At 43.2% G+C, this 72089-nt stretch overlaps 2 protein-coding genes across 2 annotated transcripts in view; both read right to left on the bottom strand.

Annotated features, from left to right (window-relative positions):
• Positions 1–8498, bottom strand: part of svila (supervillin a) — a 144477-nt gene extending 135979 nt beyond the window's left edge. The window contains exon 1 of the mRNA XM_014157531.3: positions 8051–8498. The gene's annotated coding sequence lies outside the window, so the exon portion shown is untranslated. The remainder of the gene's footprint in view (positions 1–8050) is intronic.
• A 21589-nt stretch (positions 8499–30087) lies between these two features.
• jcada (junctional cadherin 5 associated a) lies at positions 30088–64165 on the bottom strand. The gene is made up of 7 exons (XM_014157510.3): positions 64019–64165; positions 60711–60817; positions 46978–47507; positions 39553–39727; positions 38473–39338; positions 34266–38299; positions 30088–33383 (listed from the first exon to the last, which is right to left on the bottom strand). Exons 3-7 carry the CDS (start codon positions 47373–47375, stop codon positions 33349–33351), a joined length of 5508 nt encoding a protein of 1835 aa, XP_014012985.2. The 5' UTR covers positions 47376–47507; positions 60711–60817; positions 64019–64165; the 3' UTR covers positions 30088–33348.
• Between the last annotated feature and the right edge of the window lie 7924 nt (positions 64166–72089).

The following is a 72089-nucleotide window of genomic DNA, read 5'->3' as shown; positions in this document are numbered from 1 at the left end:
TCTCCCTTGTCTCTCTGTAGCAGGCATATAGCGAACAATATGCTTGAAAAGAACCGCAATACATATAGAATCTTGAGAATCACAATACATACATTATCGGCAGTTAAGTATCGATTTAATATCGTATTGCAAGGTCTCTGGCAATTCCCAGTCCTACCCACCACCCATTCTTTAGTATTAAGATTACACAAAGGTAAATACTTGTAATAGTTTGGCCCTCATCACCCCAGCCAAACCATCCATCCCGTTCCCCTGCAATGTTCAAGAATGAGGTGCTTCTCATCTCTGACTGAGGCAGATCTACTAGTTTCACTGCCTGCACTCAGTGAACACACTCACCACACTGAGCACACAAGAAATGATTATCCTTCAAGACCACTTCCAAGTGAGAAGTAATAGGGAGGAGGGAGTCTTCGTAATTAGGCTATGGAGCAGGTCTTTACTTGGCAGGTACTTGTATACCTACCCTACCTGCCAAATAAGGGAGGATAAACATAACACTAGTTTATTGGTCTTGATGTTCTACCTTGAACCAACAACACTGTCTGAAATAGGTTATGAAAACAGGCCTAATGAGCATTTAGGCTAGTCCGCCGGCGCCATCTACAACGCACCGTCAGTTAACGACATGCTCAAAAGCCAGACAATGAGAACATGAGGTCAGGGACACTTACAGTAGATGGGGATGAGTCCCAAATGGCACCCTATTCACCATATAGTGCACTAGTTTTGACCAGGGCTCATAGGGCTTTGGTTAAAATGAGTGCCCTACAGTGTATATATGGAATAGGGTTCCATTTGGAGTCACAGACCGTGATCGCTCCGTATAGGCTGGCCATAAAGATGCGTCATAGGAGTAAGCTCCATGACAATTCCTACATGACAGAGACAGTAATCCGACTCCTTTACTTGGTTAATAGATGGGCATTAGACCCATGTATAGGCTACTCCATCCATAGGCCTATCTTCTCATGTATAGGCTACTCCATCCATAGGCCTATCTTCTCTATTAGTCCTCTAATGAGATTTCAGCTTGGCCATGAATCATTGTAGCCTGAATGTAGATTGTTTCAAGAGACTTTAAAAAGACCAAAGGAATCCTATATAAGAGCAAACACATTAAATAGTGGGTGGAGTGGGCTTTGGGGGTGATAAAACAATGTTGTAGTGCACTGACCGACATGGACAGGTGTGTGTGTGTTTACCACAGCCTCAAAAGAAAAGATCTGCTGACTACAGTATTGGGCCATTTACACGAGGAAGCTGCATCGCACGATGAAACATCAGAAGCCGTTCACTTTTAATGAAGGAAAGCGAGAGAAGCGATGGACCATTGAACAATGTGAGCATGGGCAAGGGAGCTGACAGCGCAGGACTAAAGTTGGGGAAAGCTGAACTTTATTCAAATCCTCCACGATATTGCAACGCGAGTGACCAATCAACAGCTCACCATAGCTTCCAACCCCTACTGGATTGGCTGAAAATGGCTGTTGATAGGTAGCACTACCTAGCTTGCTAAAACCCACATGAGAGTGAGGATAGAGTGGCTAGGCAGCACTGAGGTCCAGTTTGTATGTATGCCTTTAGGTGTGGACCACAGCAACGAAAATCAAAAGTATAGCATGCCGTATTCTCCCAAGTGATAACGGCAACCATCCTATTGTTAGGCCGGTTCCCCTGGCCTCCTGTCCTGGACGTTAAGCTATTGGGTGACATGTTCTAAGGGTAACGTGATCTATCATTTAGTGATAAAGTATTCTGCCCTGGGCGCCAATGTGCTGTCCGGGCTCTCCAGTTTCACAACCTTAAAGGTCCTGCATAGTCAAAATTATATTTTCCATGAAATTGGATGATATTTGGATGAAACAAGATCAAAGTACGAAACTGTCCGTCGCTTCTTCATTGATAAGGTTTGATCATAAAGTTACTGGTCCCCTCCTGTGTCAAACATGTTAAATATAATTTCGCAGACGCTCTTATCCAGAGAAACTCACAGAGCAATTAGGGTTAAGTGCCTTGCTCAAGGGCACACAGGCAGATTATTTTTATCTAGCAACCTTTCGGTTAGTGGTCCAAAACTCAAAACGCTAGGCTAACTGCCACTCCACTTGGATTCAGGAGGTGGGAATATTATCGGGATTTTATGACATCACAAAATCCTCTCATTTTAATACACCAATGATATCTTATTCTCTTAACCAATTTAAATAAGTACTGCCTTCGCAGAAGGCGTGTATGCATAGGGACATGTTTTACATAGCTAGGTAGCTAGTCCACTGGTGCAAAAATTTTACTGCAGCGTGTCTGAAAATATAATTATATGTTTCCCCCTATTCATCGAAGGCAAATATAGTTACAGGATTCTGCATTTATCCGTGTCAGGTTTTAGCTAGTAACTGTCTAGCTACTGTAGGTCTTCAGCCAGAATCAAACAAAAAAGTGGGGAAGGGTCACCCAAAACTTTGACGCAGTTGTCATGTTATTACATCAGACATGCCAAACGGAAGAATCATTCAAACTTCTTGACACACACACACACACACACACACATATATTTTGTAATGAAAAGTAACCAGCCTCATCCTGTAAAGTTTCACCTAAAATTGACCAAGATGAGTACGCTACCTTGATAAACATAAATGACAATTCAATTTGGGCTAGCTAGCTAGCTAGCTAAACAGCCAACATTCAATCTATATTGATGTTGGTACAATAACCAAACAGTTGGATATAGGGCTGTGACGGTCTTGGAATTTGAGGTTATGGCAATTAGCCTGGCCAATGTACAGGTCACTGACGTAACCTTATACAAATTTAGAAATGTCAGAATGGAGACGATTGTCACAACTTAACGCATAGGCAGGCTATCAGACGCAAAATACATTTGCAATTTCACTATTGCATTACGTTATTGGTTTTTCCTTTTCGTATGTGTCCATTTTGTTTACATGCATGTTACTGTTGTCTTAGGCCTATAAGGCTCTATGTAAAAAAATTTTTTTTAAGTCAATTCTTTTTGTACACTTGTTCACAAGAATATGAGTCTTAATAAAACAAGCCTTTACACTTCGTTATTATCATGGCACTTCATCATTATTAAGGTTATTACTTAAAAATATAGATCTACAAATTATGAGATGCCAGGTTGGAGAGGTCTCCATCGCATTTGTGTTGACAACATTAACGCATGATAAAGATATGCCTTCCTCGTCTGTTGGCTTTGCTGCAAATAAAATCAAATACCAATCCCATTTCGACCCACATACAGTGGCATGTGAAAGTATTCACCCCCTTGGCATTTTTCCTATTTTGTTGCCTTACAACCTGGAATTAAAATAGATTTTTGGGGGGTTTGTATCATTTGATTCACACAACATGCCTACCACTTTAAAGATGCAAAATATTTTGTGAAACAATCAAGAAATAAGACAAAAGAAACAAAACTATTCACCCCCCAAAAGTCAATACTTTGTAGAGATACCTTTTGCAGCAATTACAGCTGCAAGTCTCCTGGGGCATGTCTCTAGAAGCTTGGCACATCAAGCCACTGGGATTTTTGCCCATTCAAGGCAAAACTGCTCCAGCTCCTTCAAGTTGGATGGGTTCCGCTGGTGTACAGCAATCTATAAGTCATACCACAGATTCTCAATTGGATTGAGGTCTGGGCTTTGACTAGGCCAGTCCAAGACATTTAGATGTTTCCCCTTAAACCACTCGAGTGTTGCTTTAGCAGTATGCTTAGGGTCATTGTCCTACTGGAAGGTGAACCTCCGTCCCAGTCTCAAATCTCTGGAAGACTGACACAGGTGTCCCTCAAGAATTTCCCTGTATTTAGCACCATCCATCATTCCGATCAGTTTCCCAGTCCCTGCCATTGAAAAACATCCCCACAGCATGATGCTGCCACCACCATGCTTCACTGTGGGGATGGTGTTCTCGGGTGATGAGAGGTGTTGGGTTTGCGCCAGACGTAGCATTTTCCTTGATGGCCAAAAAGCTCAATTTTAGTCTCATCTGACCAGAGTGTACATTCTTCCATATGTTAGGGGAGTCTCCCACATGCCTTTTGGCGAACACCAAACGTGTTTGCTTATTTTTTTCTTTAAACGATGGCTTTTTTCTGTCAACTCTTCCGTAAAGCCCAGCTCTGTGGAGTGTACGGCTTAAAGTGGACAGATGCTCCACAGCGGAGATTGGAGTTTTGCAGCTCCTTCAGGGTTATCTTTAGTCTCTTTGTTGCCTCTCTGATTAATGCCCTCCTTGCCTGGTCTGTGAGTATTGGTGGGCGGCCCTCTCTTGGCAGATTTGTTGTGGTGCCATATTCTTTCCATTTTTGAATAATGGATTTAATGGTGCTCTGTGGGATGTTCAATGTTTCAGATATTTTTTTATAACCCAACCCTGTTCTGTACTTCTCCACAACTTTGTCCCCAACCTGTTTGGAGAGCTCTTTGGTCTTTATGGTGCCACTTGCTTGGTTGTGCACCTCGCTTAGTGGTGTTGCAGACTCTGGGGCCTTTCAGAACAGGTGTATATATACACATACAAAGATCACGTGAAAGATCATGTGACACTTAAAGTCAACCTGTGTGCAATCGTAGGAAAAACAACATAACATAGGAAAACTCCAAGGTGGATGAATACTTTTGCAAGGCACTGTATCCATTCACACGAACAATGTTTTTTTTCCTTCAAATTTCCCAAAATATTAGCATATCACCACAAACCCGCTGCTGCGGTCATTTGATGGCAATGGCATAAGTTCTTCAAAGAGAGGACGCCGTAATGAGAAATAATGTAGTCTAAGATACTGAAAATTGGCCTTTACAAGATTAAATCATGACAGGAGCAGTCGATTCTTAAAGAGATGAGTCCTGACAGGCTACTTTAGGAAACTTTCTGAATGGACATATAATTAAATAAAGGTTAAATTAAAAAAAATATAGGCATATTGAGAGAATCAGCAAACTCCTTCACACCCGTAAATGGACCAGTCAATCAAAGCCACCAGAGTATGTCAGACAACAGCAAATATACTGCTCCAAAAAATAAAGGGAACACTTAAACAACACAATGTAACTCCAAGTCAATCACACTTCTGTGAAATCAAACTGTCCACTTAGGAAGCAACACTGATTGACAATACATTTCACATGCTGTTGTGCAAATGGAATAAACAGGTGGAAATGATAGGCAATTAGCAAGACACCCCCAATAAAGGAGTGGTTCTGCAGGTGGGGACCACAGACCACTTCTCAGTTCCTATGCTTCCTGGCTGATGTTTTGGTCACTTTTGAATGCTGGTGGTGCTTTCACTCTAGTGGTAGCATGAGACGGAGTCTACAACCCACACAAGTGGCTCAGGTAGTGCAGCTCATCCAGGATGGCACATCAATGCGAGTTGTGGCAAGAAGGTTTGCTGTGTCTGTCAGCGTAGTGTCCAGAGCATGGAGGCGCTACCAGGAGACAGGCCAGTACATCAGGTGACGTGGAGGAGGCCGTAGGAGGGCAACAACCCAGCAGCAGGACCGCTACCTCCGCCTTTGTGCAAAGAGGAGCAGGAGGAGCACTGCCAGAGCCCTGCAAAATGACCTCCAGCAGGCCATAAATGTGCATGTGTCTGCTCAAACGGACAGAAACAGACTCCATGAGGGTGGTATGAGGGCCCGACGTCCACAGGTGGGGGTTGTGCTTACAGCCCAACACCGTGCAGGACGTTTGGCATTTGCCAGAGAACACCAAGATTGGCAAATTTGCCACTGGCGCCCTGTGCTCTTCACAGATGAAAGCAGGTTCACACTGAGCACGTGACAGACGTGACAGTCTGGAGACGCCGTGAACGTTCTGCTGCCTGCAACATCCTCCAGCATGACCGGTTTGGCGGTGGGTCAGTCATGGTATGGGGTGGCATTTCTTTGGGGCAGCGCACAGCCCTCCATGTGCTCGCCAGAGGTAGCCTGACTGCCATTAGGTACCGAGATGAGATCCTCAGACCCCTTGTGAGACCATATGCTGGTGCGGTTGGCCCTGGTTTCCTCCTAATGCAAGACAATGCTAGACCTCATGTGGCTGGAGTGTGTCAGCAGTTCCTGCAAGAGGAATGCATTGATGCTATGGACTGGCCCGCCCGTTCCCCAGACCTGAATCCAATTGAGCACATCTGGGACATCATGTCTCGCTCCATCCACCAACGCCACGTTGCACCACAGACTGTCCAGGAGTTGGCGGATGCTTTAGTCCAGGTCTGGGAGGAGATCCCTCAGGAGACCATCCGCCACCTCATCAGGAGCATTCCCAGGCGTTGTAGGGAGGTCATACAGGCACGTGGAGGCCACACACACTACTAAGACTCATTTTGACTTGTTTTAAGGACATTACATCAAAGTTGGATCAGCCTGTAGTGTGGTTTTCCACTTTGATTTTGAGTGTGACTCCAAATCCAGACCTCCATGGGTTGATCAATTGGATTTCCACGGATTATTTTTGTGTGATTTTGTTGTCAGCACATTCAACTATGTAAAGAAAAAAGTATTTAATAAGATTATTTCATTCATTCAGATCTAGGATGTGTTATTTTAGTGTGCCCTTTATTTTTTTAAGCAGTGTATTTATCCTTTCCTTAAAACCCCAAAAAATGAAATTAGGTTATAAAAAATGTATTGACAAGGAAAGTATGAAGGGGAGAGCGACTGCTATGCGATTGTCAATTTCATACTATCATTAAAATAGAAACAAATACACATCCATAGCCTATTTATCAGTGTTGATTAGCCTATAAATTAAGAAAAGACTTCTCATACCATGCCAGTTTAGAGAGGATTGGCGCATTGTCTGTTTGACACAATAATGGCGCATTATTAGGCCTCAGAGAGAACCACCTTGTCGACTGCTGTTGAATAATTCATGAATAGTCAGACACAGCCAACCTTCTTTAAAAAGACCAATTTATTTATTTATTTAGTAGCAAGCAATGAAAATGTGTATTGTATAAAAGAAAGTCCACACAAGTGCCATAGGCTAGTGCTTCTACAACACCTCACATCTAGCGATTTAACTGCTTGATCATCAAACCATAGTTGGAGAGAGGAGATGTAGATAGGTTTAATAGACTAAGCTAAACGATTGCTTATAATCATTAGTAAATACTCCCTCTATTAGGTAAAGTTTATCTACATGAAAATAAAAGTTAACATTTTATTTTTCCAAAACGTCACCTAGGCCTATTTTAAACAGTTTTGACAGTTATTTTCATGAAGGTCTTCATTCATTACAGTCAGTTACACGTTTATTCAATTACCATCACAGCCCTGGTTGGATAAACAAAATAATTTGTGAAACCATGATTTGATGCATGACAGGTTTTTGTTGTTGCATTGTGTATTAGCAAAATTGTTTGAGCATCTCAATGCAACACTGTCCATGCTTGACATGGGTGTTTTCAAAGAACTGTCAGTCAAGGTGAGCTCCCTGCCCACTCAGTCCGTCTTTTCAGACTTCCTGGTTGTTTGAGGTGACAAAACATTTTTCTAAATGAGAGATTGAATATATATATATATTCTGGCTAATGTTTTAACCACTCAAAATGCAATTTTACATGGGAATCAGAATAACTGATTGGCACCCTATTCCCAACTCTGGTGAAAAACATTGCATTATCTGGGTGCCATTTGAGACGTAACCAACCTCTCCAAAGGCGCAGGCGCTGTAAATGCGACCCTTTTACTTTAAACATTATGCGTGGGGAATTAAGACCGTTTGATCAGATATACCAATGATATCATGTCAGTGGACTGTTACTTGAAAATGAAGGCAATAGGCTACGTGACAGTGATGGAATACAAGGGATAATGGGCTACAATGCGCAACCGATGGGGTACAGGGCATGTTGTTTTTTTTTACCCTGCTGTGCAACGTTAATTGATTAATTGTTATCACAGATGAACAAAATTAACATCACAAAAAAGATTGCGTTATAACGGGGAAGGAAATGTCTAAACATTTAAAATTAGTAATTTGGTGAGTGCAAAAACATGCAATGAAATAAACTTACCACTGGCACCCTTTGTTGAATTTTAAACGATATGACAATTAGCCTATGGATGACGTCTTCGAATATTCTGAGGAAAAAGTTCTTTGTCATTCGCTAATTCTTTAAGCACTCATGTTTGCCAGAGAAAAATCAGACGATACGACGTTTGAACATCAATTTTCCGTAGTCTTTAGAATTTGTCAACTGTTCATACGTTCTGATGCGTTATTCTAAACCCTTAAATAATCGCCTAAAACACTGTTTATTTTACAGAAGTAAATAAGAACGCTGTCCGGAGAAAAACAAACACCGCTGACAATTCCGAATGGTCTTGCTCAAGTGCAAACTCTCATTGTATGTATAGAAACGTACGCTCGCCTGCTTTGCAAACTTATCCGCAGTTGCCTTGTGCTAGTAGCTTCCGCACGACGTGAACCAATTCTTAAAGGACAAGACCCATCAAGGCATGGTCCAAAGTAGCCCTTGATCATGACTCTCAGGGCGCCCTTACGTACACTACATGGCCAAAAGTATGTGGACACACCTTCAAATTAGTGGATTCGGCTATTTAAGCCACAGCCGTTGCTTACAGGTGTATAAAATCGAGCACACAGCCATGCATTCCCCATAGACAAACATTGGCAGTAGAATGGACAATACTAAAGAGCTCAGGGACTTTCAATGTGGCACGGTCATAGGATGCCACCTTTCCAACAAGTTCGCTCTTCTAGAGCTTCCCCGGTCAACTGTAAGTGCTGTTATTGTGAAGTGGAAATGTATTGGAGCAACAACAGTCAACTGTAAGTGCTGTTATTGTATAGTGGAAATGTCTTGGAGCAACAACGGTCAACTGTAAGTACTGTTATTGTGAAGTGGAACTGTCTTGGACCAACAACGGTCAGCTGCAAAATGATAGGCCACACAAGCTCACAGAAGTGGACCATCGAGTGCTGAAGCGCGTAGCATGTAAAAATCGTCTCTACTTGGCTGCAACACTCACTACCAAGTTCCAAACTGCCTCTGGTAACAATGTCAGCATTGTTGGGAGAAGATAGGAATTCCACCTTGAGTTTGAGAGCTAGGTCCAAAGCTGTGGACATTTTACAAAGGCACTCAAAACCACCTGTACAGATACACACCTCTACAACCAACAAACAGAATCATTCAGATTTGCCAGGTTGAAAAGCAGCCAACGTGTATACATTATCTATCCATTACCTTTGTTATTCATACACAAACACACACAGGACCAGCAGATGAGAGAGTGCCTGAATTGACTTATGGGGTCAATGCTGATTCCAATATCCAATTAATTTCAGTCTGAGTTAATGGGAATAGACCAGAGGTCCTCTGTCCATTACAATGACCATGAATACACTGAACAAAAATACAAGAGCAACAATTTCAAAGATTTGACTTGAGGTACAGTTCATACGCTCTAAAAAGTAGGGGTTCAACAAGGGTTCTTCGAAGAACCTTAGGGTTCTTGGCACTGAAAATTGCCTCCAAAAGGTTCTTCCAAGAACCCCATAGGAGGTGGGGTTCACCGAGGAACCTCCTTAGTTTGTCAGGGTTCTTGCAGGAACCTAACTGCCCAACTGAAACATTTGGATTTTAATTTGAAAGGACAGCAGGTGCAGGAACTTAACTGAAAAATGTAAAGATCTCTTGTATGATCTAAATTGATATTGTTTTATGATGATACCATCTATCTTTTAATATATGTGCAAATCTTTTTAAAATAGAAAATGGACACAATTCAATAGATATCAATCAACAAAGAGGTAAGAATATGTAGGCTGTAAGAATATGTTGAAGGCTAGCTGCATTGGGTGCAGATGACTGAACTGCTCACTTTTGTGTCTGTGTCTGCAGGTTTTCAGACGAGGAGGCATACAAAGGTATTTCTATTGGTATTGGTATGTTATGCAGATCACATTTACCATCCTCCTCCCTTACCTCTTCAATAAAAATCCCATAGGCCTCTACATTATGGACAAGGTATGTGTATGAAAACCATTATCAAAAGTGTTTTTCACATTTACCACAAAAATCAAGGTATGAATACTGTCGTGTGCATGTTTTGTTAATCATCTGTATAATTACTATTTTCTGAATTCAGACTTCATCCTACCTACACCTCTGATTAATATAACAGGAAACCTGTTTGATCACCAAAATCATTCTGGCTATGGATACGGAGAACATCAACACATTAACATCAACACGTCAGAGGATAAACCGATTGGACTTGGGGCTTCTGGGAGTTTACCTCATATTTAGATTTTTTATTCTGCTTTGCCACTAAAATCATAATAAACACTGACAACTAAAATATTGTGTTATTGTTATGCATATTATTAATAATAATAGGGGATGGGGGAAGTTAAAAAAATTAACCCCAAAAGGTTCTTCGAAAGGTTTTCAGAGGATCCATTAAGAGGGGTTCTTTGAAGAACCTTTTTAAAGGGTTCATCAAAGAATTTATAGGGTTTCCCCCACAGTTTCAATTTGAAGAACCCCTAAAGGATACTCCAGGAACCTTTTATTTTTAGAGTGTATAATGAAATCTGTCAATTGAAATAAATTAATTAAGCCCTAATCTATGGATTTCACATGACTGGGAGTACAGATATGCATCTGATACCTTTAAAAAAAAGTAGGGGCACAGATCAGAAAACCAGTCAGTATGGTTTGACCACCATTTGCCTCATGCAGCTCGAAACATCTCCCTGGTCAGGCTGTTGATTGTGGCCTGTTGAATGTTGTATGTGTCAATGCAGACAATCCCAAACATGCTCAATGGGTGACATGTCTGGTGAGTGTGAAGGCCATGGAAGATCTAGGACATCTTCAGCTTCCAGGAATTGTGTACAGATCCTTGCGACATGGGGCAGTGCATTATCAAGCTGAAACAAGAGGTGATGGTGGCGGAAGAATGGCACGACAATGGCCCTCAGGATCTTGTCATGGTATCTCTGTGCATCAGTGGAGGCTGCTTAGAGGAGGAAGGGGAGGACCATCCTCCTCAGTCAATTTCATAAAAATGTAACATGTATATATTCATTTTTAGATAAAAATATACTAAATATAATCACGTCACCAAATAATTTATTAAAACACACTATTTTTCAAAGAAGGTCTATAGTAGCCTCCACAGCACTCTGGTGTAGCCAGAGGACAGCTAGCTTCTGACCTCCTCTGGGTACATTTACTTCAATACAAAACATAGGAGGCTCATGGTTCTTACCACCTTCCATAGACTTACACAGTAATTACGACGTCCTCCAACCTATCAGAGCTCTTTCAGCATGAGCTGACATGTTGTCCATCCAATCAAAGGATCAGAGAATACATCTATACCTGAAAACATAAGCTACAGATAGCTTGCACTGCAGTGCAAAAGTAGTTGACACAAAGAGAGAGAAAGACAGTAGTTAAACAGTTTTGAACAAATTAATTTCTTCCAAAATGAAGGAGAAGCTAGAGAGAAACAGAGAGAGAGAGAAATAAGGCCATGCTCATGAAAGAAAAATTGTCCTCCCTAATCTTAAACAGCACTGACCTCCACTGCTGTGCATTCAAAATGCCATCAATAAAATTAAATTGTGTTCATTGTCCGTAACTTATGCCTGCCCATACCATAACCCCATCGCCACCATGGGACACTCTGTTCACAACATTGAGATCAGCAAACCTTTCACCCACAGTACGCCAAACACGCTGTCTACCATCTGCCCAGTACAGTTGAAACCGGGATTCATCCATGAGGTGCACACTTCTCCAGCATGCCAGTGGCCATCAAAGGTGATAGTCCGCCCACTGAAGTCGGTTACAATGCCGAACTGCAGTCAGTTCAAGACCCTGGTGAGGACGACGAACACGAAGATGAGCTTCCCTGAGACAGTTTTCTGACAGTTTGTTTGGAAATTCTTCGGTTGTGGAAACCCACAGTATCATCAGCTCTCTCGGTGGCTGGTCTCAGACGATCCTGCAGGTGAAGAAGCCGGATGAAGAGTTTGTGGGCTGACGTAGTTACACGTGGTCTGCGGTTGTGAGGTTGGTTGGACGTACTGCGTTGGAAGCAGCTTATGGTAGAACAATTAACATTAAATTCTCTGCAGCAGCTCTGGTGGACATTCCTGCAGTCAGCATGTCAATTGCATGCTCCCTCAAAACTTGAGACATCTGTGGCATTGTGTTGTGTGACACAACTGCACATTTTAGAGTGGCCTTTTGTCCCCAGCACAAGTGCACCTGTGTAATGATCATGCTGTTTAATCAGCTTCTTGATATGCCACACCTGTCAGGTGGATGGATTATCTTGGCAAAGGAGAAATGCTTACTAATGGGGATGTAAACAAATTTGTGAACAACATTTCAGAGATATAAGCTTTTTGGTCAGATTGAACATTTCTGGGATATTTTTTTTCAGCTCATGAAACATGGGACCAACACTTTACAGGTTGTGTTTATATTTTTGTTCAGTATACATTTGTACATTTATCAGACACTCTTATCCAATTTACAAGAGCAATTAGGGTTGTGCCTTGCTCAAGGGCACATTGACTGATATTTCAGTCACTGGCCCAATGCTCTTAACCTCTGCAGTATACTTAGACACTGCCAGTCTGCCACATTCTTTAGATCTTCCTGTCTCTGTGCTATGTATGATGGTTTGGTATTACTGGCCTGTAAAAGGCATGACTTTGGAAATAGACTAGATTGATTGTCCTGTCTTGTTGTAGCATAGAGTCCAAATTACAAACATTGACACATCAAGACATACTAGTTTCAGCCATAACATGTTTCTGAAAACGATTTGTTTTCATCTATTTTGTTTCCATCAGAGTGATTCGCATCAGGCTGTTGTGAATAATGTCTGTCCACTCCACTCCCCTGGGCAGAGAGAGAGAGTTTCATTTTGACCGCTAAACAGGAGAGGGGGGTGTTGCTAGGAGCAACAAGCTGGTGGCAAACAAATGGAGTCCATTGTGAAGCCGGCACAGCATTGGCTAGGCTGGGGCCCTTGTCAGAGGGTAAGACTTTACTTTTAGGTATACTTTAATGTATTGACCAACATTACTGCAAATACTCTGAGTAACCATTTGACTAGATGTTCAGGAGGTCTTATGGATTGGTGGAAGAAGCTGTTTAGAAGCCTCTCGGACCTAGACTTGGCGCTCCGGTACCTCTTGCCGTGTGGTAGCAGAGAGAACAGTCTATGACCAGGGTGGCTGGGGTCTTTGACAATTTTTAAGGCCTTCTTCTGACACCGCCTGGTACAGAGGTCCTGGATGGCATGAAGCTTGACCCCAGTGATGTACTGGGCCGATTGCACTACCCTCTGTAGTGCCTTGCGGTCGGAGGCCAAGCAGTTGCTGTACCAGGCAGTGATGCAACCACTCAGGATGCTCTCGATGGTGCAGCTGTAGAACCTTTTGAGGATCTGAGGACCCATGCCAAATCTTTTCAGTCTCCTGAGGGTGAATTGGTTTTGTCGTGCCCTCTTCACGACTGTCTTGGTGTGCTTGGACCATGTTAGTTTGCTGGTGATGTGGACACCAAGGAACTTGAATCTCTCAACCTGCTCCTCTGCAGCCCCGTCGATGAGAATGGGGCATGCTCGGTCCTCTTTTTCCTGTAGTCCACAATCATCTCCTTTGTCTTGATCACGTTGAGGGAGAGGTTGTTGTCCTGGCACCACACGGTTAGGTCTCTGACCTCCTCCCTATAGGCTGTCTCATCGTTGTCGGTGATCAGGCTTCCCACTGTTGTGTCATCGGCAAATTTAATGATGGTGTTGGAGTCGTGCCAGGCCATGCAGTCATGAGTGAACAGGGAGTACAGGAGGGGGCTAAGCACGCACCCCTGAGGGGCACCTGTGTTGAGGATCAGCATGGCGGATGTGTTGTTACCTACCCTTACCACCTGGGGGCGGCCCGTCAGGAATCCAGGATCCAGTTGCAGAGGGAGGTGTTTAGTCCCAGGGTCCTTAGCTTATTGATGAGCTTTGAGGGCACTATGGTGTTGACCGCTGAGCTATAGTCAATGAATAGCATTCTCACATAGGTGTTCCTTTTGTCCAGGTGGGAAAGGACAGTGTGGAGTGCAATAGAGATTGTATCATCTGTGGATCTGTTGGGGCGGTATGCAAATTGGAGTGGGTCTAGGGTTTCTGGGATGATGGTGTTGATGTGAGCCATGACCAGCATTTCAAAGCACTTCATAGCTACAGATGTGAGTGCTACGGGTCGGTAGTCATTTAGGCAGGTTACCTTAGTGTTCTTGGGCACAGACACTATGGTGGTCTGCTTAAAACATGTTGGTATTACAGACTCGAACAGGGAGAGTTTGAAAATGTCAGTGAAGACAATTGCCAGTTGGTCAGCGCATGCTCTGAGTACACGTCCTGGTAATCTGTCTGGCCCTGCGGCCTTGTGAATGTTGACCTGTTTAAAGGTCTTACTCACATCGGCTGCGGCGAGCGTGATCATACAGTCTATCAGAACAGCTGGTGCTCTCATGTCTGTTTCAATGTTATTTGCCTCGAAGCGAGCATAGAAGTAGTTTAGCTCATCTGATAGGCTCGTGTCACTGGGCAGCTCTTGGCTGTGCTTCCGTTTGTCATCTGTAATGGTTTGCAAACCCTGCCACATCCGACGAGCATCAGAGCCGGTGTAGTACGATTCAATCTTAGTCCTGTATTGACGCTTTGCCTGTTTGATGGTTCATCGGAGGGCATATCGGGATTTATTATAAGCTTCCAGGTTAGAGTCCCGCTCCTTGAAAGTGGCAGCTCTAGCTTTTAGCTCAGTGCGGATGTTGCCTGTAATCCATGGCTTCTGGTTGGGGTACGTACGGTCACTGTGGGGACGACGTCATCGATGCACTTATTGATGAAGCCAGTGACTGATGTGGTGTACTCCTCAATGCATCGGAGGAATCCCAGAACATATTCCAGTCTGTGCGAGCAAAACAGTCCTGTAGCTTAGCATCTGCTTCATCTGACCTTTTTTTTTATTGATCTAGTCACTGGTGCCTCCTGCTTGAATTTTAGCTTGAAACAGGAATCAGGAGGATAGAATTATGGTCAGATTTGTCAAATGGAGGGCGAGGGAGAGCTTTGTATTTGTCTCTGTGTGCGGAGTATAGGTGGTCCAGAGTTCTTTTTCCTCTGGTTGCACATTTAACATGCTGATAGAAATTTGGTAAAATTTAAGATTTAAGTTTCCCTGCTTTAAAGTCCCCAGCTACTAGTAGCGCCGCCTCTAGGTGAGAGTACCAGTGGGGGTACTAAGCTAAAGCATACAGTCAATTCATATACTGTAGTTTGGGAACGGATATTCCAAAGTTATGCATGGTTGTGGCTTTGACTGCATTCCTCATTCTGGGAATTCTATTATGTAGATGACACAATGGCATAGATAGAGAACCCTTTGTTTGCAGGGAATTATAATTCCTAAAGAGAACATTGGTGCTCGAGTTACATGGCGAGGGCTATCAAAATGGCATGGCAATAAACAATAAGAGATCAAAGGCAAATTATACGGTGCTGATATAAAAGTTTCCTTGGCGTCCTGTAAGTATAAGGAGACCTGATGGACTGCCTATGTATGTGTGTGTACACACGTGCATTTGTGCGCGCCCGTGTGTGTATTAGGAGCCCCATGGACTGCCCCAGCCTGTAAACTGAACCTTCAGGACCTATCTGTTATCCCACAGGATGTCACGAGCCAGACAAAGATTTCAGACACTGTCATCTATAGTTTAGTTTCCTTTGAGGTCTATCTTCTCTTCGGTGGTTTATGTCAGATTGTGTTACCTATGTTTTATAGTTGGATTTGCAATGTAATATATTTCCTCCATGTCGTATGCTTTTGTTTAAACTTCTAGGATACATTTTGTTTATCTGAGGTAATATCATAATGGGCAAGGTTAACTTTCTTTCATATCTTTCCTTTCATTCCTCCATTTAGCTGTGTGCATGTCTGCGAATGATTTGGCCCCAAAGGCTTATATAAGGGTCGTAATATTTATGTCCGTAAATCTTCCTTTGAGTAAAATAAATGATAATGACATTAAATAGTATTTTCTCAACTGTCACTTATCATAAGATCTATTCACTGTCTTTCTAAGGGAGCGTCCCAAATGCCACCCTATTCCCTATATAGCGCTCTACTTTTGATCAGCGCACATAGGGCTCTAGTCAAAAGTAGTGCACTATGTAGGGAATAGGGTGGCATTTGGGACTTTTTCTGTGTTTCTAAATCTGTTCGAAATACACTCAATTAGATGCCGTAAATAAGGTCAGCCTTCAAAGCTATGGCTCTCATGCGGCTAAGTAGCGATTGGATAGCAATTCCATTTGGCATTTAATACACAAGAAACATATGTGTCCCACAAGCATTGGATTTGAGGTTTTCAGCTATGTAAGATGACGTTGCATGGATGGAACCCAAGGAGTCTGAGCATGAAGAGAAAAGGGAACCAGACAAGCTGAGACACTCCAAGATACTGTGAATGTTTTGGAACACTCCAGATGTTATCACCACCTTTTCACATGTGAATTGCAGATTCATTTTCACATGTAAAAAACCTAACTCTCACATGTGGAATTGTATCTTCACATGTGAAAAACTTTTGCATTCCCATGTTGTCATATTTATTTCACATGAGATCATTTTCATGTGCTCAAATGTGTAGTTTCATGGTGTCACGTGGAAATGTTGCATCCCCATGTTGTCACATTTATTTTAAACAGAAAAAATATATAAACACAACAATTAAAGTGTTGGTCTCATGTTTCATGAGCTGAAATAAAAGATCCCAGAAATGTTTCATTTGCACAAAAAAATGCTTATTTCTCTGAAATGTTGTGCACAAATTTGTTTACATCCCCATTAGTGAGCATTTCTCCTTTGCCAAGATAATCCATCCACCTGACAGGTGTGGCATATCAATAAGCTGATTAAACAGCATGATCATTATACAGGTGCACCTTGTGCTGGGGACAATAAAATGCCACTCCCAAATGTGCAGTTTTGTCACACAACACAATTCAACAGATGTCTCAAGTTTTGAGGGAGCGTACAATTGGCATGCTGACTGCAGGAATGTCCTCCGACATTGTTTTAAAGATTTTGGCAGTACGTCCAACCGGCTTCACAACCGCAGACCACGTGTAACCATGCCAGCCCAGGACCTCCACATCCGGCTTCTTCACCTGCGGGATTGTCTGAGACCAGCCACTCGGACAGCTGATGAAACTGAGGAGTATTTCTGTCTATAATAAAGTCCTTTTGTGGGGAAAAACTAATTCTGACAGCTGGGTCTGGCTCCCAAGTGGTTGGGCCTATGCCCTCCAAGGTCACCCATGGCTGCACCCCTGCCCATTCAAGTGAAATCCATAGATTAGGGCCTAATGAATTAATTTAGTTGACTGATTTCCTTATATGAATTTATATGAACTGTAACATGTTTTCACATGCATAGTTTCATGTTATCACATGTTGCTTTTACATGTTATCACATTAACTTCACATAAGTTCACATGTGATCACATTCAATTTGGGAGTGGGGAGTAGATCAGCTTTAATATTGCAAATAGATTGTGGCTTTCATCAATATAATTTTCTGCATCATTTCCAATCCCCCATATATATTTTTTGTAAATATATAAAATGATTATATATTACTAGTCTGTCTGTCTCTCTGTCTGTCACCCTGAAGCTTTTCTGATGACCTCAGACCACTGTGTCTTATTAGAGTGTGTGCGCGTGTGATTTATTGGAGACCGGGCTCAAATAGCCCGGAGCCTCGGCTTCACAGTTCCAGATAAGAAAACAGAAGACGTCACTCACAGGACTGCAAATTAGATCTGTTAGTCCCTATGGAACGCAACGGCTGTTTTCAGCATGTATTAACCACCTCTGGGGGGACACGGGGGGGACACGGGGACACAACAGACATATGACTGTGTCCTTATAAAGATTTTAAACAATAACACCTGAACAAGTCAACTTTGCATATTTAAAGACTATTGACTATGCTGTCTTTGAAGTGGTATTCTTAACCTCATGCTGTGTTATAGGCTACTGACCAAGAGAATCTCTGACCCCTAGCCATAGTTCATATTCAACTTTTCTTGCCCTCCCACTTTTGTGTAAACTCGTCATCAAATGTTGTACCAACTTGTGTAGGGTTTCATTTCTTTATTGGGTACGACTGTGTCATTTAGGAACCACAAAGTTTCAGAGAATTCAGGTCAGCAGCTGCATGGGATTGAGTGGGCAGCATAACTTGGCATGAGGCTCTCATGTCTAAAGAGGGCATTTATCAACGCCTGTCCTCCTCCCCATTCGCTCTCTTTCTCTCACTCATGTACATTTTAGTCATTTAGCAGACTTCTCGTTCTCTCTCTCTCTCTCTGTGTATGTACGCGTGCACGCGCGCTCTCCCTCCACATTCTGTTTCTCTCTGACTGAGCTCCAGTAATGAAGTCAAGCTAGCAATTCTGGCTACACTAACACCTCTTTCATTTCAGCAGTTCTACTACAGTACGTCAGGCAGTGAGCACTGTTATTATTTACCTCATATTACAGCCTCTTACGTTAATAGTACACATCTTATACAGAGCCATACATAGAGATATATCTCTGATCTAATCTCTTGTCATCTCATAAAAATGTTGAAAGAAGAAGCCTACAAAGAGCTGGCAGTGGTAACGTCTGCTTCTGACTCACACCCTCAAACACCTAGATCCCCTGAACACAGCTCACTCTCCAGATCCCAATCACCTGCATTCTAATCACCTGTTCACACACCTGTATGTCATTATCACACACTATTTAGTTCAGTTCTTTGCACCCTATCACTGTGAGGTATTGTTTGTTTTGTGACACATGTCTTTCAGAGCGCTGGGTTTCTCCGTGATTTACTCCTCCCGTGTATGATAGTGTTTGCCAGCCTCACTAACGATGCGTTTTGTCTATTCCCTGCCTGTACTTTAGCCTATCGGATTTCCTGTTGTCTACCTATTGTCTGATCTCCCGGACTACGTTACTAGCCTTTTCCCTCCCTGTACTGTTGCCCTTTTTGACCCTCTGTGGATGGCCTTCTGCCTGCCCCTGTGGTCCTTTGCAATAAACACCTGCTGCGCCCTGCTCTTGAAACCAGTTCTCTGTCTCCCCTTGTTTTCATTACAGCAGTGATGGTGGTGATGTCATAGTTTGCATCCCCAATGGCACCCTATTCCCTATTTAGCGTACTACTTTTGACCAGGTTCAACAGTAGTGCACTGAATAGGGTCATATGGCTCTGGTCAAAAGTAATACACTATATAATGTAGGGAATAGGGTGCTGTTTGGGACACAACCATGGACTTCAACCATTACTTTACTAAATCATGCTTAAACAAAGTTGAGAATCAATAAATATGTGTTCCTAATTCTCATCTTTCCCCTTTGTTGACAAAGACCCGACCCAAACAAGGTACAGGGCCATTTATTTCTATAGTTTCACTGAACATTGTGAAAAACATCTTTTGTTTTACATGGCAAATGAGAGGACTGAGGAGAGAAAAAGCAAATGGTGTGAAGCAAAGACATTACTTCTGTGGAGAAAAGCCAGTTGGTAAGGTTTTAGGACACCCACCTCAATGTTTGAAATGCTAATGAAACACTTGTGCTTCCTCTCTAAACTCGAGAGCTGAATTTACTTTGCAGAGTGTTCAACAATACGCTGCCCACTCAAGGGCCAGAGAAATATGCGTCATCGATGTGTATCTTTTGTTTTAATTACATGAGCCGAAGAAAACAAAATGAGACCTCGTTTGGGGCCAATAAGGTACTGTGATGAGTATAATTCTGAATAAACTCAAACTGTAATTATACAGTAATTAAGATTGAACTTTATCTTTTCATTGTGGTGTTATTCTGTCCGCCAGACGCTGTTCTTTTATATCAGTCACAGGATGAAGCAGTATTTGATCTCTGGTAAAAAATCATATCCCCTGTTTATCACCAGGAATATTTGTAGCTCTGACTCTTTAGACCCATGACACTGCTGAGGGTAGTTGTCACTCTCCTTGGTGATTACATCTCTCGTCTCTCTTTTTGCTCTGCTGGCGCCCCAACTGCTTGATGGATCTGGACCTTGAGTGGACCTGACCTGAGTGTAGCTGGTGCTGTGGAAGGTTAAAGGGCACATTTGGACACATTGGATGAGTCCTAAATGGCACCCTATTCCGTGGAGCCTTATGGGCCCTGGTCAGAAGTAGTCAATTTATAGGGAATAGGGTGTCATATGGGACTCAGTCATTGAGTAGGGAGGTGGATGAGGCTTGCTGTGTGTTGACTATGACACAGGATGGATGGATGTGGGGCCTAAGGGGCAATTCATGTCCGGACTGCCTCTGTAAATGTCTCCTGTGTATTACAGTAAACTCCAGCTCGTTACTGGGCAGAACAAGCCTTTGGTAGTTCTGGTAGCTTTGAGAAGCTGCTCTAGTTGGCAGCGGAGCAAGAATATACAGGGATAATATAAAGGGCTGCAAGAATACAATATACAGCTAGTGTCTTGACTTGATTGAAACCCTATTAAACACAGGGAATTATACACATACAGTATGATGTTAAGTTTATAACTTGATAGCAGACTAATCATTTTCAGTTTGGTACGGTACAACAGTGTGGATTATGTCATATTAAGACAATCTTCAAAGATGAATTATTCTGCCATTACTTTGTCTTTTTTTACCCATAAATGTTAATTGTCACCTACATTTAATACATAGGTTTTTCGGGTTGTTGTTTTGTACTCTAAAAATCTGTGAAATCTCCTGGTTTGTGTTTTTAATGCTCTATGGTATTGTATGGTAATGTTAAAGATCTTGGGGAATAATAATGATGAAAAGAGACATTGGAAGAAAATAATACTTGCATGTGACCTTATTCAATAAGTTGTATTCAATAAAATGCTATGGCTCTGATAAACAGAAAAAATGAACAACAATGTTCACTAATTACAAATAAAACTACATTCAGGGTATTTATTACAGTTAACTAAGACATAAACACGGTTCTTAGCATAGTCCTATCAACTGTTACCACATCATCACAAGTCTAACTTCCAACCAGAGACCCCAGTAATTGCCTACATTCTTTCTGTATCCATGTAACAAACAATATACTGTAGAAACCTTCACAGAGGAAACATTTGCTTGCCTGACAGGTCTATTACATAATAATGAATGGCTCGGTCTGACATGTGTATCCTATAGCCAGCGGCAACATATAGATTACCCAGAGTTCTCTCATTGACTTCCTCACATCCTCGGTTGATTGCGTCATCACTGATGCACTGTTGCTGTAACCTTCTCTAGCAGGATGGAAGTGACTGTTACCATCAGCGGTAACGGATTAGGTGGATGGTTCAATCCTGGGAAGGTGACCAAGCATTGTCTTATTAGATCATGATGATGACTCATGGTAGAACTATCTATCCCATGGCCTCTAACGGAAGGTTCATCTATCGCTTGATGTTATCCGTCCCCAAAATCCCATTTGAGAAGTGTTTGAGGTACTGTATGTACTGTATGCAACCAACCACTGTCTCAGAATGTGTTTTCTTCTAGCTGTTCTACATTGTACTTATTGTGTGTTTGTGGGCACACACAGGCACTGTGGTCCCTCCATTACATCTCTGAAAATAATGTCACTTTTTCAACCAAAACTTTTACACAGAATTAATGTGACCAAAAAACAAATAGAAAAGTTGAACAATATTTTTGGAAAACTTCCACAGTGCAAAATTAACAATTATGACAAACATTATGAATAATTCAAAGGTTCTAAACGGCTCCAAACAATACACTCCCATAGAACAATGTGCTCAGTACAGACAACTCTGAGCTTGTCTGGAAGCAGAACGGATTGGGCTTAGGGCAGAGACGGAGAGAGAGAAGGAGACAACACTGGAGAAAACTTGAACAGACAAGGATGTGAGGAAATTGAGCTGAGAAAGACACTCGACTGAGCCAACGATCAAAGCCAATAACACGAGTGTGTATGTCTTTATTGACACGGATTTGTGTATGTACATACAAAAGTGTGTGTGTATGTGTGTTTGTGTCACAGTGCGTGCTCTATGTGTGTGTGCTCTCGTCATGTGTGTGTGCAGGGGGATACGATAGGGGGTTAATGGGGTTGAAGAGATTCTGTCTGGCTCCACCACATTTGGGCTGTAAGTGTCACATCTTGTCTGCTAGCGTGCCCCTCTCTGCCTCATTGTGGCGTGGTGAGGTGCCAGTTCCAGGGTGGGCCAGACATCTCTCCCTGTCAGCACATCACTGTTGTCAGGGGAATTAGGCAGATTTATGGGGGGGGGAGGGGGCCTCAGGCCCTCTCCTCCTCCTCCTCCATCCCTAATTTTATCTTCTCTCCTCACCCTCCTCCTCTCCTCTCTTCTCTACTGTTCTCTCCTCTCTTCTTTTCCTCTTTTCTTCCTCCTGACACTCCTCTATCCCCTCTTGTTCCTCCTCCTCTCCATCACCTCTCCTCCTCATCCCTTCTTTTGGCTATGGTATGCTGATTGCTTCCAGGAATACTGCAGTTGTGTCTGTACTTTAATGCCACTGATATAATGCCCTTTCCAATCAAGTCTGAAGGGCAAGAAAATCACATTGAAGGATTATGGTCTGTCTTTCAACCTCAAACAAACAATGCAATTATTGTAATGGGTGGCATTCAAGTAGAAAGCATATGAGAAAATACTTTATTATCGCAATCGTTAGTTCTATTAGTAATGTGGACTGTAGAAAATGTCCTCTTTAATTACAGTCTCCTCTGGTTGTTGGCATGGTATGGCATTTACAGTTTAGATTTTGATAGGGGCTGCTCAGAGTGAGTGGGCTCTTTAATGTTGACAAGGGGCCAACCAGGCTCCATTGGCTGTGCAGCATAGAAATGGAATGGAAATCCTCATTCTGAAGGTCTTTTTCTCCATAATGTTTTTCTACATTCTATTTCTATAACGGGGATCCTGCCTCAGAGTGAGCTGCTTGTGGGTGGTCACCCCCACTAAATGATCCTTCTAACTTCTTCTGTGTGCGATTTTAAAATAATCAGTTCAAGGACATACATCTAGTGTATTACAAGCAATTATTGGTATCATGGTTGTCTTTGAAATTTGTGTTTATTTACACAAAGATAGCCCACGAAGATTGCCATGTTCCCATTCACTATAATGGTAGTCAGGAAAACCTGACCCCAGGCAACAGTGACTAGAGTCTGGTTTCAATTATGGACTCTTTTGGCAACTAAAATAAGAGAAGAAAAAAAATCCAGGGTGGGTTCTCTTCAGACAGACAATTCTCCCACCGAATCACGAGGCAGACATGACAGAACGTCGCGATTCAAAGCCAACGTTTGCAGGCAAGACCTTTGCAGTGGTTTTAGTGAAGGTAATTGATGCAAACTAGCAGTTATGTAGCTCCTCTATGCTAAAAGAGTCCATCAGTGAAACCAGACCCTAGTCACTGTTGCCTAGGGTTGCGTTTTCCAGACTAATATAATGGGGGATCCTGTTTTCTGCAAACAATGCCTGCAGTACAGCGTTCGGCCTTGAACTTCCGCGGCTTCAATGAGAGGGGGCAGTCGTTCTCCCCTGGGCCAGACCTGGGTGGACGGCTGACTCTAAACACTGACTGATTGGCTCGCTCACAGCACTAATGATCCACTCCTGCTGTTGACTGTCGTTACCACGGTAACATGGGCTGATCAGTTCATCTCAGTGCAAGGTGTGGCCTTTTTGGAAATCCTTTTATAAACAGTTCAAGTTTAGGAAAACTCAATGAGAAATAAGAACGGAAAGAACTAAAGCAGCTTTCATAAACAGAGAAAACTGATGACACCCATTACTCATATGAAAAGTTATTTAAGTGTTAACTTTTTTGCAATGGGAAGTCATTGTGACGGGCAATTTTAGATTTACTCCTAATTTCCTGAAGCAAAAGCCGGAGCAAAATAAATGCCATTCGGGATGCAGACGAAAAACCCTGAAATAGTCGACTTAGACAACATTCTCTGCAGCACTGGATGAAGCAGCCAGTCAGATCATTTAATACATTACACTTAATAGGGTGTAAAAGGGTGAACGGTGTGATATGGAATTGCTCTGAATGCTACAGTACATGGGTTGCTGGTGAAAGATGGTCGTAATACGGGGTCAAGGAAAGGCAGTCTTTTCTAACATTTTTGCTGCTTGGTTTAAGAAAAATGGTGTATAATAGTTCAACGCTCTGATATTACATGTCATATCTACTTACAGTACATACACAACAGAAACCATGCAGTTATAGCAACAAAGCCTGGATTGTATAAAATCTACAAGACCAAAACATATTAACAAGTACAGGGCCATTTCCAAACTTCATTAGGGAAAGTTGTCAGGCTGGTTAGTCCCATCAAACTGTACGGACTGAGTGATGGAGTTCCACACTCCACAGCAAATCACCTTTCCATCCATGAATCCAGTTCCTCTTGAATCTAACTGTGACCTAGTCATCATACTGTAAGTATGGAACTTGTTATTGAGTAAAAGGGACTTATAGCAGAGTGAATGCACACATTTACAATACGTGATCCCTTCTGGAATTGAACCCACAACCTTGATGTTGCCAGCGACACACTCTAACCAACTGAGCCAAAGCGGACCACCACCTTTGTCTCTGAGAGAAGTCTAAAGAGTGGTTGATGTTTCCAGGTCTCTGGGACACACCTCATCCATAATTCACTGTGTATAATCCTGTGGATGATGGATAGCCTGGGAGGCCTTGTACCATACTGTACTGTTTGTGGCCTGTCGTTAGCACTGCTGAATAATTCAAATACTATTCATGGCTTATTGGCTTTCTCCGTCATACTTTATAGACCTTCAGTATCTGTCTACATATTTAATCACAAAAAGTTCTCAAAATAAACCAAAAAACGTAACATACTAAACAAAGTAAACTAAACACATTCATAAGCAGTGCATGTCAACAAAGTTGTGGAATGTAACAGAGTCATTGTCTACTTTCATTTCTAGGCTTAAGCAGGATTGATAAATACATATTTTAGTTCAACTAGTTTGTTTTGTGAACTATTTTGAACTATTTTTTTTGTTTTGTGAACTATTTATTAACAACCCTTTTCCTTCCATCCTTCTTTAGAATCAGAACCATACCATTACCATTTTACCAAAGCAAAGCAGAAATGTGTTTGCTCCATGTGGCATCATGGCTTGCTCAGGTCAGAGAAACAACAGAGACATTGGTTGAAGAGAGGGTTTGTGCAGCCAGCGTGGCTCACCCCAGAGAGGAAAACAAAGACACATTTGCCGGAGAGTGAGAGAGAGAGAGAGAGAGAGAGAGAGAGAGAGAGAGAGAGAGAGAGAGAGAGAGAGAGAGAGAGAGAGAGAGAGAGAGAGAGGAACATCCCAGCTAACAACAAACATTCCCACTACTTTAGAGAACATTCCCTTAAGAGTCTCATTAGGCCATTACCTAACGTTTTCATAGGAACGTTCCAGAGATGTGCAAGGACTGTTTCCAAGAGACCACTCTCTTAATGTCAAACCTGATTACCATAGTCTTAGAATATTCAATATTAATATTCTAGACACATTTCATTGGAACGTTGCAAGAATATTCCGGTGTCCAGTTTTCTGAGGAATATTCCATCAGCGTCACACCAAACATACACAGAACATAGTTGCCACGTTCTATGAATAAAACATATTCATGTTCTAGACAGGTTTCATGGGACTTTGCAAGATCAGTAATAATCCTCTTTGCAGGGACGGCTTGAAAAACAAACACTTGAGAGCAGCTGATTTCTCATGGCCGCAGAAGGTCAGCTGGTACAAATTGAGCTGCCTGGTCCTATCAGCTTAAAGGTCATGAACGCTTGATTGCTGTGTTGAGAGAAGGAGAGGAAGAAAGAGGCAGAAAGAGGAGAGCGAGAGAGACAGAGAGAGACAGAGAGAGAGAGAGAGAGAGAGAGGGGGGGCTGGCAAGAGAAGGAGGGGGAGAGCAGAAAGAGTTTCACTAAAAAATTAGGACTGATCTAACAGCTGTTGGTGTGGTGCCTGTGGCATTTGGCAAATTGACCTGCTGTACAAGCTATAAAGCTGGAGTAAACAGTCATGGTGCTGGGCCAATTACCCCACAAGAAAAAGGGTTCCATCCCAAATGGCACCCTATTCCCTACATAGTGCACTACTTTTGACCAGAGTGTATGCCATTTGGGGCGTAGAAGGGATTTACATATGCCAGTCCCCTGACACTGTAGAACAGGGAAACTAACTGTCTCGGTGCCAAACACATGGACGACAAATTAACTGGCTCTGGCTCCATGTCTTGTTTTCAGTCGTGAGAAAGTGAAAACAGCCACAGCTCAGTCGCTCAATACCTCTAGGCCCTGCTTTATGCTGAGGTCATTCAAACACAAAGGACTGGGCTTTTTTTACTGTCTTTCCCAGACTAAATAAAATATGGTGTGTACATTAATCAGATATGCCAGGCCAAGCAGAAAATTGCACTTTTTTGTTGAAGTGAGATATTTTTTCATTTTTTAAATATATATATATCTACACAAGTGGAGACAGATTCATCAGTGGGTGACGACTGGGTCTGGTAGTTAGACAGGTTCCATGATGAGTGGGAAGTGGGCATCTCCCATGATCTGTAGCCTATACTTGGCACACACAGTAGGCTACCACAAGGGCTACCCATAATGCACCAGACCAGAAAGCACCTACACACAATGGCAATTTATTCCATCTGACCAACGGAAAAGACCCATTGAGCTAAAACCAGGGAGGGAGAGGAGGCGGAACACTCCTGCTATAGACAGTGTGGACTGTGGTCCCTTTCACTACAGACTACAGTCCATACTATATAGTGCACTATATAGGGAATAGGGTGCCAGTTGGTACACAGGCCTGGTCCTGACCTTTGGCTTGGCCAGTCACAGCAGGGGACTGGAGGTACGTACCAAAGGAGGCTGGTGGGAGGACGGGCTCGTTGTAATGGCTGAAATGGAACGGTATCAAACACACGAGCCTGTCCTCCTATAGCTCCTCCCACCAGCCTCCTCTGGTACATACAGTATCACCCTCTGTAAGTAGCTTTACCTCTTGATCCCCTGTTACAGTGTTAGGGGTCATACTGTTACTGTTTAGCATGTCTGATCTGTGGGATTATACATAGGACCTTAGGCCAGTAGGTCCATAGCCCATCAAATCCAAAACAATGAGGATTTACTATGGAAAGTGTCAGGTACAGTACAGTACAGAGCAATACCCAGACAGAGAGGCCCATGTTAGGGTAGTATGACCCTGAAGAAGGCACAGTGATGCCCGAAACGTTGGTGTTTTTTTTACCCAAGAAATTACTAGGAGGTTATATATATGGAGTGTGCGACTCTCTTTGTTTTGATAGCTTACAGTTTAACTAGATACTAAGCTAAACAAGATACCGAGATAATCTATTGCATTGTTTGTCAGCAGCAAAATGTGTGTGTGTGTGAATGTGTGTGTGTGTGTGTTCCTGGTATATGGGACTACTCAGTAGGAAGTACTGGCAGTACTATTGATATTCCATTAAGCCTCTTCATTGATTTCTGAATGCACACTACTGGACATTACAACTTTACTGTCCCCTGAAAAGCGTTGTTTCTGAGAAGGCACGCTGTAAAACATTACTGATACAGATTGGATGTGCTAGGAAGTGGTTTGTCCACATGAATGTACACTACACAACATTATTTAAATGACCTTTTGAAGGACAATCAGTTCATGGTTAGATGAACCAATCCCAGGGAGGGATACTGAATGAGAAGAGGAAACAACAAACATCATTGTTATCTGGGACATTCAGATCCTGTTCATATGCTAATGAGGATAGCTTTGATTGTGGTTGCGTCCCAAATAGCACCCTATGCACTATATAATGCACTACTACTATTGGCCCTGGTCAAAAGTACTTCACTATATAGGGCGCCATTTAGGAGGTGGTACATGTGTTTTATATACACAGGAACATTCATGCATAAACTCTTTCAGTCAGTATTATGCTGTGACCTACTTATGGTTTCTACCGTGGTACAGTACACTCCTACATCACTGATCCTATTTGAATGGACCTGTTGTTATTCTACCAGAGCTAGCAGAGCAGTTAGAAACACTATATATACACAATTCAAAATCACTCGCGCATCTGAGCATATCTTTTTTGCAGGTGCATGGTAACAGTTGAATAAAATGAGAAAAAAGAAGAAATCTGCACACCGCTCCTGATAGTATCACTGATCTTTAATAAGATTTTGTAAATATACACTATATATACACTATATATACACAAAAGTATGTGGCCACCTCTTGAAATTAGTGGATTCAGCTATTTCAGCCACACCCATTACTGACAGGTGTATAAAATTGAGCACTTGGCCATGCAATCTCCGTAGACAAAAATTGGCAGTAGAATGACTTTACTGAAGAGGCTCCCGAGTGGTGCAGTGATCTAAGGCACTGCATCTTAGTGCTAGAGGCATCACTACAGACCCTGGTTCAATTCCAGGCTGTATCACAACCGGCCGTGATTGTGAGTCCCATAGGGCGGCGCACAATTGGCCCAGCGGCGTTAGGGTTTGGCCGGGGTAGGCCGTCATTGTAAATAAGGTGTTTTTAACTGACTTGCCTTTTTAAATAAAGGTTAAATAAAAAATAAAAGAGCTCAGTGACTTTCAATGTGGCACCGTCATAGGATGCCACCTTACCAACAAGTCAGTTTGTCAAATTTCTGCCCTCCTAGAGCTGCCCCAGTCAACTGTAAGCGCTGTTACTGTGAAGTGGAAACGTCTAGGAGCAACAATGGCTCAGCTGCAAAGTGGTAGACCACACAAGCTCACAGAACGGGACTGCCGAGTACTAAAGCAGCTAGTGCGTAAAAATTGTCTGTCCTCGGTTGCAACACTCACTGCCAAGTTCCAAACTGCCTCTGGAAGCAACGTCAGCACAATAACTGTTGGTCAGGAGCTTCATGAAGGGGGTTTCCACAACCCTAAGATCACAATACCAAGCGTCGGCTGGAGGACTCTAGAGCGGTGGAAACGTGTTCTCTGGAGTGATTAATCACACTTTACCATCTGGCAGTTCGTCGGAAGAATATGGGTTTGGCGGATGCCAGGAGAACTGTACCTGCCCGAATGCATAGTGCCAACTGTAAAGTTTGGAGGGGGAGGAATGGTGGTCTGGGGCTGTTTTTCATGGTTCGGGCTAGGCCCCTTAGTTCCAGTGAAGGGAAATCTTAACGCTACATCATACAACTATATTCTAGACGATTCTGTACTGCCAACTTTGTGGCAACAGTTTGAGGAAGGCCCTTTCCTGTTTTAGCATGACAATGTCCCTGTGCAGAAAGCGAGGTCCTTAGAGAAATGGTTTGTCGAGATAGGTGTGGAAGAACTTGACTGGCCTGCAGAGAGCCCTGACCTCAACCCCATTGAACACCTTTGGGATGAACTGGAACGCCAACTGCGAACCAGGTCTAATGGACCAACATCAGTGCCCGACCTCACTAATGCTCTCATGGCTGAATGGAAGCAAGTCCCCACAGCAATGTTCCAACATCTAGTGGAAAGCCTTCCCAGAAGAGTGGAAGCTGTTATTGCAGCAAAGGGTGGACCAACTCCATATTAATGCCCATAATTTTGGAATGAGATGTTCGACGAGCAGGTGTCCACATACTTTTGGTAAGGTAGTGTACCTTGTCCAGCACTACGGACAGATTCAATAACATGAGACATACATGGAACCATGGAAGATGTAGTGATCACAGCCAGAACAGTGTAGTTTTGAATCTGTTAAATAGAACAGAGGCCATTTTAAAACTATCAATTCATCATAAATACATCGGTATGATACACAAAATTGCCTCTTTGCACTGAAACCAAATACACTGTACATCTAAATATTTCTCCAAAGTGGTAATATAAAAAAAAAAACTGAGGCATACCTTACATGCAAAGAGTTTATTTATGAATAATCTGCAATGTTATACAACACTAGCACACTCTGACTGTATGTATGCTCCTTTTTAATGATCATAACATGAATACAGACAAACATGTGGCTCCAAAAACAGAGTTCCCTTTTTACAATACTCAAAAAAATACCTTGCTTTCATTTTAAATATGTGGCGTACATTTTTGGAAATAAAATATGCATTATATGAAATATAACAGCTGCTTATTGGGTAGACTATAGTACCAAATCCGATTATATGCAAATATCTTTCTCTCCATAACACCTTCTTACGTATTACATGCAATAACAAAAAGAAAATGGATGCCTGTATGCGCGTACAAAAAAAAGCTGTACAGACTTTGTATGAAAATAGAAAACATCACAGCAAGATATGCAACGATAGTATCTATGTTACAAATAGCTTGCAGTACAAAAGGTCTATGAGAATGACCATTTAACGATAGTCCACCTGGAACCTAGCCTAGAGTTACAGGGCAAAGGGTTGGTAGTGTCAACCATAGAATTACAATGATTAGAAGTAGAATCATACTTAGAACTTGAATAATTCTAATTCTATGGTGTCAACATTATCCTGTGCTTGATATCAGGGCGTTAGTATTACAAACTCAAAGCTCAAACTGACTTCCTGCTTACGCAACAGCCAACCGTACCGCATAAGTTCAATCCCGGGGTAAAGATAATAGCAGTATGTTTGTAGCAAGCGGGGAAAAATAACATATTGAAGTCTTTATACATGGAAACCTGTTTTGGTTCAGAATTAGGCCTAGATCTTTCAACCAGTACTGGTTGATGACACACACTGCCTTGCATAATGTGATATGCAAGTCAGTTATTTGAGCAATAACATAAATGTGTATAACAATTACAATTAAATCCTTAGTGAAGAGCATGTAAACATATGAATTGCTATGCTTTGCCAGCTTACAAGGCGTTTGATATGTTGAACGTTTACATTTATCCGGTTAATGAATGAACATTTTATATATCAAAGATATAGTTTTGATTTCCATAACATACATTTCATTATTATTGCCAAAATAACACAAAATGGTCTTATCCATATACAATTAACGATGAATTACAACACATCCAGTTGAAATAAGAAAATGAGCTTAGTCATTAAAGTACACATACTGTATGTGTTAAACATAAAGAAACATTTGGCACGCCTCAAAATGGCAGCATATCCCCTATATCCCTCCAACTCAACTCTGGACCTTGAAGCCAGTTCCGCTGCATTTTTTCATTGTTCCCTTCTAATCAGGGACTGATTTAGACCTGGGACACCAGGTGGGTGCAATTAATAATCAGGTAGAACATAAGACCAGCCGGCTCCTGACCTCATAGGGTAAGAGTTGAGTACCCCTGCCCTATATAGTCCACTCATTTTGACTAGGGTCAATAGGGCTCTGGTCAAAAGCAGTGCACTATATAGGGCATAGGGTGCTATTTGGGACTTAACCTACCACAGAAACAGAAGTGTGTACAAGGCACACTGAGATCCTTACATGTCTATCTATTGTTCGTTGCAAAAAAGCACTTTTGAAAAAATTAGATATATTCACGTGATATCTCAAAAATGGATTTATGTGAGCAAATGAAACTGCACGGTTAAATATAAACCTCTTACATTTGAAAATATACTTAAAATATACTTCTTTTTTTGTACAGTATGAGGATTGATTAACAAAAATAAATACATTTTGTGAAATGAAATGCTGCTGCGATTGCTGATGCTGAAAGAACAAAATCTGACCCCTGACACAGTCCCGACACAGTCCCGACACAGTCCCGACACAGTCCCGACACACCATGGCACTAGAAATTAAACGAAACGGTCCTCGCATTCACCCGAGGAACACCTCCAACGGTGAACCACCAGCGACTCAGACAGTTGACACAGGACCAGTGACGTTAGTTAACAGTGCCACCTCTGGTGCTCTCAGTACCAAATGGTAGAGATTTAACGCAACGATTTGTAATGAGATCAATGTCTTGGGCCCCATCTCAAATTTAGGTGTCTAGGGGGCAGTTTGGAATTGGGCCTTACAGGACACAGGCTCTCGGCTGCTCTCTCAAAGCAGCCCCAAGAGAAGCTCTGTTTAACAACAGTATTGCTCTGAGTGACACTATAGTCAAACACCACAGTGTTTTATATCTAGCCTGATCCCAGATCTGTTTGTGCCGTCATGCCAACTGTCAAACCAATGACCATAGGAGTTGGCAGGACAGCAAAAACAAATCCGGGACCAGGCTATTCTCAATCTGATCCAGCCTCATATAGAATTACATTCTCAGGCCTCACGGCCAAGCCACACACACAATAACAGAGAACAGGAAAGATGTATCCATTGGTAATAACATCTCAAGAGTCTAGCTTTCAAAATCGGATTCTTCTTCGACATTTAAGTTCTCAACACAGGTAAGAAAATATACAGTTCAGCAACAAACCTCACAAAAGTATGTTGGAATAAAACCTTAAACCTCTATAATTATTATTTACATTTGGTGTGTGCGTAAGTAACACTGATTGTAATGCGAGACGTTTGTCTTTTTGTGGTTTCATCTCATAGTAACGGTTTGTGTTTGAAAAGCAGAAGCACTTCTTTACATTCATATTCCAACATCAGGCCTCTAGGAAGGAACCACAGTGCTGTTGTATTGGGATTTGGGAGACAGTTGATGACAGACATGCAATTCCAAGAAAACCCAGCTGACGTCCCAAATGGCACCCTATTTACTATACAGCGTACTACTTTTTACCAGAGCCCTAAGGGCCCTAGTCAAAAGTAGGACACTAATGACTGGAAGCGTCTGGAAGGAGAGGAGGATGGTGAAGAGGAGGAAGAGGAGGGTAAGTAGAAGTATGAAGGCCAGAGGACTGATGGGTCCAAGTGGTTCTCTTGTTTGGCAGTCGAGAGGCCATTGGAGCACCAGGAATCAGACAGACATTATAGACTGTTGCGTAAACAATGCTTGTATTGGTGAAAAGGGGGCACAGTGGTTGGGGGAGGGGGGGTCATGGGGTGAGATGAAGTTTGTGTCCTAATTCTCTATATAGTGCACTACTTTTGAGTTCCGGTCAAAAGAAGTGCACTATATGGAGAATAGGGTGCTATTTGGGAGACACACAAAGGCATTGACTGAAAAGTTGACGGACGGATGGGCGGACGGAGCGGTGACCAAAGCCAATTCCCCCCAGATGTTGAAGGTATTGATAGAGGTCGAGGTTACACTCTCTCCACTCGACTAGGATCATAGGATTCTGAGGAGTAAAAGAAAGGACACCAATCACAATCCAGTCAGAGACTCACGATGATGATTCCATTAGCTAAAGGTTCATTCACACACAGTAATGAGAACACAGGGAAATCCAAGTCTGGGTGCCAGTCTGTTTGTGCTATCATGCCAACTCTTGGTCACTCATTGCAATGCCAAACTGGCAAGAACACAAACAGATCTGGGACCAGGCTAGGAAAAGCCATCTCATCTAAAACAACTTGTTTCAGTGAGTCACAGTGGTCTCTGAGGACTCCCAGCTCTCACACACACACACACACACACACACACACACACACACACACACACACACACACACACACACACACACACACACACACACACACACACACACACACACACACACACACACACACACACACACGCTAAACCAACCCAATAAAAAGTTCTATCATACAGCTGGAATAACTGCTACTTTCTGGAGTGGTTTTATGGCCAGGTTCTCCCACAATTCTGCTATAAAAACACCCTATTGTCCACTTAGGTCAAACTGACACTTAACCAACCAGAGCAAAGTTTGCATCCCTACTAGTTCATCTGAGAATGTTCTTAGTGTGTTTTCCAGCAGTATTCGTCTTTGGAATGTATTAAAACCAATTCTAAATGAAACTTCTATCACTCATATGCTAGGAAAATAGCTCCCTCTTGTGGCACACATGCCAAAACAAAACTCCCTTTCACTAATGAACGAGGCTGAAGGAAATGCACATCTTTCAAGATCAAACAAAATATATTTACCTGTGCCTATTGTACAATGACGTGTTTAAAGCACTTTGAACTGTAGTATGAAAAGTGTTTTAAAATGGTTCTTATTTAAGGCATGCATGTGTCCATGTTCCTACCGTACCCGAGAGCATCTCGTCGTCCTCCAGGGTGGGAGAGGAGCCACAGGAAGACACACTGAAGCTCAGGGGGAGGGGGATCTCTCTCTTGACCACAGTGCCGCTACGAGGTTTAGGGACGGGCTTGGGGAGGAGAGGAGGCTTCATAGGTCTGGAGACCGGCTCTGGCCTAACCTCCTGTTGGACATCTGGCTTTTCACTCCTCTCCACCTCCTGCCCCTCTCTTTTCTCATCTGGCTCTACCACCTCCTCCACCTCCTGCCCCTCTCTTGTCTTCTCCTCTCTTTTCATCTTTCGCTCTTTCTCCTCGTCCTTCTTCCCCTTTATTTTGACTTCTTTCTCCTCCTCCTCCTCCTGCACAACCTCTGGCTCCTTCCGCTCATCTTCTCTCTCATCTGCCCTCTCTATCTCTTCCCCCTCCGCCTTGGACTCCCTCCTCAACTCCTCCATCTCTCTCTTCTCCTCTGCCTGCCTCATCCCTTCCCCTGGGTTTGCGTCGTTCTCTCGCTCTGCCTCTACCACTACCACGGTCTCTTGTTCTGGTTCTGCCTCTCCTAAACTCCTGACACGGATGCAGGAGACAGAAAACGGCTCATCCACGTGGGCCATGCTCTCCGTGCAGCCAGGTGACATGGAGGGGGACGAGGAGAGCCTGGGGGAGGCACCACCACTACCGTGTCCCTTCTTTCCTTGCCTCTCCCCACCCCCTCCCACACTCAGCACGCTGAGGGCTAGCTCCTCGTCTCGGGTCACGGGCAGAGACAGGGGCAGACTACTGGGAGGGAACTCCGGTAACTCCAGCACCATGGAGGGGTGGCTCTGGCTCTCTCCACCTCCTCCAGCATGTCTGTCTTCATATACTGATAGGCTGTCATCCTTACTGGGTCCTCCTCCTTTCTCCTCTCCCAAGGTAACCACGGATACCTCTACCTCCATCACTTGCTCGTACTGTCTTCTGACATGCTGTGTCTCCGTGTCTCTGTCCGGACTGTGCCCCTGGGTTTCTTCTTTGTGTTGTCTCTGATTCTCTGTGTTGTCTCTATGCTCCTGCTCCTCCTCTTTCTGTTCGACCAGGCCCAGTGATTCCACAGCCTGTGCTCCTTCTGGATGGAGTTCTGGTGTCTCTCCCCCAGTTGTGTCGTATTGGTTCTGCTGCTCTCTGTAAGGGCTGTGCACCTGTGTTTCACCTATGCCAGTCTCTCCCTCCTCCTCCTCATTCTCCTCCACCACCTGCAGTGACTCCTCCTCTCTCTCCTGGACCCGGCCCTGCAGTGAATCCGGGGCTACGTCTATCCCCAGTATCCTGGCTGCTCTCTGCTCCATCGTCTCGTTCTCAGGGATCCCCTTGGCACACTTCACCTCATATAGATTACTCAGGTCCTCCGTGGGCCTGGTGTTCGCCTTCTCCTTGATCAGCAGGGTCTCCAGGTGTCTATCTGCCAACGTCGCCTCGTTACGCCAACTCAGAGGATCGGAGCTGACGCTGTATCTGTAGTCGCCATCCTTGAAGGCGAGCGCTGCCTCCCGGGTCAGCCTGCCGGGTCGTGGTGACCCCCGCGACCCTTCACCTCTTGGCGACCTGCTGTTTTCACTCCGTGCCCTGCGGATGTTCAGATTGGGCTCATGGCCTCTGAATCTGGGTGGCACGATGGGCACATTATCCGTCTTTACCTTCCTTTCCTCTTCCACTACTTTAGTGGGGCCCAGCTCGTCCTTATTACTGCCCTCACGGATGTGCGCAACCTCAACCTGGCTGCTTTTGGCTAGAGATGGTTTCTCTCCGCTCTCCCATAATAGCTGTACATTCTGACATAGTTCCTCGTGGTCTAACGATGTGAGCGGTGTGAATGGGGGGCCACAGTGCTGGTCCTGCTCTCCGAGACCCCCAGGGGCCTCAGTGTAGACAGTGAGCCCCACGTCCCTCAGTAGAGACTCCTTGGCGACGTCCTGCTCCTGCCTGTAGGTAAGCCTGGGGTCATAGGTTTCCCTGTGGTCACCCTGTTCATTGTGGAGTTTGTAGTCTCTGAAGCCAGTGGGCACCAGGTCCTCTCTCAGTGGTCTGGGGATGCTGGTCCTGTTCTGGGGCTGGGGCCTGGAGAAGGCACTCCTCACCTCCCTATATTCTGGGTCTATAGAGGAACCAGGGCCCCAGCTGTCTAGTCTGGGCCTGATGGTAGGGATGTTGTTGTTGGGTTTGTTATTCAGGCGCTGGTCTGGAAGGCTAACTGTCTCCCTCTCAGAATCCAGAGGGGGAGGGGCTATGGGCTGATGTTGATGTAGTGTGTCTTCTCCGCTCAGCTCCATGATGTTCCTGTATACCTCGTCCAGGTCGTCTATACACTGGTCCACACTGGGTCTCCTGGGCTGGACCTTCTGGTTCTTCTGGACCTGGTCTAGTTCTACGCCTGCAGCCTTGTTGAAACACTCCAGCTCTTCGATGGCGTCCCACGGCCGCCGGCTCACCGGCTTCAGCAGGAACTGACCAAACGCCACCTGGCCCTGGCTGTTAGCGTTGACATCATCTGGGGGTTTGGTAGTGGTGTTGGAGGTGGTGGTAGTAGCACCAGTCTTCCTGGATGTGGAGGTATGTTGGTCTCTCTCCTCCCCAGATCCAGAGGGTGGAGGCTGGGGTGGGAGTGATGGAAGTGACAGGGGCTGGGCCGGGCTGATACTGAGGCGGGAGAAGGCGCTGTTGCTGGACGGGTGGAGGTTCTTCTGGCCTTTCATGGGGTAGCCCACGCCGTAGGAGGCGGACACGGAGCTGCAGTCGGTGCCCACGCCGCTGTCTGTGGTTGTGTCTGAGGCCGGGTGGCCTGGCTCCTGACCCCCCTGTCCTCCAGGCTGACCTGTCCCCCCTGTACTCCCAGGAACCTTCACGGGGGAGCTGGTCTGGGTTTCCTGGTTCCTGTACTGGTCCCCGGGCCAGGAGCCGGCATAGCACAGCTCCTTGTCAGCACTGGCCTGGAGTGACCAGGCATCTACTATCTCCTTCCTCAGAGGACCCTTCCTGGTGCTTCTCATAGAACTGAAGCTGATGGTGTGGGAGGGGGGTTTGAGACCCATGTCTGATAACGACTTGCTACGGAGGCTTTGGCTGTTGTCTGATTGGACCACAGTGTTTTGGTTGTCTTCTGTGGCGAAGACGCTCACGATTGGCAGACTACTTGGCAGACTGGCAGGCATCTTCTCGTTATTGTTCTGGTCTGCTGTGGAGACTGAGTCTTTATTGGTTTGTTGTTGCTGCATGTGGATGGGGACAGACACCAGGCAGAATATGGTCTCACTGTGAGACTTCCTCTTAGAGTTTCTGTTGTTGTGGTCTACCCCTGAGTCTCCTGGAACTATTTTCTTCACCTGCGTGATGGTTGTTTCCGAGAATCCTTGGTCTGAGCTGGAGCTAAGAAGCACCGACGAGGCCAGGGCCGGGGCTGGGGGCTGGAAGGCAGAGAAACCACCTAGATTGTTTTTGGGATTATACCTGTTACAGTTTTGGTCAGTTGCTGCTGGGAAGTTATCTAGTGAGTCAGTCTCTTTGTGCAAATCGCTGTGCTGATGCTTCCACCGGTTATTCTTATTGTCATAGTCGCTAGAAGACTTCGGCGTTGTCGGACTGGCTGGATCTGACGTGCTGGCAAGTGGCGGCGGGGCCCCCGTGGAGGCGGGGGACAGGAAGGCACTGTCATCAGACGAGTGGTCTGACACGGTGACACTGGGAAGCTCAGAGGATGTGGAGTTACGGATGTGGCGGATGTTGTCGGTGTCCGTCATGGAGTTTCCTCCGCCGCCTAGAGACGAGCTTCCTCCCCCGGAAATTTGTCGAACACGTGGGTCGTGGATGTACTGGATGCCAGGACCCAGGCCCGGCTGGTGCTGCTGCTCGCTGTAGCCAGGGTAGAGCTGCTTCCGGTGGGGCACGCTCCTCTCTCGGAGGGGCTCTCTCTGAGGCTCCGGCCAGGACCCTCCTCCACCGGTGTGTCTGCTACTGAACCAGGGGTCCGGGGTCCCACGCATCTGTTGCTGCTGGAACACCTGATGGTACCTGATAATAACAAATGATAATGAATTTAACTTCTACATTGTGTATTACATTAACGTTCATTTGGTCATTTAGCAGATGCTTCTCTACAACAGAATATAATCTCAAAGCGCTTCAAAAGCAAAGTAAACAAGCAATATAAAATCACGAGTAAGGCTTGCTACAACAACCTTTACCTGTAGTTCACTGGGACCTCTCCATAGCCCCGGTGACCTCCATGGCCCCCTCTCATAAGCGGAGCTCTCTTGGGGGGATACGATGGGGGAGGGATATAACCCGGAGGATCCGTGCCGGACCCTCCATCCTGTGAATAATAGTCCAGCCTGGGGTCACCCATCCTGGGGTGGGGGAGGGGGGTTCTGTCCCTGGCCTGGGGCTGTGGGGTTGATGCTGCTGCTGGGTCTCCTGACAGCGTCTCAGAACTCCCCCGGGTCTGCTGGTGCACCTCGTAGGACGGAGGCCGCAGGGGACGGCTGAACCGGGTCTTTGGTACCAGAGAGGCCTGGCTAAGCTGGCTGGCCATACTAGCCTGACTGGAGGGTCTGCTGTCATTCTCAGACCACCTGTCCCTGTCCACTGTCCCGGCCTGGTTGTGGTTATATCTGTTGTAAGGGTCGTGATGGGACCCTGGGTGGCCGTTGACCTTCCTGTACACGTCCTGCCCAGACCCAACAGACCCAGACATGGCCACGTATTGCAGGCTGTCCGGCGGCAGCATTCGGGGCAGAGACTGGGACTTCCCTTTGTTCCTGGGCCCCATTACAACCACAGCGCCATCCGGTGTCCGGAGGTGGCGCTGCTGCAGTTGCTGCTGCTCCTGAGCCCGAGCCCAACTATCGCCCTCGCTGTCCGAGAGCTGGCGGGCAAAGCTGACCACGGCAGGTCGCCACTCGTCCGTGCCCAGGCTCTGACACTTCCTCTCCACGGCAGCCGTCGTCCACTGCTGCAGCGCTGCCTCTCTCTGCTTGGAGCGGGACTGGGCCTGGGACTGGACTGCCCAACGCTGCCTCTCACGCTGTTGCCGCTGATCCTCTGGGGGCACCTAGACAGACAGAGGACCACAATGGAAAGCAGTCTTTGGATAGGTCTCAAATGACAACCGAGTCCCTATGTAGTGCCATACCTTTGACCAGGGCCTATGGGGAATAGGGTGCCATTTGGAACACGCATTGCTGTGTCATCCTCAGTGGTTTTACTTATCATTACACTATGTCTTTTAAAAAAGGTCAAATAAACAAATCACAGATTTAAATCACCTCCTGTCTCTGTGGCTGCTGCAGCCCCTCTGTCCTATAGCCTCCTCCTCCTCGAGGTTCTCTGAAGTCAGCGTAATCCAGGAGAACACTGAAGTCCTGGCCTCTCCTCCTCCAGTAGGACACGTCTCGGTGGCCCCTGGACTGTGAATACACTCCTCTGGGCCCCTCACAGAACCTAGAACACAGAGAAGACAACACAGTATTAGAACCTAGAACACACAGTATTAGAACCTAGAACACAGTATTAGAACATAGAACACCGTAAAATAACCTAAAACACAAAGAACGCACAGTATTAGTAACTAGAGCACTCATACAGTGCCGTCAGAAAGTGTTCAGACCTCTTGACCTTTTCCACATTTTGTTACTTTACAGCCTTATTCTAAAATTGATTAAATTATTTCCCCCTCAACAAAGCAAAAACAGGTTTTTAGAAATGTTTGCTAAAATTATAAAAAATAAATAACTGAAATATTTACAGAGATTGCAGCATCGAGTCTTCTTGGGTATGACGCTACAAGCTTGGCACACCTGTATTTGGGGAGTTTCTACCATTCTTCTCTGCAGATCCTCTCAAGCTCTCAAGTTGTATGGGGTGTGTTGCTGCACAGCTATTTTCAGGTCTCTCCAGAGATGTTAGAGCGGGTTCAAGTCCGGGCTCTGGCTGGGCCACTCAAGGACATTCAGAGACTTGTCCGGAAGCCACTCCTGTGTTGTCTTGCCTGTGTGCTTAAGGTCATTGTCCTGTTTGAAAGTAAACCTTCGCCCCAGTCTGAGGTCCTGAGCGCTCTGGAGCAGGTTTTCATCAAGGATCTCTCTGTACTTTGCGCCGTTCATCTTTGCCTTGACCCTGACTAGTCTCCCAGTCCATGCTGCTGAAAAACATCCCGACAGCCTGATGCTGCCACCACCATGATGCTGCCAACACCATGCTTCGCCATAGGGATGGTGCTAGGTTTCCTCCAGATGTGACGCTTGGCATTCAGACCAAAGAGTTCAATCTTGGTTTTATCAGACGAGAGAATCTTGTTTCTCATGGTCTGAGAGCCTTTAGGTGCCTTTTGGCAAACTCCAAGCGGACTTTCATGTGGCTTTTACTGAGGAACGCTGTCTGTCTGGCCACTCTACCATAAAGGTCTGATTGATTGGTGGAGAGCTGCAGAGATAGTTGTCCTTCTGGAAGGTTCTCCCAGCTCTACAGAGGAACTCTAGAGCTCTGTCAGAGTGACCATCAGGTTATTGGCCCTTCTCCCCCGATTGCTCAGTTTGGCCGGGTGGCCAGCTCTAGGAAGAGTCTTCCATTTAAGAATGATGGAGGCCACTGTGTTCTTGGGGACCGTCAATGTTGCAGAAATCTTTTGGTACCCTCCCCCAGATCTGTGCCTCGACACAATCCTGTTTCGGAGCTCTACGGACAATTCCTTCAAGCCCATGGCTTGATTTTTGCTCTGTCATGCACTGTCAACTGTGGGATCTTATATTAGACAGGTGTGTGCCTTTCCAAATCATGTCCAGTCAATTTAATTTACCACAGGTGGACCCCATTCAAGTTGTAGAAACATCTCAAGGATGATCAATGGAAACAGGATGCACCTGAGCTTAATTTCGAGTCTCATAGCAAAGGGTCTGAATACTTATGTAAATAGGTGTTTTTTATTTTTAATAAATGTGCAAAGATTTCTGAAAACGTGTTTTTGCTTTGTCATTATGGGGTATTGTGTGTAGATTGCTGAAAAATATTATATATTTAATACATTTTAGAATAAGGCTGTATGTAACTAAATATGGAAAAAGTCAAGGGGTCTGAATACTTTCCGAAGGCACTGTAACTCAGTATTAGAATGTAGAACACAAAGAACACAGTATTAGAACCTAGAATACACAGAACACAGAGTATAAGAACCCAGAACACATAGAACACACTATTGGAACGTATAACACACAGTCGTTGAACCTAGAACACACAGAACACACAGTAATAGAACATAGAACACAGAAATAGAACATAGAACACACAGAACACAGTAATACAACTTAGAAACCTAGAACACACACAGGACACATCAGAAATAATTCCACAGCAAGATGTCATTGAGGCCCTCTTCCACTGGGGGGAGTCAGAACACTACTGGTAGAGGAGTAGAGACATCAGTGGTGTGTCTCTCCCCATCTCTAAAGGCTAATGTAGAATGGAAGGTTTGCTGCTGTGTGACCATTAGAGATACACACACATAATGCAAGCCAACTCCCAGTCTCTGGATAGGATATAGGCCTAGTTACAGCTATTTCTGGATATTCCTACTGAACATGTAAGCAAACATGACCCTACGGTCTGAGAGAAGCTGATTCTCCATGCCTTTTTCATGTTCTGTCAGTGTAGTCTGCCGTGAGAATTAGGTAAGTTCCACTGCATCCCATCTTATATTACAGCCTAGTTAGCCAATCATAAGTGGATAGCATCTGCACCTCCTAGTGGAAAGATTAGGTATATTCCATATTTACCTTCTAAAACTAAGCTAAAAACACCCCAGCAACAACCATTGTAAAAAGTGTCACGTATATGATTTTAATGCTTACATTTTCTAATCAAATGCACTGTTTGCTCTTGAGGCAAGGTTAGGCTATGCAAGTTGAATTATATATGCCTAATATAATCAATGTTACCATTGTGTAATATTCAAGGTCAAATCCCTGTTCAATGAGCAAATATCAAAAACAACAAATATAAAAATATATATTTTAAAGAAAATCTACATTTACTGAAATAGCATATAATTGAGTGGCATTGGGCACTGATATCATAGAATTACATAGAACATTTATTCACCTATAGGATGTCTATGACTGATGTAGGCTATTGAACGTCTTGTATCTACAGAGCTATACAATACACAAACCTCCAGCACTGCTACTGCAACTAGGCTACTCAAGCTGACAAGAAGAAAGGACAGACGAAAGAAAGAGTGTCTGTAAAAATCCTACATTTTAACACCAAGGGACATTCCCCCGGAAAGGTTGCCATTGCATAACACCTTAACTGAACTAAGAATAGCAGGCAGCATCTCTTCTCCATATTTAAATGCTGCGTGCATTATTAATGTTGAATGCGTTATATAAGGAAGGTTCTATGTGACGCGACGGAGAGAGGGGCTATCGATAGTCTACTGCTGATCAGGGTTTTAAAACAGGCAGATGTCCCTATCTGTCTTCATGGGTCCCAAATGGCATCCTATTCCCTATATGGGTCATTCTACAGAAGTGGTGCAAATTGGGGGTTGGAAAAACATGCACATTTGTATCCTGTTTTTCCCAAACTTTCACCACACGTCTTCCAACATATGTCAAGTGTACATACACCTTAGCCAAATACATTTAAACTCCGTTTTTCACAATTCCTGACATTTAATCCTAGTAAAAATTCCCTGTCATAGGTCAGTTAGGATCACCACCTTATTTTAAGAATGCGAAATGTCAGAATAATAGTAGAGAGAATGATTTATTTCAGCTTTTATTTACTTCATCACATTCCCAGTGGGTCAGAAGTTTACATACACTCAATTAGTATTTGGTAGCATTGCCTTTAAATTGTTTAACTTGGGTCAAACCTTTTGGGTAGCCTTCCACAAGCTTCCCACAATAAGTTGGGTGAATTTTTGCCCATTACTCCTGACAGAGCTGGTGTAACTGAGTCAGGTTTGTAGGCCTCCTTGCTTGCACACACTTTCAGTTCTGCCCACAAATTTGCTATAGGATTGAGGTCAGGGCTTTGTGATGGCCACTCCAATACCTTGACTTTGTTGTCCTTAAGCCATTTTGCCACAACTTTGGAAGTATGCTTGGGGTCATTGTCCATTTGGAAGACCCATTTGTGACCAAGCTTTAACTTCCTGACTGATGTCTTGAAATGTTGCTTCAATATATCTACATAATTTTCCTGCCTCATGATGCCATCTATTTTGTGAAGCGCACCAGTCCCACCTGCAGCAAAGCATCCCCTCAACATGATGCTGCCACCCCCGTGCTTCACGGTTGGGATGGTGTTCTTCAGCTTGCAAGCCTCCCCCCCATTTCCTCCAAACATAACAATGGTAATTATGGCCAAACAGTTCTATTTTTGTTTAATTAGACCAGAGTACGATCTTTGTCCCCATGTGCAGTTGCAAACCGTAGTCTGTCTTTTTTATGGCGGTTTTGGAGCAATGGCTTCTTCCTTGCTGAGCGGCCTTACAGGTTATGTCGATATAGGACTCATTTTACTGTGGATATAGATACTTCTGAACCTGTTTCATCCAGCATCTTCACAAGATCCTTTGCTGTTGTTCTGGGATTGATTTGTACTTTTTGCACCAAAGTACGTTCATCTCTAGGAGACAGAAAGCGTCTCCTTGCTGAGCGGTATGACGGCTGCGTGGTCCCATGGTGTTTATACTTGCGTACTATTGTTTGTACAGATGAAGGTGGTACCTTCAGGTGTTTGGAACTTGCTCCCAAGGATGAACCAGACTTGTGGAGGTTTTTTTCTGATGTCATGGCTGATTTCTTTTGATTTTCCCATGATGTCAAGCAAAGAGGCACTGAGTTTGAAGGTAGGCCTTGAAATACATCCACAGGTACATCTCCAATTGATTCAAATGATGTCAATTAGCCTATAAAAAGCTTCTAAAGCCATGACATCATTTTCTGGAATTTTCCAAGTGGTTTAAAGGCAGTCAACTTAGTGTATGTAAACTTCTGACCCACTGGAATTGTGATACAATGAATTATAAGTGAAATAATCTGTCTGTAAACAATTGTTGGAAAAATTACTTGTGTCATGCACAAAGTAGATGTCCTAACCGACTTGCAAAAACTATAGTTTGTGAACAAGAAATTTGTGGAGTGGTTGTAAAACAAGTTTTAATGACTCTAAAATAAGTGTATGTAAACTTCTGACTTCCAACTGTACATACTACTCACACACTTTGTTTGCATTGTATATTTGAAATATTTACCTGAATTCCTTACCACCCCATTAAATTTGTCAGGTCCAAAACATAGTGATAATGTTGCAGTAAAGGGAGAATCATGCACAGTATTGATCATTTTGATTAACCTTCTATTACTGATACATTTTAGAAATTGTATTTGCATACCAAAATACCAAAATAGTAAAAACATGATTTAACCTGATTTTCTAAACCTTTAAATTGAAATTTAGAGAAATATAATCTCTATTGTTCTCTGTAAAATGTTCAATGTTGATTGTATATATTTGAAACTTGTTGATTGATTGATTTACTTATGCATTTAATTAAATATGTTGTTGGAGATTTAAATTGTCAATTTACCCATCTTTATTTTGGAAAAATAACATCCATTTCGGTGTCAATCATACAGATAAATGGAGGACTCATTTTAGTATAGACATTGTCATTCAGGGCTTCCAAGGAAGCTGGGTGGGGATTCCTATGGGTTGGGAGTGATCAGATCAGCCAATGATCAGAGAGCATTGTCTTCTTCAAATTGGGTTGCCTATGGTTTGTAAACCAAAGACTAAGGTAATATCCTAGAGCCAAGACCAAGAGTCCATGGGCCCTTTCTTCAATTGTAAGAAACTCAAGTAAACTTGAGTAAAGTACAGTACAATAGATTACAGTACAGTAAGGTACAGTACAGTACAATGTGGGGGGTATTTTTCCCCCTAATTTTCAATCTTGTCTCATTGCTGCAACTCCCCAAAGGGCTTGGTAGAGGCGAAGGTGGAGTCATGCGTCCTCCGAAACATGACCCGCCTAACTGCGCTCCTTAACAACCGCCAGCTTAACCCGGAAGCCAGCCACACCAATGTGTAGGAGGGAACACGTTCAACTGGCGACCGGGGTCACCCCGCAGGCACCCGACCCGCCACAAAGAGTGGCTAGAGCACGATGAGCCAAGTAAAGCCGGCCAAACCCTCTGTTAATCTGGACTACACTGGGCCAATTGTGTGCTGTCCTATGGGACTCCTGTCCACGGCCGGTTGTGGCACAGCCCAGAAATGAACCCGGGTCTGTAGTAACACTTCTAGCACTGCGCCACTCGGGAGGCCCCAGACGTCTATGTTTTGACCAAATAGATGTAAATGTTTGGGCTCTTGGAGGGTTGGAGCCCCCCTGCTGGCTATGCAACTTAATACACTACACTTTTTCCTGAAGTGTGCACTTGTCCACTACCCACATGGTGGTCCTCTGTAGCGCAGTTGCTAGAGCATGGCGCATGCAGCTTTATAATGGAGATAGCCTCAATGGCGCTGTCTGTGCTGTCACAGACACCATAATGGCATAGATACAAAGATGCGACCTCTATATATCTCTATGGTGTCAATTGTTACAGCTGGGACAATTTTGGTCTGGACATAAGTAACATATGGCTGGCTATCTTTCATTTGGACAGATGTACATCCCAGCAAATATATTAGTCCCAAAACCTACTTTACGTATTTCTTGATATATTAGTTGTTCGGTAGTGACACTTGTTAAAAATACATGAAGATTTATCAACTTGCTTACTCATTTTTCCCAAAATATTTGCAAGGTACTCACCATGTGGCAATGCTGGAGAGGGGTGCAATCCCATCACCTGGTGATATGTGTAGGGGTGTGGCTTAAGGCATATTAATGCTACAGTCTTTTAATGTGCGTGTTACGGTGGGACAGCGTTTTTTAGAGAAAGATTTTTTTTTATATATCAGTATCTTTATATGTAATAATAGTACAACTGAAGACGGGGCGGCCTAGTGGTTAGAGCGTTGGGCCAGTAACCGAAAGGTTGGTGGATCAATCCCCGAGCTGCCAAGGTCAAAATCTGTCGTTCTGCCCCTGAACAAGGCAGTTAACCCACTGTTCCCTGGTAGGCTGTCGTTGTAAATAAGAATTTGTTCTTAACTGACTTGGCTAGTTAAATAAAGGTAAAATAGTGCACTATAAAGGAATAGAGTGGGATGTAGAATCTGTCTGCAGAACTGGGCATGCTCAGACGGATGTTGGTGCTGGGGTCTATCAGCAGTAGTAGTAGCAGCAGTTCTAGTCAGTTTACAACACAACTGTCCCATGTGGCAGATTAAGACTCTAGAACACATTACCCCAACTCCCTGTCGACTGGCTTTATCGGAAAGGGAGGGAGGGAAAGATAAAAAGAAAAGGGAGAAATAGGGAGGTGAGAGAGGGAGAGAATCTGTGGTGCAACATCCCAATGCAGAACTCCTATACTGACTGACTCCACCTTTGCATGACTCTATATGCCAAAAAATATTCCTGCAACAGACCAACTGTATGATTAACAACATGCAAGCAAGAGATGTCAAGATTGCATGCAATGATAAAAACAATGGAAAACAACACTAGCATTCCAAAAGATTAAGTAGACACACACACACACACACACACACACACACACACACGGACTCACCCGCTATCTGTCGTGAGAGAATCGCCCAAGGAGTGGGTGTCACCTTGGTTACCGCTGTCGGTTTCCCTCCTCTGTGGTTGGCTGTTCCTGTCCCTCCATGCATTGTCAGTGTGACTGGAGGAGTAGCTTTTGGTTGGGGCTGGTGGCTGGGGTTTCCTGCAGTTATTGTTGCCGTACACATATACCCCCGGCGCAGAGTCTATCTCATACCCGTTCACCGTGCCGTGACCACCACCAGACCGGCTCTCTAAGATCTCCTGGCGACAGGAGGAAGGGTCGCCGTAACGCTTGTTATCGTAGGAGGACGGGGGGGTGGGGGAGACTGCAGTGGGGACGGTAGAGGTGTTTTGGGGCAGCTTGTATCCATGAGAGATAAGCAGGTCCTCCACGCTGTACATGGTCGCATTTGTTTTGCTGGTGTTGTTTTTGAAAGAGGGGCGGGTGGGGGGTGGGGGGGTAGGGGGTGGCGTCACTCAGACCTGGTTGCTAGACGCAGCGAAAGGAGCCCGAGCACAGCTGACTGGCCATCACTGGGAAAACAGGAGAGAAAGAGATAGAGAAAGAGCGAGGGGGGGTGCTGTTAAAACAATTATCCCTCTGTCTCCATATCATTCTCTTTAGAGTACTGCCCAACTGGACGGAGAAGAGGGGAGAGGAGAGAACAAAACCCCCCATTTCAAAGCCTCTGCTCCCTCCACCACAAACCAACCGCTCTGTCTGCCTCCCTGCCTTCCCTCTCCTCTCCTTCCCTCTCCTCTGCTTTCCTCTCCTCTCCTCTGCCCGACAACAGGACGCCCCTCTCCTCTCCCCATTCTTTCCCTGTCCTCTCCTCTCCTCCCCTTCTCTGCTCTCCTCTCTGCCCCACAACAGGAGTCTCTCCATCTCAGTCCGAGACAGAGGTCTGATACTAAGCCCACCACATGCAGACAGTGGGAGAGGAAAATCAACAGCGCTAGTTAGAGCAACCCAAAATATCCTTATTATCAATAGTAATAACGGTGCTAGTGACACATATCATGTAATAACTATGTAATAATACCTGAACTGTAGAACTGTAGCCCTGAGGCAGCGGCTGGTTGGCTAGCCCATGTTTGGTAAATCAGCGGTGGGGATTGGGAGGCTAGTCAGTGCGGCAGTGGATCTTGATGTAACAGTCTAAGCGGTGCTCCCCTCATCTTGTGTTACTCAGCTTGCCTGCACCACCAGGACTGTGTGTGTGTGTGTGTGTGTGTGTGTGTTCCAGCCTCTATCCACATCCAAATCCTAATCTGGGCGTAGCTATAATAATCACCCACCCACCCAGCCAGGCATACAGCTCCAGAACGCCCTGAGGATATTTCTGAATCCTGGGCATATGCCTGAAAGCCCCTGGGTAATATGAGTGGATTATACTCTGCCTGTATTGTAGTGACCTGTTAGTGATGTTTACAGCAGCGTACCACTGGACAGATGCTACGCTAGTCTCCGTGTCACTGTATACCAAACAAGAGTTACCCTAGGTTGGGAACCATTGAACTAGGCTATGCGTACCCTTGGGTGTACTTGGGCTATCCACAGGGGGTACTTGGGAAGACTCATAAAACCATAGGCCTACTGGTAAAATGCACGAGGGGATACTTCGTAGGTCCGAACAGAGCAAAATGTGATTCGGGGTACAGTAACCAAAAAAGGTTAGGAATCACTGGCTTAGTTTATACCAACACCTTCTGGGATTATACCTAAAGCAGAGATAGGAGGACAAGCCTGTGGTAGTCTAAATTACAGCGTTTCAATAAGTAATATTCCACAAAGTCTTGTATAAAGACCAGAGGCTGTATGAATCAAGCATCTCAGGTGCTAATCTAGGATTAGCCCCCCCGTCCATGTAGGCTAATGTTACTCATCGTGATCTAAACAACTGATCCTAAATCAGCACTGCTACTCTGAGATGCTTTTTGAATGCAGTTCCAGACTGGAGACGTCATGTAGCGGTGTTACGTTGCTGTATTACCTTGCCTGCCTTCCACCACCTAAGCATTAGTGGTGGTACTACCTAGGTGATTAACTGTCTCTTTAGGAGCGTGAAACGGTACCCACTCTCTTCTATGACCAGCCCACTAATACGATTATCTTTCTCATGTAAAACTTTAAACCTGTTAGTATTGGGGGATTGACTCTTGGCTCTGGCTCAGTATTACTTTTTCCTGTTTAACTGTTGCCAACTGCATTTTGGTGGAGTATTTTCTTTCACGGGCAGGCACATTTCTGTAAGAGTAGATATTTGTGAACATTGCACAAACTAAATACTGGATTTGATTACTGATGAATTAGCTCACTGTCAAACTCAGATTAAGCTGCAAACTTGTTTTCACAATCTTGAACCCAAAATGATGCAAAGTCTCAATTAGATAGGCCTAAACGCCAAATGTATCCAAGCCATGCCAGATGTGACACTATGTGCAAACCACATTTTAACTGCAAACCCCATTCCATCTCTGCTAATGCAACTGGTAAAACAAGAGTTCAACAGTTCAGTCAACCTAGGATAGCGTTGTCCTGTGACATTTCTCCCATTTCTAGCAGCAACAAGTGAAGCGATACACCATCCTGGACCCTGGTCTACACACAGAGGCTGCTATTCCCTACATTGTGCGTTTCCAATGAGACAGCAGGCCGCCAGTGTTTAATGTTAATGTTCGCTCTAGTGTTATTGTATCAGGACACTAAAGACTTGTGGCCTGCAGAATCAACAACCTGCATTATTCAAGTCTGTTGCTTTGTTAGTCGGTGTTAAAGTTCACAGTTGGCCATTGTTATGTAAATGCCAGCTGATAAGTACCCAGGACCTTGCCTTGGCTCCAAGTCAGAGTAGGCCTGCTGGAGCCATGGCCCAGTAAGACACAGGTGCCAGCCCGTGTAGATGGAAACAGAGCCTTTTGGGTGAAACACTGGGGTAAATCATCATTGGAAATACGCAATAGGGCACTACTTTTGACACACATACATTATGTTCTTCTATCCTCGTGGGGACCTAAAATTAATTTCCATTCAAAATCCTATTTCCCTAACCATAAACCAATCCCTAAACCTAACTCCTAACCTTAAACCTAACCACTAACCCCTTACCCTAACCATAACTCCTAAGCTTAAAATAGCCTTTGTCCCTTTGGGGATGTGGGAAATGTCCCCATGAGGGAGAATTTTCCTTGTTTTACTATCCTTGTGGGGACTTTAGGTCCCCATAAGGATAGAAGAACCAACCCACAGGCAGACACACACACACACACACACACACACGTGTAATTCGGCAATGTCATAATATAATCAAAACTGATTATGATCCATAACATATGCTGCCCCATCTAAGACATATTTAAACCCACAATCCTAATTCCTGTCAGTCAGTAATCATCTTTAAATGGGCCTTATCTTCACCATCATCAGTCAACATCAGGATAAGTATTTCCCTTTTCCCCTCAGTTCGTGACCCTCCTGGCTCCCAATCCCCCTTAGCCTGCCCCCCTGCCCTAGCGTCCCATGGCGAGCTCAGTTTAAATATCACTAATTCTCTTACGCAATGGAATTACCATTTGATATCAAATAAAACTCCTGATTCAGGCAACAGCAGCAGCCCCGGACAGCAACAACGGCCCACTTTCATTCCCTCTTTTCCTAACACCACAACAACAACAACATTGAGTTTTGTTAACAATACGTGCGTTGTGCTAGCTACTGACTTAGATCTTTAATGATCCTGGCAAGGAACACTTCTACTGTTGTTGCTGCTGCTGCGGATTCTTGAAAAGTGCAGATCTGGTACTTTTTAATGATTTGACTCTGTCAAAATGAAATGAATGATCTTCTTTATGGATATCATGTAGGCCTAGCTAAGCTAAAAATAAGCTAAACCATATGCAGACCAGATCTGGCATTTCACAGCACTGTACTCTCTCTCACACTATGTAGCCTAAAAACAATGAACACTGCCCAACACTCATTGACATTTCTTCAATCACAACCACTTGGTAGGCTAAATTAGATGACTTACAAATACTAGATAGTGTCCAAATAATAAATCAGCGTGGTTTTCTGGTTTGACTGGTTTGTAATGAAACACAGTGCATTTGGAAAGTATTCAGAACCCTTGACTTTTTCAACATTTTGTTACATTGCAGGCTTATTCTAAAATGGATTAAATAGTTTTCCCCCTCATCAATCAACACACAATACCCCATAATGACAAAGCAAAAACTTGTTTTTAGAAATGTTTGCAAATGTATAAGCCCCCCCCCCGCAAATATCACTGTTAAATAAGTATTCAGACCCTTTACTCAGTACTTTGTTGAAGTATCTCGGACAGCGATTACAGCCTTGAGTATTCTTGGGTATGATGCTACAAGCTTGGCACACCTGTATTTGGAGAGTTTCTCCCATTTTTCTTTGTAGATCCTCTTAAGCTCTATCAGGTTGGACGAGGAGCATCGCTGCACAGCTATTTTCAGGTCTCTCCAAAGATGTTTGATCAGGTTCAAGTCCGGGCTCTGGCTGGGCCACTCAAGGACATTCAGAGACTTGTCCCGAAGCCACTACTGCGTTGTCTTGGCTGTGTACTAAGGGTCGTTGTCCTGTTGGAAGTTGAACCTTCGCTCCAGTCTGAGGTCCTGAGTGCTCTGGAGCAGGTTTTCCTCAAGGATCTCTCTGTACATTGCTCCGTTCATCTTTCCCTCGATCCTGACTAGTCTCCCTGCCACTGAAAAACATCCCTTAAGCATGATGCTGCCACCACCATGCTTCACCGTAGGGATGGTGCCAGGTTTTCTCCAGACGTGATGCTTGGCATTCAGGCCAAAGAGTTCAATCTCGGTTTCATCAGACCAGAGAATCTTGTTTCTCATGGTCTGAGAGTCTTTAGGTTCCTTTTGGCAAACTTCCATCTATTGGGTGAAATACCACAGTGTGTCATCACAGCAGAAAGATTTGAGAACTGTTGCCACAAGAAAATGACAACCAGTGAAGAATAGACACCATTGTAAATACAACCCATATTTATGTTATTTTTTATTTTCCCTGTTGTACTTTAACTATTTGCACAACGTTGCAACACTGTATATAGCCACAATATGACATTTGAAATGTCTCTTTTCCTTTGGAACATTTGTGAGTATAATGTTTACTGCTGCTGCCACCATGCTTCACCATAGGGATGGTGCCAGGTTTCCTCCAGATGTGATGCTTGTCATTCAGGCCAAAGAGTTCAATCTTGGTTTCAACAGACCAGAGAATCTTGTTTCTCATCGTCTGAGTCTTTAGGTTCCTTTTGGCAAACTCCAAGCAGGCTGTCATGTGCCTTTTACTGAGGAGTGGCTTCCTTCTGGCCACTCTACCATAAAGGCCTTATTGGTGGAGTGCTGCAGAGACGGTTGTCCTTCTGGAAGGTTCTCCCATCTCCACAGAGGAATTATGGAGCCCTGTCAGAGTGACCATCGGGTTCGTTGGTCACTTCCCTGACTGATGGAGGCCACTGTGTTCTTGGAGACCTTCAAGGATGCAGACATTTTTTGGGACCCTAACCCAGATCTGTGCCTTGACATAATCCTGTCTCGGAGCTCTATGGACAATTCCTTTGACCTCATGGCATGGTTTTTGTTCTGACATGCACTGTCAACTGCGGGACCTTATATAGACAGGTGTGTGCCTTTCCAAATCATGTCCAATCAATTGAATTTACGACAGGTGGACTCCAATCAAGTTGTTGTCAAGGCTCAGTAGAAGACCAAGATGCAGACAGTTTCGAAGTAACAAAAGTTTAATTCAAAAACAGGAGGCAGGCAAACAACAGGTCAAGGGCAGGCAGAGGTCAGTAATCCAAAGCAGAGCCCGAAAGGTACAGAACGGCAGGCAGGCTCAGGGTAGGCAGAATGGTCAAAACCGGGAAAAAAGGAACTAGAGAAAGACAGGAGCATGGGAAAACCGCTGGTAGGCTTGACGAAACAAAATGAACAGGCAACAGACAAACAGAGAGCACAGGTATAAATACACTGGGGATAATGGGGAAGACAGGCAACACCTGAAGGGGGGTGGAGACAATCACAAAGACAGGTGAAACAGATCAGGGTGTGACAGTTGTAGAAACATCTCAAGGATGATCAATGGAAACAAAACGCAGCTGAGCTCAATTTCGTGTCTCATAGCAAAGGGTCGGAATACTTACGTAAATTAGTATTTCTGTTTTTTATTTGTAATAAATTTGCAAAAATGTATAAAAACCTGCCTTGTTATTATATGGTATTTTGTGTAGATTGATGAAATAAAAAAATTATTGTATACATTTTAGAATAAGGCTGTAACGTAACAAAATGTGGAAAAAGGGAAGGGGTCTGAATACTTTTGGAATGCACTGTACAGTACATAAATAAAGGAATTTGTTGATCATCAGGAAGAAGAAGGCATCTGTCCTAACTGGTAGCTAGTGGCTACAACACCAAGGCTGCCTCCCAAATGGCACCCTATTCCCTACATAGTGCACTACTTTTGATGAGAGCCTTATGGGCCCTGGTCAAAAGTAGTCCACTATATAGGGAATAGGGTGCCATTTTGGATGTATACCAAAAGGTTGGAAGAGGAAGACAGTTTGGTGTCATAATCTTCTTCATGGCCCCAGTAGGAGGGGGAGGGAGGGAGGGAGGGAGAGAGAGAGACCCTAAACAGAGAGTACACAGTGGCGGAATACCTGACCACTGTGACTGACCCAAAATTAAGGAAGGCTTTGACTATGTACAGACTCATTGAGCATAGCCTTGCTATTGAGAGAGGCCGCCATAGGCAGACCTGGCTTTCAAGAGAAGACAGGCTATGTACGCACTGCCCACAAAATGAGGTGGAAACTGAGTTGGACTTCCTAACCTCCTGCCAAATGTATGACCATATTAGAGACACATATTTCCTTCAGATTACACAGACACACAAAGAATTTAAATAACAAATCCAAATTTAAACTCCCATCGATTGGGTGAAATACCACAGTGTGTCATCACAGCAGAAAGATTTGTGAACTGTTGCCACAAGAAAAGGTCAACCAGTGAAGAACAAACACCATTGTAAATACAACCCATATTTATGTTTATTTATTTTCCCTTTTGTACTTTAACTATTTGCACATTGTTACAACACTGTATATAGCCATAATATGATATTTGAAATGTCTCTTTTCCTTTGGAACTTTTGTGAGTATAATGTTTACTGTTCATTTCACTTGCTTTGACAATATGTTTCCCATGCCAATAAAGCCCTTTGAATTCGAGAGAGAGAGAGAGAAGCATGGGACAGAGACGAGATTAGGGCATGGACGACTCAGATGAAGAACCCTAATCAGGAAATTGAAGTTGTCTATAGCTACTTTAAGAAAGAAAAAGCTAACAGGCAACAACAGTCAAGTCTAGATCCATGTTATCCAACAGTTTGCCTAACGAGCTTGGACAATACTATGCAGAAAGGTTAGTGCAATTTTTATAAAGAATGTGTAACGGGCGTTGCCAAAGTGTTTCGCAGTCAAAATATCTACAGGCCGGCTAGCAGACAGACATACGCTCACATTCAAACAATTTTGTGGCGATGACAACATCTGACATTCATCATCATAGCTCTGGGCGTTGCAATAGTTTCTAGAACTGAACCCTGACAAGGAATGAAGGACAAATTGGTGCTGGTTACTTATTCCTACATTATATAGTGATAAACTATGAATGTTTCTTACAGTTTTATGTCTGTCTACCTATAAACCTAAGCCTATTTCCGCATCTTATGAACACTTTTCCTTAGCGGTGGTGAAAGTAGCAATCAATGTCAAAAAGGTATTCAGGAGACTGACAGACACAATGCACATTATGCACAGTGAGCGTGCCATGATCCCAGTGGAGGCTGGTGGGAGGATCTATAAGAGGACAGGCTCATTGTAATGGCTGGAATGGAATTAATGGAACAGTATCAAACAGATCAAACATATGAAAAACACATTGGACTCCATTCCATTGATTCTATTCCAGCCATTACAATGAGCCTGTCCTCCTATAGCTCCTCCCAACGGCCTCCACTGCATGATCCAGCCGTAAAACAATACTAGAAAACTGCAGCACATGGCTGCAGCACATGGCTAGAAAACAAAAAGGAATCTAGGAATAACCCCCAAACTTGTGTCTGGAGACCAAACCTGGTTTCAAACACTACTTGAAATAATTTCAAATACTTATGCTGGGCTTGATTGAACTTGCCTGTTGCAATGGAACCAATAGAATAGTTTCAAAAGTGCAAACACCATCCACCTGGTACTGCATGCAGTGTAAAGTGAAATGTAATAGTATTTGAACCCAGGTCTGCCAGAGACCCAAAGGATAACATCCCATCCAATCCCTGCCTCAAATATTCCTTCAGAGGAGCCACACCTCTGTATTGTTGCAAACCTCATTGGCCAGACAGACCAGAGGAGGGGAGGGGTCAACTACATTCTGCCAAAATCATTTTTATTGTATGGCTCTGTGACATCATCGTCCAGTGTACCCCGCTTGGAATTGGCGCTTCCTGAGGATGTGTGTCGGTGTTTCCAATCAGCTCTCTCAACATGACACTGAGTATCTCTGAGACGCTCTGGCGAAGGCTGAAAACGGGATATGTCCCAAATGGCAGCCTTTTCCCTAAAGTGCACTACTTTTGACCAGGGCCCATAGGTCACACATGGCCAAGTCACACATGGTCATATTTCAACGCCACACTGCCACCCCAGATCCGCTATAACTCACAGCCCCAGCCCACCCCTCTCTTTGTCTGACTCTCTCTGACAGTTTCTTTGTATGTACAGTACTAGTCAAAAGTTGACACACAAACTCATTCAAGGGTTTTTCTTTATTTGTACTATTTTCTACATTGTAGAATAATAGTGAAGACATCAACACTATGAAATAACACATATGGAATCATGTAGTAACCAACAAAGTGTTATATTTTATATTTAAGATTCTTTAAAGTAGCCACCCTTTGCCTTGATGACAGCTTTGCACACTCTTGGCATTCTCTCAACCAGCTTCATGAGGTAGTCACCTGGAATACATTTCAATTAACAGGTGTGCCTTGTTAATAAAAGTTAATTTGTGGAATTTCTTTCCTTCTTATTAAAATTTTGAGCCAATCAGTTGTGTTGTAACAAGGTAGGGGTGGTATACAGAAGACAGCCCTATTTGGTACAAGACCAAGTCCATATTATGGCAAGAACAGCTCAAATAAGCAAAGCAAAACGACAGTCCATCATTACATTAAGACATGAAGGCCAGTCAATCCGGAAAAATTCAAGAACTTTGAAATTTTCTTCAAGTACAGTCGCAAAAACCATCAAGCGCTATGATTAAACTGGCTTTCATGAGGACCGCCACAGGAAAGGAAGACCCAGAGTTACCTCTGCTGCAGAGGAGAAGTTCATTAGAGTTACCAGCCTCAGAAATTACAGACACATCTACATCAACTTTTCAGAGGAGACTGTGTGAATCAGACCTTCATGGTTGAATTGCCTCAAAGAAACCACAACTAAACGACACCAATAATAAGAAGAGACTTGCTTGTGCCAAGAAACACGAGCAATGGACATTAGACCTGTGGAAATCTGTCCTTTGGTCTGATGAGTCCAAATTTGAGATGTTTGGTTCCAACCGCCAAGTCTTTGCGAGATGCAGAGTAGGTGAAAGAAGGATCTCCGCATGTGTGGTTCCCACCGTGAAGCATGGAGGAAGAGGTGTGATGATGTCAGGGTGCTTTGCTGGTGACACCGTCTGTGATTTATTTAGAATTCAAGGCACACTTAACCAGCATGGCTATCACAGCATTTTGCAGCGATATGCCATCCCATCCCATTTTTAAACAGAACAATGACCCAACAGACCTTCAGGCTGTGTAAGGGCTATTTGATCAAGGACAGTGATGGAGTGCTGCATCAGATAACCTGGCCTCCACAATCAACCGACCTCAACCCAATTGAGATGGTTTGGGATGAGTTGGACCACAGAGTGAAGGAAAAGCAGCCAACAAGTGCTCAGCATATGTGGGAACTCCTTCAAGACTGTTGGAAAAGCATTCCAGGTAAAGCTGGTTGAGAGATTGCCAAGAGTGTGTAAAGCTATCATCAAGGAAAAGGGTGGCTACTTTGAAGAATCTCACATTTATTTTGATTTGTTTATCACTTTTTTGGTTACTACATGATTCCATGTGTTATTTCATAGTTTTGATGTCTTCACTATTATTCTACAACGTAGAAAATAGTAAAAAAATAAATAAATAAAAACCCTTGAATGAGTAGGTGTGCCCAAACTTTTGACTCTCACTCTACTGTTCTGTCCAACCCCACTGAGAGTGAGGGGCCCTGACTGCAACATGTCAACTAATTGTGTTTCAGTAGTTTTTCAGACTCAGGTCCATCTGGCCAGATCACTTCAAAACACCTTGTTTACAGTAGTTTAAGTGACAGAAGTTGAATGTATTTATCAAAGACATGACAATGATTGATCTAAGAATTGAGCAACATTCCCTAACCACATTGCTAACAAACCCATGCTGCCACACTGTCAACAACATGTTATCTATTTATCTCTATCTATCTATCCACACCCTCTCATCAGTAGGGTAGGGTACAGCACTAGACCTCAACAACAATCTCATTCACATTGAGTGAATTAGCTCATAAGGAATTACTTAAACACCCCCAAACATATTTTGCTCAACTGCTCCCATAGCAACGGTTGTTTTCCTTTTGTGAATAGCAGATTGCTTATGGACAAATGTATGTAGGCTGTTCGCTCCACATATTCTATGTCCCAAATGGCACTCTACTGACCGGGGCTCATAGTGCCATTTGGGATACACACATTGTTTCCCTCCAAAACTTGACAGAGTGGGAGTTACTGAGGGAGTCATCTGGCTTCAGTATCAAAGGACCTCCGTTCGGTTGGGATATTACGTTCTCCTACAATGGAGTCAGTAACATATTACAGACCACAGACTTAATTCACTTTAGACACACTACAGTGATCTAATCAAACAGTGTCAAGTGTTTTTAATGCTGTGCGGATTCATCAATGCAAAGTTGTGACTTCAGATGATGAGGAGGAACATTAAAAGAGTATTGCAGCGTGTTAAAAAACTAGGTATAAATTAAAAGTTTTGTTGGATATTAGTGTCGCACATGCAATAGGCTTATTTCCCATTATTTCAAAAGGCTTAGCCTAATTCTTCTGAAACATATATAAAAAAAATTCATTGACGTCATATAACATGTTTTCAATGGAATCCAGTCCACACCCTGCTCCAGTTTTAAAACGAAACATGTAAAAGCATTGGCAGAAGCTCCATGTTCCAAAAGGAATTGCCAATGCAAGCATGTGACAACATTTACAGTATAAAAGACGCCTTGGAATGTCTTGGTAAGCCCGTCTGAAACATTAGCAAGTTAATGCCCGTGAATACAGTACAGTTCTCTGCAGTTCATAAAAGGCATATCATCGAGTAAGACTAACTCTCCAGCACTATGTCCAAGGATATGTTGTTTTGGTTTTTTACCATAAAAATAGAATTATAGAACGTTCACTTGAATGGAGATGTTCCAACGTTCCTTCTAGAAATTATATTTCTATGTGTTTTTTTAACCTTGTCCACTGTTCAGCTTGTCTTCTCATGGTCATTAGTTCTCATCAAGGTTCTTGGGGCTACCTTGAGATGACCGAGGCATGGTTTATCAGACCGAACCACTGTGATCAAAGGATTAACACACCGCAGTACACTAGCACGATGCTAATCAGGTATGGACAGACTTGGCAGGCAGCTGAACACTTCGATGGAGGGGGAAGAAATGTGAAAGAATCAAAAGATCTGGGACAAAAAGTCCAGAACTCCAAATTAGAGACTGATATCTTACTCTCTGATAAGGCAAAATCTTTATCAGCTGCTATTTTATGAACTAGTCGATAACGTCCTTAAAAAAAACAGTACAGGTCAGCCGACCTAAAGGAATAAGATATGGTGCATGCATGCCTAACATTATTCAATGTCTGTAAAGAATAGGTCTGTTTTATCGTCTAGTACCAGGAAGTCTCTCTGGCTAACTGACTTACGGCTGTTTGTCTCTTTGAGCTAAGTGATGGAAGCTGAATTGGTACAGTATGAGTCACTTAGCCAGGATACATCCATGCAACGCCTCTAGAGCACTGTGGCTGTGTTGACCAGCCCTTTCCTTTCCTCTCCTGTAGTACTGCCGGAATTAACGAGCCACTTCCCTCTTTACACCCACCCGCCAGGGGCATCCAACTGGCTTTACATTCTTACACCAACCCAGCCAAAGGAGGGTATGTGTCAAAACACGCACACAAACACTCTCTCACGCACGGGTGCACACACACTCTTTCTCTCTCTTTGACACACCCCCCCACCCACACACACACACACACTGTAAAATCAAACCCCAGAGCTGAAACTTGTCAAGGAGTTTCAACCTCTCTATTTACATGTCCAGTGTCAGTTCTCCTTTGGAAACTACAGTAGTGGACCAAAACAATGTGTCAATCTAAGAATGCCAGAGTCATAACCTTGAAATAACATTACAACAAATGTTACAGAGGCTGTCGCAGCTAACATAACCTCTCACACAGTGCCCGTCGGTTGGGGATCTGTCCTCTGCCTAGACAATGCAAAGTCCTTTGTAGTCTACTGCTTCATCTAAATGTTGTAAAACCAGGGACTCTAAAGCTTTGCAGCCTATTGGTTCTTCTAAATGAATAAACAGCTAAATACTGAACAAACTAATATTGTATCATAGAAATCCACAGGACTAGACTACTGTTCTCATGCAGCTTTTTATCCCTGCAAGGCCACACCTACAACAAGTCCCAAATGGCACCCTATTCCCTTTTTAGTGCACTACTTTTGATCAGGGCACATAGGTCTCTGGTCAAAAGTAATGCACTGTGTAGGTAATTGGGTGCCATTTGGGACGTACCCCTAGGCTTAAATGAATCCAATAAGAGTGAGTTCAGACAGAGGACTTATGCTGGCTGGCTGAGTTCTGATAACTACACTAATCAACCTAAAACATAGGCCTACAAAAACTGACTATCGTCATCTTATAGCAACATATAGGCTTGCATCCTAAACAGCACCCTATTCCCATAGGACTCTGGTCAAAAGTAGTGCACTATATAGGGAATAGGGCGCCATTTGGGATGAAACTCGTAAAAATGCAATGTTGCGTGAGAGCACTGCAAAACACAGTAATGCCTGCATCATAATGACCTTTGTTTGGATTCCTGAACTTCCAGTTGAACTGGCCAACTGAACCACAGGTCTCTGGTCTCTAGTCTAGACATCTGCCCTCTAGAGGACCCTGAGTGAAAGGTCAAGAAAAAGACAGCTGGCTTTCAACACCCCTCTGACTTCAGAAGCAAACCAGTCTAATATGTTAATACCATCCAGCTGAATGTCTTTCATTTCATAGAGTGTAGGTCTATGTCTGGGTTTAGTATTATTTATGACACAGTGTAGACTTATAGGCCTACACTGTTTTAACTTAGATTTTCTGTCTGGTAACTCCAGTCTAAAACCATATTGAAAGGACTAGCTAGCACTCAGTGAGAGATTCTGATTATTAATACACTATCAGATTGCTAAACTATTTACAGAGGCATGTGTTACTGTTAGCCGTCATTATTAGTGTTTTCCAGGAAGGATACCTTCTCTCCACGTAATCCAAGATAAGTGACGCCTGGCAAAACTCTCTTCCTCTTTTCCTTCCTTTCGACGCCACTCCTCTCCCTAAAGGTTATGTTGAGTTCTCCTCCTAGGTGACACAAAACAGACCCAGTAAGTGGGAATAAGTGGGGGGGGGGGGGGGTTAAGTTTTCATACAGCATCAATTAACAGAATGAGCCATGGGCTAGTGTAACTGAAATGTCAGAATAAAGTGAAACTAGACATAGCATGTTGAATTCTTTGTGCAATACTCATCATGACCCTCTCAAGATGCATTGCCTATCACCATATTGCTATGTTGTTGTTTATTAACAAGAGGATGACAAATACAAGCGGACCTTTTGGTGTTCCTACATGCGGATTAGCTAACAAGCAGTGTCCGACTGCAATGAATGTAATAAATGGAGAAGCCTATACTAGCCTAGTTAGTTGACCTTGACCATCCATCACACCAGTTGTTGACCTCTTCCTCGTGCCTTATCACCATAGCCATACACTGTAAAAAAATAAATAATAATAACTGTTTCAACTCATTATTATTAAGTATATGGTTCCACAGCGTTTTTTTCCTTTTTAGTTTACTCAACTTTTTGGTCCATGTGTTACCTGAACCGTCAAATAAATGTTGGCCCTAACTTAGCTTCAACTTGAAAAAAGGTTGGCAAAAATGATGTCAACTTAAAATTATGTGTTTGCTCAGCTTGTCATATATGTCTCATATGTTCATTCACATTTTAAATTATAATTACCTAAAAAAAAGTATGTGGAACTATTTACACACACATAGTGCTTTTAACATTCAACGTTTTCAACTTAAATATTTGACACACGTTGACATTGTGCATGTTCATTTATACAGAAATTATATTTCAACATGTCCTCACCTGGGATTTGAACTAACAACCTCTTGGTTCATGGCATTCCGAGCTTCCTGCTAAACCACCATGTCTTTGCCAATTATTAGTTAATCTGACTATTCTCTAATCATTGGTTTAATTTAGTTATTTCAGCAATTTTTGATTTTTCTCTATAGTTGTCTAATGTTGGTGGGGCATGTTTTAATGTTACTCCCTAATCACTATGATAAATATAATAAATTGAGTGTGCTTTTAACAGAGCTGAGTGCAAAGTGTAGCAAGACAGGTGAAATCAGTCATTGACACAGACATGGTAGCATAGCAGGAAGATTGGAATGCCATGAACCAGGGTCGGCTCCTGGCATAAGCGACATAAGGAACTCAATCGGGGTCTCAACTTACTTTTGAGAATTAGAATAGTAGAATAGACAAGGTGCAAGTTCGAAACAGGTTCTCCTGTTTTGTCAGCCACTGAACTTGTAGTAATCATGGCCGAATACTGACTGGGCACGCAGGGCCCTTACACCCTGGCGAAATGTGTATAACTGCAGGAAACTGCCCAAAAAATTCTCTCAACCTCATTGCAAAATGGGTAGAATTGCAGGAAATTAGCTTTAAACCTACAATAATTTCTCTTGGTCCCATTGCAAAATTTGTAGAATCTAATGAAATTTGCTATAAAATTGCAAAATGTTCTATGCCCCATGGCAAAATGTGTAGTAGAATTGCAGGAAATTAGCTTTAAAAGTGCAATAATGTCTCTCTGACCCATGGCAAAATTAGTATAATTTCATGAAATGTGTTATAAAATTGCTAAATGTTCTGTGTAGAACTGCAGAAAATGTCCTTTAAAAATGCATAATGTTCTCTATGCCCCATGGTAAAATGTGTATTTTTAAAACGTACATTTTTCTCTCTGCCGTCAAGAGGGGGGCCACCATTTTTTGGGGCCTGCTTGGTTGGGGGGCCGCTTAGGTGAGTTTAAATCCCAGGTGAAGACATGTACAGTATATGAATTACTGTATAAATGAACATGCACAATGTAATTATGTATGTCAATGTGTGCCAAATATGTATGTTGAAAACATTGTATGTTAAAAGCAGTGTGTGTGTGATAAGATGCCCAAATAATCATTTCTAGTTGAATGAACATATGCGACCATTTCAGCAAACATAATTTTGACTGAATTTTCTTAAGTTTGAGCTAAATTTGGGCCGTTTTTTTCCCCCGGGTAAAACACAAAACGAAAAGTTGAGTAAAAAAAAAAAAAAAAAAAGAATGTGAAACCAGTTACTTAATAATAATTAGTTGAAACAACTTCCCTCCGATTTCACATTTCAGTACGCTCAGATTGCCTGCCTCCTGTGTCAACACAATCAGTCACATTTCTCACACACACACACACACACACACACACACAAAAAACTGGTAACCTACACTTCTGAGTAGGCTAACGTCTCTAACTAGTCTAATAATAACGTTTGAAAAAAAATTAAATGGTTGTATTAATTCACCAGAATAACATTATAATAGAAGTACTTCAAAAGTTATCCAAGTTCGACCAAATGGGGCAAACGTAAGATGATTGATGATTTGACCTCAGGCATGTGATTGACAAGATGCTGCAGGTGCTACAGTGTGACACACATCAAAGCCAGCCGCAGAAACTTGACAGACCCAACCATGCCATTACTGGGCCATTGATATTCTCACTGCGATGTGTTGTTGCTGGTTACAAATATTTAAAATATAAAAACTGCCCTATGTAGCAAGACTGAAGGCGTTCAAAACTGTAGTTCTAATCTGTGCCGATACCAAATTGAACATTTGCTTGATAACTGTGTTATGCAATTTGGATACTGATTGCCACTATGTTTGTCTAACCTTCGGCAAGCTATTGACAGCTGGGCTGGCTACATTGTAAACCCGAGAAATGTTAGCAAAATGTTGAATAACAACTAGCTTGCTAGCTAGCTAGGTCTGAAGTGTAGTTGCAGGTAACCTTCAGCAAGTCCAGCTAGCGCTCTATATCGAAGTAAATAAATATGTAAACAACGGTCATTCCGTTCGTCCATTCCCCTAACATTACCGTATCTTATATTCTTGACATCCCATTTTAACCACATACGGTGAGCTATCTATTATGAGAAATGCTAGCAATTGCAGCAGATATGAACATCACCCAAGCCAGGCTTTAAGTTGAGGCACCGTTTGCAGATGCGCCTCGCTCTCTCTGCCTCTGCTCTGTTTACTTCATAGCAGCAGCATTCTTCAAGCTCTCCCTCTGCCGAATATGCCTCCAGCGGACACAGCCTTCACTCGATATCCTATTAGATCCGTCGTTTTCTTGCATTAGTCTACATTTCACACATAGGCTACCGCTATCATCACCCTGAAATTACGCACTGGATAGACACTTTTTTTTTGTTACCTGGGAGATGCGTCGGTCGCGTTATCGTCTGGTAGGCTATAGATCCCTGCGTTCAGTATCTGCGGCCGAGAGAGCTCTGTGCTGTACTGTGCTGGGCATTTGCTTAGCATGCCTATTCGGGGCGGCAACTGGAGGGACGCAGGAGCAGCAGATCTCCTCAGCGCGCCCTGATTAGTGACAGAAGGAATACAGTATGCTTTTTTTTCAGCATTGGCGCTGCTGGATGATTTTGTATTGAATGGATGGCCCTGAATTTATAGACCTACTGTGCCCCTCATATTTTCTTTTTTTCAATTAGTTTGCTACAAAGTGAGATCATGATAGTAGCCTAAACAGTATAATTTTTATTTTAGCCCTTATTTAACCAGGGAAGTCAATATCTAAATCCATATGGCATGGAGTTAGGTAACAAAAAGTAGGCTAATGAAACATTTCAATTATCACACACACGCACGCACGCACATTTCTGACAAAATACAGTAGGACTACACCCGCAACCCCGCATCGATACACACTAAACACACATAAGAGAATGTTTTCCTTGCTGAATGTTCACAGGTGGAGAGAGTTGTTCTCTTTTTTTGCACCACTTAAAAGAACAGAGAAACCAAATGACCTCCATAATATTGACACAGATGTTGCATATAACTGAATCCCCGAAAACTGAGGGGGGAAACTGGTATTTTCTGGCTGCCTCAACCTGTGTATTCCCACAACGGAAATCATGTGATTCACCCATTCTAACATTTCGATATCGGTCTATTCCCTCATTTATTTGTAATGGCCCCTCTACCTGCTGTAATATCCTCCCTTTGTGATTGACCCAACAATATGCTCATGTTTACAGAGGTTGTATACAAAATGCCACTTTATGGGCCCTGGTCAAAAGTAGTGTACTATAGGGAGTAGGGTGCCATTTGGGAAAGAACCAGAGAGTCTGACTTAACTTCAAATTACCTACTTGATGCTTATCTGCTTCCTCTAAAGCTAGTCATTGTTTCAGTCTGTGCCCAATGGCCCATAGTCATCTCCTGCAGGCCATTATATGTAAGAACAACATTAACGGAAAGTCGTAGTGTGTGTGTGTGTGTCTGTGTGTGTGTGTCTGTGTGTGTGTGTGTGATGAGGGACCATCCAGTCTCAATGGTCTCTACTGTAGTACCATTCAAAGGTTTGGACACACCTATTCATTAAAGGGTTTTACTTTATTTTTACTATTATTCTACATTGTATAAATAATAGTGAAATCATAAAAACTATGAAAAAACACATATTTTATATTTGAGATTCTTTAAAGTAGCCACCCTTTGCCTTGATGACAGCTTTGCACACTCTTGGCATTCTCTCAACCAGCTTCATGAGGTAGTCACCTGGAATGCATTTCAATAAACTGGTGTGCTTTGTTAAAAGTTAATTTGTGGAATTTCTTTCCTTCTAAATGCGTTTGAGCCAACCATTTGTGTTGTGACAAGGTAGGGGTGTTATACAGAAGATAGCCCTATTTGGTAAAAGACCAAGTCCATATTATGGAAAGAACAGCTCAAATAAGCAAAGAAAATCGATCATTGCTTTTAGACATGAAGGTCAGTCAATTCGGAAAATTTCAAGAACGTTGAACTTCAAGTGTAGTCGCAAAAACCATCAAGCACTATGATGAAACTGGCTCTCATGAGGACCGTCACAGGAAAGAAAGAGCAAGAGTTACCTCTGCTGCACAGGAGAAGTTCATTAGAGTTACCAGCCTCAGAAATTGCAGCCCAAATAAATGCTTCACAGAGTTCAAATAACAGACATCTCAACATCAACTGTTCAGAAGAGACTGAGGGAATCAGGCTTCATGGTCAAATTGCTGCAAAGAAACCACACTAAAGGACACCAATAAGAAGAAGAGACTTGCTTTGGCCAAGAAACACGAGCAATAGACACTAGACCAGTGGAAATCTGTCCTTTGGTCTGATGAGTCCAAATTTGGTTCCAAACGGAGTGTCTTTGTGATACGCATAGTAGGTGAATGGATGATCTCCGCATGTGTGGTTCCCACCACGAAACATGGAGGAGGAGGTGTGATTGTATGGGGGTGATTTGCTGGTGACACTGTCGGTTATTTATTTAGAATTCAAGGCACACTTAACCAGCATGGCTACCACAGCATTCTGCAGGGATACGCCATCCCATCTGGTTTGCACTTAGTGGGACAACATGATTCCAAATGTGTTATTTAATCGTTTTGATGTCTTCACTATTTTTCGACAGTGTAGAAAATAGTAAAAATAAAGAAAAACACTTGAATGAGTAGGTGTGTTCAAACTTTTGACTGGTACTGTATGTATGTTCAATAAAGCCCTTATAAATAATTACTGTAGGTCTATACCACAGCTGTATAGATAAAGCCACTGCTGTACAGATGATCAAACCTTTTGAGTAACATGTAGAGGCGATGGACTTCGTAGAGACCTGGCTCTAAATTGGAGGAGAGAAGTTGGAGATGATATCCTGAACAGAGGAGAAGAGATGTAGGATATGTAATCTCGTCCACCAGCTGGCTCTAGCAATTGAGCTTGGGGATGAGGTTATAGGATATAGGATTATCAAGTCATAATGTCTTCTTTATTAACAGTTCCAGTACATACTGTTGCTTATATAATGCACAACAATATACAGTGTATCAATTATAAGATTGATAAAACCATGTCACCACCACATTATCACTGAGGTCATTGGTTTGCTTTGAACCAATCTGTTACTCTTTGTTTAGTGTTCAGCATACTATGTTTTTGTCTCTTTACATCTGCACTCAACTTTCTATCTGCACTCTGTTTCATGTTGTTATAACCTGTTCCCCCAGTGACGTGTGGTGAGGGAGGTGACTGGGTAAGCGCGGGCTATTATCAAATCCAGATTTACTCACAAATAAACCTTGATGAAGCCCAAGTTCACCATACAACAGATATCTCCAACAACCAGTGACATAGAGTGCCTTCAGAAAGTATTCACACCCCTTGACCTTTTCCACATTTTGTTGTGTAGAGATTTTGTGTCACTGGCCCAGACACAATACCCCATAATGTCAAAGTGGAATAATGTTTTCAGTAATTAAAAGCAGAAAATTCTTGAGTCAATAAGTATTTGTTGTGGCAAGCCTAAATACCTTCAGGAGTGTCATGTATACGCTTGGCGTCAGGAAGCAGGTGCAGAAGGTGAGTTTAATGAGAAGAAAGGCAGATAAACAAAAACAGCAGAAGTGTACTGAACATGAACAAAACCAATGCGGCCTGATGACTAAGGCTACTGAGAGCTAAATGAAGGGAGAGTAATCAAGATGATGATGAGGTCCAGGTGTGCGTAACGATGGGGAGCAGGTGGGCGTAATGATGATGTCAGGACCGGTGGTTAGTAGACCGGTGACGTCAAGCACCAGAGCGGGGGAGCGGGAGTAGGTGTGACAAGGGGTTAAAAAATGCTTAATCACATAATAAGTTGCAATAATAGTGTTTAACATAATTTTTTTGTGACTACCTCATCTCTGTACCTCACACATACAATTATCTGTAAGGTCCCTTTGCAGGATAAAAAGAAACAGAATGACCTAAGCACAGGCAAAATCCTATAGGAAAACCTGCTTTAGTCTGCTTTCCACCAGACACTGGGAGACAAATTCACCTTTCAGCAGGACAATAACCTAAAACACAAGGCTACATATACACTGGAGTTGCTTACCAAGACAACATGACAAGGCAAAACAGGTTTTAGACATTTTTGTAAATGTGTTCAAATAAAAAACAGAAAGATTACAGTTGAAGTCAGAAGTTTACATACGCCTTAGCCAAATACATTTAAACTCAATTTTTCAAAATTCCTGACATTTAATCCTAGTAAAAATTCCCTGTTTTAGGTCAGTTAGGATCGCCACTTTATTTTAAGAATGTGAAATGTCAGGATAATTTATTTCAGCTTTTATTTCTTTCATCACATTCCCAGTGGGTCAGAAGTTTACATACACTCAATTAGTATTTGGTAGCATTACCTTTAAATTGTTTAACTTGGGTGAAACATTTCGGGTAGCCTTCCACAAGCTTCCCACAATAAGTTGGGTGTAACTGAGTCAGGTTTGTAGGCCTCCTTGCTCGCACACACTTTTTCAGTTCTACCCACACATTTTCTATAGGATTGAGGTCAGGGCTTTGTGATGGCCACTCCAATACCTTGACTTTGTTGTCCTTAAGCCATTTTGCCACAACTTTGGAAATATGCTTGGGGTCATTGTCCATTTGGAAGACCCATTTGCGACCAAGCTTTAACTTCCTGACTGATGTCTTGAGATGTTGCTTCAATATATCCACCTAATTTTCCTACCTCATGATGCCATCTATTTTGTGAAGTGCACCAGTCCCTCCTGCAGCAAAGCATCCCCACAAAATGATGCTGCCACACCCGTGCTTCAAGGTTGGGATGGTGTTCTTCGGCTTGCAAGCCTCCCCCTTTATCCTCCAAACATGACATTGGTCATTATGGCCAAACAGTTCTATATTTGTTTCATCAGACCAGAGGACATTTCTCTAAAAAGTATTATCTTTGTCCCCATGTGCAGTTGAAAACCGTAGTCTGGCTTTTTTATGGCGGTTTTGGAGCAGTGGCTTCTTCTTTTCTGAGCGGCCTTTCAGGTTATGTCGATATAGGACTCGTTTTGCTGTGGATATAGATACTTTTGTACCTGTTTCCTCCAGCATCTTCACAAGGTCCTTTGCTGTTGTTCTGGGATTGATTTGCACTTTTCGCACCAAAGTACGTTCATCTCTAGAAGACAGAATGCGTCTCCTTCCTGAGCGGTATGACGGCTGCTTGGTCCCATGATGTTTATACTTGCGTACAATTGTTTGAACAGATGAACGTGGTACCTTCAGGAGTTTGGAAATTGCTCCCAAGGATGAACCAGACTTGTGGAGGTCTACAAATTTATTTCTGAGGTCTAGGCTGATGTTTTTAGATTTTCCCATGATGTCAAGAAAAGAGTCACTGAGTTTGAAGGTAGGCCTTGAAATACATCCACAGGTACATCTCCAATTGACTCAAATGATGTCAATTCACCTATCAGAAGCTTCTAAAGCCATGACATCATTTTCTGGAAAGTTCCAAGCTGTTTAAAGGCACAGTCAACTTAGTGTATGTAAACCTCTGACCCACGGGAATTGTGTGTATGTTAACTTCCGACTTCAACTGTACATAAGTATTCAGACCCTTTACTCAGTACTTTGTTGAAGCACCTTTGGCTGCGATTACAGCCTTGAGTCTTCTTGGGTATACCTCTACAAGCTTGGCACACCTGTATTTGGGGAGTTTCTCCCTTCTCTGCAGATCCTCTCAAGCTCTGTCAGGTTGGAGCGAAGCTGCACAGTTATTTTCAGGTCTCTCCAGATATGTTCGATTGGGTTCAAGTCCGGGCTCTGGCTGGGCCACTCAAGGAGATTCAGAGACTTGTCCCGAAGCCACTCTTGTGTTGTCTTGGCTGTGTGGTTAGAGTCGTTGTCCTGTTTGAAGGTGAATCTTTGCCCCAGTCTGAGGTCTGGAGCATGTTTTCATCAAGGATCTCTCTGTACTTTGCTCCGTTCATCTTTGGCTTGGCCCTGATTAATCTCCCAGTCCCTGCCGCTGAAAAACATCCCGACTGCATGATGCTGCCACCACCATGTTTCACTGTAGAGATGGTGCCAGGTTTCCTCCAGACGTGGCGCTTCGCATTCAGGCCAATGAGTTCAAATGTATTTTTGCCTTGTCATTATGGAGTATTGTGTGTAGTCCATTTGAAAATAAGGCTGTAACGTAACAAAATGTGGAAAAAGTCAAGGGGTCTGAACATTTTCCGAATGCACTGTATATAGGCTAGGGCTAGGCCAAGTTCTCACTAATAACTGTCAATGCCAATCTTGCCTAGTTGGTAAGAGAATTTAGACATGTTTTGGAGCGTACTCATTTTGACCATGAATTTATTGCAAGGGTACAGATTTCTCTTCTTTATGAAAGGAATGCGCTAAACTTGGCCCAGCTATAATAACTAACTGCATGCAAGGCCTCCTCCATGCACCAAAACCGTCCATTTCCATTCAGAGGCCTTACTATAATTATAATTTGGACTGACTATTTCAGGAACCCGAGACTATTCTGTGGCTACTCGATCCTCATAATCTATCACACAGAACCACAAGACGTCCCAAACAATCGGGCCATAGTACTAGTCCAGATACAAACTGTGTCTGCATCCCAAATGGCACCCTATTCCCTATGAACCCTGGTCAAAAGTAGTGCACTCTATAAGGAATAGGATGTCATTTTTTTTACAAAGACTGTTTTCTTGGTACATTCCAATATTCATCATGTTTGATTGCCTTTGAAACCAATGTCCGGTGAACCAACCAGCACCCTTTGAAACCACGCTGCAATTTAGTCTAACTGTGAACACATAACATACAACAATGTACTACTAGGTTATTCTCTCATACATGTGGTTAAAGTAAAAAACAACAAAACTTCTTGAAGATCTGATTTCTTCTAACATCTTATACGATAGGAATGATCCATTTAGTGGACGATACATGAATGAGAAGGGAAGAATATTGAATGATGTCATTGCTGTAGTCCCTCACTCCTCTATCTCCAACATATCGAATCTATTTAGTTTCTTCTTTTCACTATAGCTTGTCAGGATAGCTGAAAATACAGTGACTTCAGAAAGAATTCACACCCCTTAAACTTTCCACATTTTGTTGTGTTACAAAATGGGATTAAAATAGATTTAAATGTAATTTTTTGTCAACAATCTACACACAATATTGAACATTTTATGGAAAATAATTAGATAAGTATTCAACCCCAAGTCAATACATGTTAGAATCACCTCTTGCAACGATTACAGCTGTGAGTCTTTCTGAGCAAGTCACTAAGAGCTTGCACACCTGGGTTATACAATATTTGCCCATTATTCTTAAATTCTTCAAGCTCTGTCAAGTTGGTTGTTGATCAATGTTAGACAGCCGTTTCATGTCTTGCCATAGATTTTCAAGCCGATTTAAGTCAAAACTGTAACTAGGCCACTCAGGAACATTCAATGGCATCTTGGTAAGCAACTCCAGTGTATATTTGGCCTTGTGTTTTAGGTTATTGTCCTGCTGAAAGGTACTTTTTTCTCCCACCAGTCTGTTTGAAAGCAGACTGAACCAAGTTTTCTCCAAGGTTTTTGCCTGTGCTTAGCTCTATTCTGCTTCTTTTATACCCCAAAACTCCGTAGTCCTTGCCGATGACAAGCATACCCATAACATGATGCAGCCACCACCATGCTTGAAAATATTAATAGTGGTACTCAGTGATGTGTTGTGTTGGATTTGCCCCAAACATAAAGCTTTGTATTCAGGACAAAAAGTTAATTTCATTGCCACATTTTTTTTTGTTGCAATATTACTTTAGTGCCTTATTACAACTGGGCTACACTAGGCAGGTAGCATAGTGGTTAGAGCGTTGGGCTAGTAACCGTAAGGTTGCTGGATCGAATCCCTGAGCTGACGAGGTAAAAATCTGTTGTTCTGCCCCTGAACAAGGCAGTTAACCCACTGTTCCCCGGTAGGCTGTCATTGTAAATAAGAATTTGTTCTTAACTGACTTGCCTAGTAAAATAAATAAAAAAACATGATTATTAAATGACAACTCCATCTCTGTACCCCACACATACAATTATCTGTAAGGTCCTTCAGCCGAGCAGTGAATTTCAAGCACAGATTCAACCACAAAGACCAGGGAGGTTTTCCAAGGCCTCGCAAAGAAGGGTGCCTATTTGGTAGATGGGTGAGAAAACAAAAAGCAGACATTGAATATCCCGTTGAGCATGGTGCAGTTATTCATCACAGTTTGGATTAATTACAACATTGTAGTTGCGCCACAATAGTAACATAAATGACAGAGTGAAAATATGGAAAATGTAGAATGCATCCTTTTTGTAAAACAGTATTATGGCACACAGAGTGAGTCCATGCAACTTATTATGTGACTTTTTAAGCATATTTGTACTCCTGAACTTATTTAAGCT

The sequence above is a fragment of the Salmo salar genome, chromosome 19, assembly GCF_965601325.2.
Source record: "Salmo salar chromosome 19, fSalSal1, whole genome shotgun sequence".
Classification (NCBI taxonomy): domain Eukaryota; kingdom Metazoa; phylum Chordata; class Actinopteri; order Salmoniformes; family Salmonidae; genus Salmo; species Salmo salar.
Note: the sequence above shows the minus strand (reverse complement) of the source record. Positions and strands in the feature narration are given on the sequence as shown.

Bases quoted from the DNA above. Each gene is read 5' to 3' on its own strand.
- jcada (XM_014157510.3), bottom strand. From the start codon at position 47,375: ATGTACAGCGTGGAGGACCTGCTTATCTCTCATGGATACAAGCTGCCC. The intron at 38,300-38,472 runs GTAAAGGTTGTT...TGTTATTATCAG, and splicing joins GAGGTCCCAGTGAACTACAG to GTACCATCAGGTGTTCCAGC. The intron at 33,384-34,265 runs GTACGGTAGGAA...TTTACTCCTCAG, and splicing joins GGACGACGAGATGCTCTCGG to AATCCTATGATCCTAGTCGA.